General features: G+C 60.8%; 8 protein-coding genes across 10 annotated transcripts in view; 6 read left to right on the top strand and 2 right to left on the bottom strand.

The window, feature by feature from the left end:
- Positions 1 to 1,852, top strand: part of LOC134431181 (5'-AMP-activated protein kinase subunit gamma-1) — an 11,306-nt gene extending 9,454 nt beyond the window's left edge. For both annotated transcript variants that reach the window (XM_063179169.1, XM_063179168.1), the window contains 2 exons: positions 792 to 938; positions 1,033 to 1,852. In XM_063179169.1, coding sequence (XP_063035239.1) covers positions 792 to 938; positions 1,033 to 1,131 — 246 coding nt within the window. In that variant the 3' untranslated portion in view covers positions 1,132 to 1,852. The remainder of the gene's footprint in view (positions 1 to 791; positions 939 to 1,032) is intronic.
- A 729-nt stretch (positions 1,853 to 2,581) lies between these two features.
- Positions 2,582 to 4,214, top strand: LOC134431179 (dendrin-like). The gene is made up of 2 exons (XM_063179166.1): positions 2,582 to 2,986; positions 3,085 to 4,214. The coding sequence occupies exons 1-2, from the start codon at positions 2,811 to 2,813 to the stop codon at positions 4,106 to 4,108; spliced, it is 1,200 nt and encodes a 399-aa protein (XP_063035236.1). The 5' UTR covers positions 2,582 to 2,810; the 3' UTR covers positions 4,109 to 4,214.
- A 10,749-nt stretch (positions 4,215 to 14,963) lies between these two features.
- LOC134431241 (protein Wnt-1) lies at positions 14,964 to 17,600 on the bottom strand. Its single transcript, XM_063179225.1, has 4 exons — positions 17,500 to 17,600; positions 17,002 to 17,288; positions 16,523 to 16,788; positions 14,964 to 15,689 (listed from the first exon to the last, which is right to left on the bottom strand). Exons 1-4 carry the CDS (start codon positions 17,598 to 17,600, stop codon positions 15,201 to 15,203), a joined length of 1,143 nt encoding a protein of 380 aa, XP_063035295.1. The 3' UTR covers positions 14,964 to 15,200.
- Positions 17,601 to 20,298: 2,698 nt separating this feature from the next.
- LOC134431186 (ADP-ribosylation factor 3) lies at positions 20,299 to 25,352 on the top strand. The gene is made up of 5 exons (XM_063179173.1): positions 20,299 to 20,404; positions 21,171 to 21,350; positions 22,381 to 22,491; positions 22,573 to 22,697; positions 24,391 to 25,352. Exons 2-5 carry the CDS (start codon positions 21,203 to 21,205, stop codon positions 24,550 to 24,552), a joined length of 546 nt encoding a protein of 181 aa, XP_063035243.1. The 5' UTR covers positions 20,299 to 20,404; positions 21,171 to 21,202; the 3' UTR covers positions 24,553 to 25,352.
- A 2,194-nt stretch (positions 25,353 to 27,546) lies between these two features.
- LOC134431184 (peptidyl-prolyl cis-trans isomerase FKBP11-like) lies at positions 27,547 to 31,808 on the top strand. Its single transcript, XM_063179172.1, has 6 exons — positions 27,547 to 27,687; positions 28,071 to 28,136; positions 29,679 to 29,766; positions 29,855 to 29,888; positions 30,875 to 30,945; positions 31,575 to 31,808. The coding sequence occupies exons 1-6, from the start codon at positions 27,571 to 27,573 to the stop codon at positions 31,790 to 31,792; spliced, it is 594 nt and encodes a 197-aa protein (XP_063035242.1). The 5' UTR covers positions 27,547 to 27,570; the 3' UTR covers positions 31,793 to 31,808.
- A 700-nt stretch (positions 31,809 to 32,508) lies between these two features.
- LOC134431239 (dynein regulatory complex subunit 2-like) lies at positions 32,509 to 42,573 on the bottom strand. The gene is made up of 8 exons (XM_063179224.1): positions 42,568 to 42,573; positions 41,995 to 42,162; positions 39,328 to 39,497; positions 36,778 to 36,916; positions 35,542 to 35,739; positions 33,886 to 34,104; positions 33,039 to 33,191; positions 32,509 to 32,928 (listed from the first exon to the last, which is right to left on the bottom strand). The coding sequence occupies exons 1-8, from the start codon at positions 42,571 to 42,573 to the stop codon at positions 32,704 to 32,706; spliced, it is 1,278 nt and encodes a 425-aa protein (XP_063035294.1). The 3' UTR covers positions 32,509 to 32,703.
- An 814-nt stretch (positions 42,574 to 43,387) lies between these two features.
- LOC134431183 (rho-related GTP-binding protein Rho6) lies at positions 43,388 to 55,192 on the top strand. Its single transcript, XM_063179171.1, has 5 exons — positions 43,388 to 43,543; positions 43,633 to 43,720; positions 47,007 to 47,116; positions 50,773 to 50,907; positions 53,975 to 55,192. The coding sequence occupies exons 1-5, from the start codon at positions 43,424 to 43,426 to the stop codon at positions 54,218 to 54,220; spliced, it is 699 nt and encodes a 232-aa protein (XP_063035241.1). The 5' UTR covers positions 43,388 to 43,423; the 3' UTR covers positions 54,221 to 55,192.
- A 3,119-nt stretch (positions 55,193 to 58,311) lies between these two features.
- LOC134431172 (probable ATP-dependent RNA helicase DDX23) overlaps positions 58,312 to 65,264 on the top strand; it is a 14,548-nt gene continuing 7,595 nt past the window's right edge. Inside the window, exons 1-11 of one of the 2 annotated variants that reach the window (XM_063179158.1) lie at positions 58,312 to 58,517; positions 59,523 to 59,621; positions 59,738 to 59,834; positions 60,357 to 60,422; positions 60,896 to 61,034; positions 61,116 to 61,246; positions 61,319 to 61,431; positions 61,513 to 61,656; positions 63,570 to 63,795; positions 63,902 to 64,047; positions 64,738 to 64,915. In XM_063179158.1, coding sequence (XP_063035228.1) covers positions 58,312 to 58,517; positions 59,523 to 59,621; positions 59,738 to 59,834; positions 60,357 to 60,422; positions 60,896 to 61,034; positions 61,116 to 61,246; positions 61,319 to 61,431; positions 61,513 to 61,656; positions 63,570 to 63,795; positions 63,902 to 64,047; positions 64,738 to 64,915 — 1,545 coding nt within the window. Of the gene's footprint in view, positions 58,518 to 59,522; positions 59,622 to 59,737; positions 59,835 to 60,356; positions 60,423 to 60,895; positions 61,035 to 61,112; positions 61,247 to 61,318; positions 61,432 to 61,512; positions 61,657 to 63,569; positions 63,796 to 63,901; positions 64,048 to 64,737; positions 64,916 to 65,264 lie in introns of both variants that reach the window. The other variant, XM_063179157.1, reaches the window with a different exon arrangement.

Here is a 65,264-nt window from a genome sequence, read left to right as displayed (position 1 = left end):
GGAAAATCCTGGGCTGGGGGAAATCCTGGAATGGGGGGAAATACTGGAATGGGGGGAAATCCTGGGTGTGAAAAACCTGGAATGGGAGAGAATCCTGGAATGGGGAGAAATTCTGGGTTGGGAAATCCCGAGCTGGGGGGAAATCCTGGAATGGGGTGGGGAGAAATCCTGGAAAGGGGGGGGAAATCTTGGAATGGGGGAAAATCCTGGGATGGTGGAAAATTCCTGGGCTGGGCTGGGGGGGGAAAATCCTGGATTGGGGGGGGGGGAAATCCTGGGCTGGGGGAAATCCTGGAATGGGGGGAAAATCCTGAGCTGGGGAAAATCTTGGAATGGGGGAAAATCCTGGGTTGGGGGAAAATCCTGGGTTGGGGAGGAAAATCCTGGAATGGGGGGAAAGTCCTGGAATGGGGGAAAATCCTGGAATGGGGGGAAAATCCTGGGTTGGGGAGGGAAATCCTGGGCTGAGGGGAAAGGGGGGAAAATCCTGGGCTGGAGGAGGCAATACTGGCATGGGGAGAAAAATTCTGGACTGGATGGAAAATCCTGGGATGGGGGGAAATTCTGGAATGGGGGGAAATCGTGGAATGGGGGAAAACCCTGGTCTAGGGGGTAAAACCCTGGTCTAGGGGGTAAAACCCTGGGCTGGACGGAAATGCTGGGCTGGGGAGAAAATTCTGGGCTGGGGGGTGGAAATCGTGGAACGAGGGGAAATCCTGGGTTTTGGGGGGAAACACAGTGGGATGTTGGGGGCCTCCTAATGTGTCCCCAACGTTTTGTCCCTGCCCCAGAACCTGGCAGCTGAGAAAACCTACAACAACCTGGACGTGACGGTGACGCGGGCGCTGCAGCACCGCTCCCACTACTTCGAGGGCGTCCTCAAGTGCTACAAGCACGAAACGCTGGAAACCATCATCAACCGCCTGGTGGAGGCTGAGGTAACAACCCCAGACTGCTGGGGGGGGTCTCTGGGGTGACACTGGGGGTCCCTGCACCCCCTCAGCCCCTCGCTGTGTCCCCCCCTTTGCCCAGGTCCACCGGCTGGTGGTGGTGGATGAGAGCGATGTGGTGAAAGGGATCGTCTCCCTCTCGGACATCCTGCAAGCCCTGGTGCTGCCCCAGGGCCCCTGAGGCAGTTTTTGGGGTGGGAAGGGGGGTTCAGTCCTCTCAATCCCCCCCAAAATCTCTTCTCCTGTATCACTGTGCCCCCCGCCCCCGGGCTGGCGGGGACCCCCGGGGGATGCCCCCACTCACCAGCAGCACCCAGCAATAACCCCCAGCCCTGGGGCAGCCCCTGCTGCCTTTCTCTGGGTGAGGGGCACCCCAGAGCCCCCCTCGTGCCGTGCCCCTGCACCCCAAAGCCGTGTGGGGTGATGGGGGGCAGCCCTTGACCTCCCTTGGGGTCACCCTTAGCCATGCCAGGGCTGTTCTGTGTGGCCTCTGGTCCCTGTCACCCTGCACCCTCTCCCTGGGTTTGGTGACACCCACCCGGCCCAGGAACCCCCCAAAAAACCCCCGGGGGTCTCCCCCCAGGTCCCCTCCACCCTCTCCCTGGGTTTGGTGACACCCACCCGGCCCAGGGACCCCCCCAAGCCCCCCGGGGGTCTCCCCAAGGTTACCCCACACCCTGCACCCTCTCCCTGGGTTTGGTGAGACCCACCCGGCCCAGGGACCCCCAAAAAACCCCCGGGGGTCTCCCCCAGGTCCCCCCACACCAGCCACCTTCTCCCTGGGTTTGGTGAGACCCAGGGACCCCCCCAGTGCCCCCCGGGGGTCTCCCCAAGGTCCCCCCCACACCCGCCACCGCTTCGTGTGTGAGGACAAACCACGAATAAACACAGACCTGGCACCACCCTGGCTCCGTGCAGGGCACGGGGGGCATTGACCCGGGCACCGGGGGGGTGTGTGGGGAGGGGGTGTGAGCCCCCCGTGTGGGAAGGGTGAATCTGCTGAGCTCACCCAGACCCTAAATCCCTGTTTGTTACGCCTGTGGCTTTTCTAAAAGGCCGGGATTGGGGATGGGACAGAGACAGGGACCCAGCAGGACATGGGGACCCGGCAGGACAGGGGGACCCGGCAGGACATGGGGACCCGGCAGGACAGGGGGACCCGGCAGGACATGGGGACCCTCTGGTGGGCACCGCGGTGAGCAGGGGGAGTCAGGCAGGGGCTGGGGGAGGCTGAGGGGGCTGAGCTGGATGTTGGGGCGCCCCGGGGGGGTCTCGGGCAGCCGGGACAGCGCGGTTCGCCGCCGGTGTCCGCAGGGGAGGTGCGAGGCCCGGCCGTGCTGAGCGAGGCACATTCCTGGCGGGGAGGGGGACGGCCGGCCCGGGCACCGCGTCCGTGCCAGTGCCGGGCTCCGGCAGTGCCAGGGGAGCGCCGGGCAGGTACCGGGGGGGCTCCGGGCGACTCGGGAGGGGGGCCGTGCCGGTTTGCCGGTTGCCATGCCGCCGCCGGAGGGTTGCTAAGCTCCGCTCGGAGCCCGCGTGGGCTGCAGCGCTCGGTGCCAAACCCGCCATCGCCTGCTTGTCGCAGGGGGGGAAGGGATCCCGCGGGGCGAGGGAAAGGGGGGGGGGGGACACACAAACACACACACGCGACACACCGACACCCCTGGGACGGCCGGTGGGGTCCCCGCCGTGCGCCGCTCCCGCCGGGGTCAGCGTGGCCCGAGGTGGCACCGGGCGGGACACGGGGGCACCGGGGGCACGCGTGCGGCAGGTGGGTGCGTGCGGGCGGGCTGGTGGCACCGCCGAGGCTCCGCCGAGCCCCCCCCCGCCACCGTGGGGACCCCCGTGTCGGCCGGGGCGATGCTGGGGGGTCCGGAGCGGGGCGGTGCGGGGCGCCTGCGGATCTGCGAGCGGACCAAGCTGGTGCTGGTGGAGATCGACACGGTGGCGTGTTGCAGCCCGGGTGGTGCCGGCATGGCCGCGGGCTGCTGGCCCGAGCCGCCCTGGACCTACCGCCGCATCGCCGGGGAGTACGCGTGAGTGGGGACCGCCATTTGGGGCTGGGGGGGGTCCGTCCCGCTCCCCTGCCCTGCTCCCCTCCCTCGCTGCCCTCACTCCCCTCTCTGTCTTGCAGGTACCTGGAGAAACGCTTTGTGGCCGAGCTGGCCCCCCCTTGGCCCCCAGCGCCCTCCAACCCCCCTTGTGGCCTGCAGGACTTCACAGCCCGGCCCCGAGTCCCCCCCACCCCCTGCCCCCCACCACAGCTTGAGGGGCCGGGGGGCAGCGGCGGACCCTGGGGGGGTCACGCCGTGCCCACCCCTCGGCCCCCCTCGGTGTCGGGGGACAAGCAGGGCCCCCCCACGTACGAGGTGCACATGCAGCGGGTGCAGGCCGCCCACGGCCGCCGAGGGGGACCCCCCCCTTACATCGCACCCCCCGCCTATGACGGTCCCCACCGCACCCTCCAGCTGCGACCCCCGCGGGGACCCCGCAGCTCCCCGGCGGCTCCTCCTCGGGCCCGGGGCGCTGTGCCGGGCGCCTGGAGCCACACTCTGCCCCGGGCGGCCACCGAGGCCAAGCACCGGTGGCCCCGTGCGACGCTGCCGTCCCCAGCAGGGCCTGGCACCGGCCCCCGGCACTGCCAGACGCTGCCACGGGCGGCGGCCGGCCGGGAGCGGGCAGCGGGGCGCGGGAGGGGGCAGCGGGGAACGGGGGGCCACGTCCTCATCGATGCCACCCGCGTGGTGGTCCGCGCCCAGTACGTGCCACCCCCGCAGCGCCAGCAGGTCCGCTATGCCAGGGCATCCCCTCCTCGCAGCCCTTCGGTGCCCGCCGGGCTCGGCGGCGCTTTGGCAGCGCCCTCGCCGCCCCGGGAGCCGCCCGGCAGCCCCCGCAGCCCGTGGCACAGCCCGGGGGGCTGCAGGGGTGCCCGGGGGCGGCCCCCGCCGCGGCGGCCGGTGCTGTACGCGCAGGCATTGCGGGAAGCCGTGTCCCGCATCCGCCGGCACACGGCGCCCGACTCGGACTCGGATGCCGAGAGCAGCGTGGGGGGGTCCCGGCAGCGCCTCTGCCGAGACCCCCGAGCCTACAGCAGCAGCAGCAGCAGCCTGGAGAGCGCCGGAGCCCCCCCGGGCCCCGCCAGCCCCACCCCGGCCTGAGGGGCGGGGCTTAGCGGGGTGTGGCGCTTTGGGGGCGGGGCTTGGCGGGGCGTGGTCCTCAGGCGCTCAGGGCTGGAGTTCCCACGGGCTGACCCCAATAAAAGCTCCGGGATCCCCCGCGCTGCCTCTGTCGCTGTTTGCGGGAGGTCGGGGTGGGGGGGTGTCACCCCTTCAGGTCACTCGGTGCCCCCCAACAGTGTCACCCCTTCCGTGCCCCCCAACAGTGTCACCCCTTCGGGTCACTCCGTGCCCCCCAACAGTGTCACCCCTTCCGTGCCCCCCCAACAGTGTCACCCCTTCCGTGCCCCCCAACAGTGTCACCCCTTCAGGTCACTCCGTGCCCCCCAACAGTGTCACCCCTTCCGTGCCCCCCAACAGTGTCACCCCTTCAGGCCACTCGGTGCCCCCCAACAGTGTCACCCCTTCAGGTCACTCCGTGCCCCCCAACAGTGTCACCCCTTCAGGCCACTCCGTGCCCCCCAACAAGCGCTCGGGTGTCCGGGCACGCCCCCGTGACATCGCCGGTGTCCCGTTACGGGTCACACGGAGGTCCCGGGTGTCCCTGCGGCCACCCCGGTGCGTCACAACGCGGGCAGGACGTGCCACCCCCGCCGTGCCCCCCATAACGAGCGGGTGACACAGCAGGGCCACCACCAGCCCCACGTCACGGCCGGGGGGGGACCCCCAGTGAGTCACTGTCCCCCCCAAAGAGCCGCCACCTCTGTGAGTCACCGCAGGAGGGAGGGAAGGGAGGGAAGGGAGGAGGATCCCCAGGAAACCGCACAAATATCGCGGCCAATTTGCGCCTTATTTAAACCCGGCTCCTCCCCCGCCCCCCCGGCGCGACCCTGTCATTACCGCGGTGCCACCGGCGCGGAGGGCACGGCACGGGGCACCCCGGGAGGCCGGGGGGGCACCCCGAGGCAGCGCCACCCCCGCAATGTGTCCCCCCGTGCTGGCATCCAAGTGCCACACCTGGCTCTGGCCGCAACGGCGATTGCAGCCCCGCCGTGGAACAGGGGGGGTTATGGTGGCACCTGGCACGGCTTGGCATGGCCTGGCACGGCATAGGGTGGTTGGCAAGGTGCGGTGTGAGCCGCGGATTGTCACGGCACGATGCAGCCTGGCACAGTTTGGAACGCTGCTTGGTATAACCAACATGTCTTGGCACAGCTTGGTATAGCCTGGAACAGCTTGGCATAGCCTGGCACAGCTTGGTATAGCCTGGCACAGCTTGGCACGGCAGCCTGGCACGGCTTGGCAAAGCCCAGAAGAGCCAAGGTCAACTCAGCAGCCTTGGCACGGCTTGGCATGGCCTGGCACGGCATAGGGTGGGTGGCAAGGTGCGGTGTGAGCCGCGGATTGTCACGGCACGGTGCAGCCTGGCACAGCCTGGCACAGTTTGGAACGTGGCTTGGTATGACCCAGAACATCTCGGCATAGCTTGGTATAGCCTGGCACAGCTTGGCACAGCAGCCTGGCACGGCTTGGCAAAGCCCAGAAGAGCCAAGGTCAACTCAGCAGCCTTGGCACGGCTTGGCATGGCAAGGAACAGCTCGGAACAGCTCAGTGCAGCCTGGCAGAGCCTGGCACAGCCTGATGCCGCCTGGCATGGCTCAGCACAGCTCAGCATGGCTCGGCAAAGGCCAGAACGCTTGGCACAGCCTGTTTGGCACAGCTCATCACAGCTGGGCACGACTTGGCACACCTTAGCACAGCCTGGCACGGCTCAGTTTGGCACAGCACAGCACGGCTTGGCACAGGCTGGTACAGCCTGGCCCGGCTCAGCACAAACTACCACAGCTTGGCACGGACTGGTATAACCTGGCACGGCTCAGCACAGCCTGGCACAGCTCAACACAAACTAACACAGCTTGGTACAGTCTGGCACGGCCCAGCACAGACTGGCACAGCTTGGCATAGGCTGGTACAGCCTGGCACGGCTCAGCACAGCCTGGCACAGCTCAACACAGGCTAGTTCAACCTGGCACGGCTCAACACAAACTACCACAGCTTGGCATAGCCTGGCACGGCCCAGCCCAGCCTGGCACGGCCCAGCACAGCCCGTCACGGCCCGGCGCGGTGCCCGCCGGGGTGCCCCAGACGCGGGGGCAGCGGCGCTGCCGCTCCCGCCGGGAAATTCACCTTCTAATTCCGGCCGCGCCGGCGCCGCCGCCTTCCCCTGGCACCCCCGGGGGCACCGGAACGCGCCGCAGCCTCGGGGGTGCCAGTGCCAACCTCAGCCCGTGCCAACCGGGTGACAACGCCCGGGACCGGGGGGTCCCGCCCGCTACCGGAGCCCCCGCAGAGGGACGCGTGTGGCCGCCAGATGTCGCCGCGCAGCCGGTGAGCGATGGCACCGGGGGGCACCGGGGGGCACCGGAGTCCTGCCTGCCCCCCGAGCGGTGCTGTGTCCCCAAAGAAGCGCCAGCCACGTGTGACATCCGTGCCAGGCAGTGCCAGGTGTCACCGGGGCAGGGAGCTGTGACCCTCGCGTGTCACCGGTGACGGCGGTGTCCCCAGAGGGCAGTGCCAGCTCTGGCTGTGCTGCCAGAGAGCCGTGAGCGTGGTGGGTGCTGGTGGTGTCTGAGAGCTTTGTGTGTCACTCGTGACAGCGATGTCACCGCAGGCCTGTCCCCGTGTGTGTGTGTGTGTGTCCTGCTGCTGTCCCCAGACAGCCACCACCCCTGTGTGGCACTGGTGGTGGCTGGCGTGCCCAGAGAGCCGTGTGTCGTGTGTCACTGGAGCTGGCAATGTGCCAAAGGAGCCCTGCCCATGGATGTGCCAGTGCAGCGAGCTGTGACCTTCGTGTGACAACGATGTCCCCAGAGATCCGTGTCCATGTGTGCGCTGCTGCTGGCATTGTCCCCACAGAGCCACGACTCACACGGGCAGCTGGCAATGTCCCAAAGGAGCCCTGCCCATGTATGTGCCAGTAATGGCGGTGTCCCCAGCCAGCTGTGACCTTTGTGTGACAATTGTGTCCCCAAAGATCCGTGTCCATGTGTGCGCTGCTGCTGGCATTGTCCCCACAGAGCCATGACCCACACGTGCAGCTGGCACCGGCCATGCCATGTCCCAAAGGATCCCTGTCCCAAAGGAGCCCTGCCCATGTATGTGCCAGTAATGGCGGTGTCCCCAGCCAGCTGTGACATTTGTGTGTCACTGGTGACAACGATGTCCCCAAAGATCAGTGTCCTTGTGTGCGCTGCTGTTGGCAGTGTCCCCACAGAGCCGTGACCCACACGGGCAGCTGGCACCGGCCATGCCATGTCCCAAAGGAACCATGTCCGTGTATGTGCCAGTGCAGCGAGCTGTGACCTTCATGTGTCACTGGTGACACTCTGGTGACAACGATGTCCCCAGAGATCCGTGTCCATGTGTGTGCCACTGTTGGCATTGTCCCCACAGAGCCACGACTCACACGGGCAGCTGGCAATGTCCCAAAGGAGCCCTGCCCATGTATGTGCCAGTAATGGCAGTGTCCCCAGTGAGCTGTGATATTTATGTGGCACTGGTGACACTCTGGTGACAACGATGTCCCCAAAGATCTGTGTCCATGTGTGCACTGCTGTTGGCAGTGTCCCCACAGAGCCGTGACCCTCACGTGCAGTTGGCACCGGCCATGCCATGTCCCAAAGGAACCACATCCATGTATGTGCCAGCGCTGGAGGTGTCCCCAGCCACCTGTGACTTTCGTGTGACAATTGTGTCCCCAAAGATCCGTGTCCATGTGTGTGCTGCTGCTGGCATTGTCCCCACAGAGCCGTGACCCACACGTGCAGCTGGCACCGGCCGTGCCATGTCCCAAAGGAGCCCTGTCATGTGTCACTGGTGTTGGCAATGTCCCAAAGGAGCCCTGCCCATGTATGTGCCAGTGCTGGCAGTGCCCCCAGCCAGCTGTGACATTTGTGTGTCACTGGTGACACTCTGGTGACACTCTGGTGACAACGATGTCCCCAAAGATCCGTGTCCATGTGTGCACTGCTGTTGGCAGTGCCCCCTCAGAGCTGTGACCCTCACGTGCAGCTGGCACCGGCCGTGCCATGTCCCAAAGGAACCCTGTCATGTGTCACTGGTGTTGGCAATGTCCCAAAGGAGCCCTGCCCATGTATGTGCCAGTGCTGGCAGTGCCCCCAGCCAGCTGTGACATTTGTGTGTCACTGGTGACACTCTGGTGACACTCTGGTGACAACGATGTCCCCAAAGATCCGTGTCCATGTGTGTGCCACTGTTGGCAGTGTCCCCGCAGAGCCATGACCCTCACGTGCAGTTGGCACCGGCCATGCCATGTCCCAAAGGAACCACATCCATGTATGTGCCAGCGCTGGCAGTGCCCCCAGCCAGCTGTGACCTTCGTGTGACAATTGTGTCCCCAAAGATCTGTGTCCATGTGTGCGCTGCTGCTGGCATTGTCCCCACAGAGCCATGACCCACACGTGCAGCTGGCACCGGCCGTGCCATGTCCCAAAGGATCCCTGTCCCAAAGGAGCCCTGCCCATGTATGTGCCAGTAATGGCAGTGTCCCCAGTGAGCTGTGATATTTATGTGGCACTGGTGACACTCTGGTGACAACGATGTCCCCAAAGATCCGTGTCCGTGTGTGTGCTGCTGTTGGCAGTGCCCCCTCAGAACTGTGACCCTCACATGCAGCTGGCACCGGCCGTGCCATGTCCCAAAGGAACCCTGTCATGTGTCACTGGTGTTGGCAATGTCCCAAAGGAGCCCTATCCATGTATGTGCCAGCGCTGGCGGTGTCCCCAGCCAGCTGTGACATTTGTGTGTCACTGGTGACACTCTGGTGACAACGATGTCCCCAAAGATCCGTGTCCATGTGTGTGCCACTGTTGGCAATGTCCCCACAGAGCCGTGACCCTCACGTGCAGCTGGCACCGGCCATGCCATGTCCCAAAGGAACCATGTCCATGTATGTGCCAGTGCAGCCAGCTGTGACCTTCATGTGTCACTCGTGACAACGATGTCCCCAGAGATCCGTGTCCGTGTGTGCGCTGCTGTTGGCAGTGTCCCCACAGAGCCGTGACCCTCACGTGCAGCTGGCACCGGCCATGCCATGTCCCAAAGGAACCCTGTCATGTGTCACTGGTGTTGGCAATGTCCCAAAGGAGCCCTGCCCATGGATGTGCCAGTGCTGGCAGTGCCCCCAGCCAGCTGTGACATTTGTGTGTCACTGGTGACAACGATGTCCCCAAAGATCAGTGTCCTTGTGTGTGCTGCTGCTGGCATTGTCCCCACAGAGCCGTGACCCTCACGTGCAGCTGGCACCGGCCATGCCATGTCCCAAAGGAACCACATCCATGTATGTGCCAGTGCAGCGAGCTGTGACCTTCATGTGTCACTGGTGACAACGATGTCCCCAAAGATCCGTGTGTGTGCTGCTGTTGGCAGTGCCCCCTCAGAGCCGTGACCCTCCCGTGCAGCTGGCACCGGCCATGCCATGTCCCAAAGGAACCCTGTCATGTGTCACTGGTGTTGGCAATGTCCCAAAAGAGCCCTGTCCATGTATGTGCCAGTGCAGCGAGCTGTGACCTTCATGTGTCACTGGTGACAACGATGTCCCCAAAGATCCGTGTGTGCGCTGCTGCTGGCAGTGTCCCCTCAGAGCCGTGACCCTCCCGTGCAGCTGGCACCGGCCGTGCCATGTCCCAAAGGAACCCTGTCATGTGTCACTGGTGTTGGCAATGTCCCAAAAGAGCCCTGTCCATGTATGTGCCAGTGCAGCGAGCTGTGACCTTCATGTGTCACTCGTGACAACGATGTCCCCAAAGATCCGTGTCCGTGTGTCCGCTGCTGTTGGCAGTGCCCCCTCAGAGCCGTGACCCTCCCGTGCAGCTGGCACCGGCCGTGCCACATCCCACGCGTGCCAGCAGCGCTGTCCGCGTCCCCGCAGCGCGGTGTCACCTGCTGACACCCTGACCGTCCCCACGCCACCGTCCCCGCCGCGTCCCCGTGTCCCTGCCCGCCGTGCCGCCTCTCCCAGGCCGCGCGAGGAGCCGGTGGGAAGGGCCCGCTGAATGCGCCATTGTTGCGCGGGGTTGGAGTCACAGATAATTACCTCAATTAGTTACAATGGCAGAGTAATAAATACAGGCTTAGCGGCTCCTTCCCCACTGCGGCTTCTCAGATTAATCCAGCCCGGGCGAGCGGAGCTGAAAGGATTGATGGACAATTCATTAAACCCGCCGAATGCCGCACAAGGCACCCGTGAAGGCCGGCGTTAGCCCCCGGCGGCTCCGCTTTGTCCCTAATTGTTCGTCTCGGGCCTTGGTCACCTATCAGGGAGTGGGTGACGGCGACGGTCCCCCCGGGGCTGGCATGCCCGGGGATTAGAGGCCAGCGCTGCCACCGTTGCTGGGCGCGTTGGCCCCGCGCCGGAGGAATGCGGCGGATGGGAGGGGGCGGCCGGACAAGCCGGGAGCTGGCGGGACGCGGGTCCGCATCGACCGGAGGCGAGGGGAGCCGGGACGGGGCTGTGCCGCTGGGGATGGTGACAGGGGATGGGATGGGATGGGATGGGATGGGATGGGATGGGATGGGATGGGATGGGATGGGATGGGATGGGATGGGATGGGATGGGATGGGATGGGATGGGATGGGATGGGATGGGATGGGATGGGGATGGTCCTGCAGGTGGGATGGGGCCAGGTGGGCACAGCTCTGTGTGTCTGTCCTGCACCTCTGGATGCTGCTCTGCCCTTCTGTCGTGCATTTCTGGAAATGGCAGAGTCCTCCTGCCCCACACTTCTGGGTACTGTCCTGTCCTGCACCTCTGGGAATGCCACAATTCCCCTGTCCTGCACTTCTGGGCACTGTCCTGTCCTGCACCTCTAGGAATGACAGAATTCCCTTGTCCTGCACCCCTGGAATGCCACAATTCCTCTGTCCTGTACCTTTGAGAATAACACAATTCCTCTGTCCTGCACCTCTGGGAATGCCACAATTCCTCTGTCCTGCACCCCTGGGAATGACACAATTCCCCTGTCCTGCACCCCTGGGAATGACACAATTCCTCTGTCCTGCACCTCTGGAATGCCACAATTCCCCTGTCCTGCACCTCTGGGTACTGTCCTGTCCTGTACCTCTAGGAATGACAGAATTCCCTTGTCCTGCACCTCTGGAATGCCACAATTCCTCTGTCCTGCACCCCCTGGGAATGCCACAATTCCTCTGTCCTGCACCTCTGGGAATGCCACAATTCCTCTGTCCTGCACCCCTGGGAATGCCACAATTCCTCTGTCCTGTACCTCTAGGAATGACAGAATTCCCTTGTCCTGCACCTCTGGAATGCCACAATTCCCCTGTCCTGCACCCCTGGGAATGCCACAATTCCCCTGTCCTGCACCTCTGGCCACAGTCCCGTCCCTTTTCCTGGATTCTGGGAATGACACCATCCCTCTGTCCCACACCTCTAGGCACAGCTCTGTTCTGCATCTCTCTGTGTCATCCTGTCCCTCTGTTCAGAAACTTTGGGTATTGTCCTGTCTTTCTGTCCTGCACGTTGGGGAATGTCACCACCCCCCTGTCCTGCACTCCTGGGCATGGCTGTGTCCCTCTGTCCTGCACCCCTGGGCATTGTCCTGTGTTCCTGTCCTGAACTTTGTGGAATGTCACCACCCCACTGTCCTGCACCCCTGGGCAGGGCTGTGTCCCTCTGTCTGCACCCCTGGGCATGGCTCTGTCCCTCTGTCCTGCACCCCTGGGCATTGTCCTGTGTTCCTGTCCTGAACTATGTGGAATGTCACCACTCCACTGTCCTGTACTCCTGGGCATGGCTGTGTCCCTCTGTCTGCACCACTGGGCAGGGCTGTGTCCCTCTGTCCTGCACCCCTGGGCATGGCTGTGTCCCTCTGTCCTGCACCACTGGACATTGTCCTGTCTTTCTGTCCTGAGCTTTGTGGAATGTCACCACCCCACTGTCCTGCACCCCTGGGCATGGCTGTGTCCCTCTGTCTGCACCACTGGGCAGGGCTGTGTCCCTCTGTCCTGCACCCTTGGACAGGGCTGTGTCCCTCTGTCCTGCACTCCTGGGCATGGCTGTGTCCCTCTGTCCTGCACCACTGGGCATGGCTGTGTCCCTCTGTCCTGCACCCCTGGGCATGGCTCTGTCCCTCTGTCCTGTACTCCTGGGCATGGCTGTGTCCCTCTGTCCTGCACCCCTGGACATTGTCCTATCCCAGTGTCCCACATTTCTGGGGAACGACATCTCTGTCCTGGAAGCCCTCCTGTCCCTCTGTCCTGCATTTCTGTGTGTCTCTCTGTCCCACAGCCCCAGGCAGAGCCCCATCCCTGAAAACGGGGCTGTCCCATCCCTCAGCAGGCCCAGCTTGTGGCCACCATCCAGCTGTTACCCGGCTTCCCAGATGTGACAGCCCGCTGCAGGATGGCACCGCCCTCTCCCTGGCCCTCAGCTGGCCCGCAGCAGCTATTTCCAGCACCCAGGGATATTTGTCCACGCCAGGGGAGGTCTGTGCCCCGTGCCCAGGGTGCCCCTGCCCACCTGGGGGTCGCGGCTGCCCGAGGTGCCCAGCAGGACACGCAGGAAAAGCTGAGTAACAGAGGTGACTTATAAGAATGTCATTATCTATATTCCTGACTCCTACCGCAGGAAAACAGGCTATTTTCATGCTGAAGCAGGAGCAGAATTTAGCAGGCAGATAAACGGGCAGGCGGGAGATGCTCGGAGGGTTATTTCGGGCTGTGTTCCTTTCCAGGCGTTTTCCTCGCCTTTTGGTATTTTACTCTCCACGCCGGGCTGTGTTTTGACCTCGGCGCGGGCAGCGGGGGCCCCCAGGGTGTTTTTCCCCCCCCTCCTCCTTTGAGTCTCGAAACATCAACTTTTCCACTATCGGCTCCGCGGGATATTTCGGGTGCTGGCAGCGTCATCCCGCAGCCTTTGATGCGGTGCAGCCTCAGGGGCCCCGAGAGGTTCCCGGCTCTGGAGGGGGAGCGCGGGCGGTGGGCACCCCCGGGACACCGGGCTGGGGGTCCCCCAAGCACAGAGAAGGAGGTTTTGATGTCCCCAAGTGTGAAATAATGGTGCAGGGGGGGGATGTGTGGAGCCTGTGGCCATCCCCGTGGGATGCCTGTCCCAAAAGGATGCCCTTGCCAAGGGTGCCCCTTCTGGGGATGTGCCCACCCCTTTGGGATGCTTATCCCAGGGAAAAATCCCATCTCAGGGCACGTCCTGAGAGCTGAATTCCCATCCTGGTGGGGTGCCCACTCCTGGACTGTCCCAAGAAGATGCCCATTCCAAAGCGATGCCCATTCTGATGGGATGCCTGTCCCAGAAGGATGCCTTTCCCAAGGGTGCCCCTTCTGGGGATGTGCCCACCCCTTTGGGATGCTTATCACAGAAAAAAAACCCATCTCAGGGCACGTCCTGCGTGCTGAATTCCCATCCTGGTGTGGTGCCCACTCCAGTGGGAGGACTGTGCCAAGAAGATGCCCATTCCAAAGGGATGCCCGTTCTGATGGGATGCCTGTCCCAGAAGGATGCCCTTCCCAAGGATGCCCCTTCTGGGGATGTGCCCACCCCTTTGGGATGCTTATCACAGAAAAAAAACCCATCTCAGGGCACGTCCTGCGTGCTGAATTCCCATCCTGGTGTGGTGCCCACTCCAGTGGGAGGACTGTGCCAAGAAGATGCCCATTCCAAAGGGATGCCCGTTCTGATGGGATGCCTGTCCCAGAAGGATGCCCTTCCCAAGGATGCCCCTTCTGGGGATGTGCCCACCCCTTTGGGATGCTTATCCCAGGGAAAAACCCATCTCAGGGCACGTCCTGCGTGCTGAATTCCCATCCTGATGTGGTGCCCACTCCAGTGGGAGGATTGTCCCAAGAGGATGCACATGCTGGGGATGTGCCCACCCCTTTGGGATGCTTGTCCCAGAAAAAAACCCATCTCAGGGCACGTCCTGAGAGCTGAATTCCCATCCTGGTGTGGTGCCCACTCCAGTGGGAGGACTGTCCCAAGAAGATGCCCATTCCAAAGGGATGCCCATTCCAGAGGGATGCCCATTCCAGAGCATGCCCATCCTGAGGGAAGCCTGCCCCACAGAAATGCCCATCCCATGCCAGCAGAGCACCTGCCAACCATGGAGCTGCACCCTCCCGGTCCTCCACATCATTTCTCTTGTGGTCACACGCGGATGTCGGGCTGTTTGTGGGGCCAGTGGCCATCTCTGTCCCCTCTGGCCCCTGCCCCGGTAACCCCGGTGCCCTCCCCCGGCCCTGCTTTTCCCCCGGAGCCGAGGGGAGCCGTCAGCCCCGGCCGGTAGCGGTGATGGACGATGCTCATTCCCTGTCTGTCGTCTTGTGCCTCCCGGGGCCGCTCCCAACTCCCGGCCTCGGCGGCACCAGCCCGACCGCCCCGGCGAATTCCAGCATCGGAGATGCTGCAGTCAAGGTGCCATGGTGATGGGCAGCCCTGGGGATTGCACGGTCCCGGCCGGGAATGGCTGCGATGGAGACGGGCACAGCGGGAGAAGGAACGGGGTCTGCGGGGAGGGGATGGCGGAGAGCGGAGGGAAGGAGGAGAGAGATGGACAGACAGCAGGCAGACAGGCTGATGGACGTGGGATGGGGATGGAGAAGGGATGGATGGACAGATGGACAGCTCATCGCACGGTTTGGGATGCATTGGTGTCCCCCCTCCTTCCCCCAGCTCTCCCCAGACACAAATCAGGGGCAGGACTGATAAAAATATATTCTTTATTCTTCTCTAAAGGCTATCAATGACACCTGTAACAAAGCATCATTATTATTAATTATTATTAATTATTATTATCTTTCATTATAAAAAACAGGGCCTGGGGCCAGCGAAGCGGGGTGGGGGGGGTGGAGGGGCGGCAGCACCAAACCGTCCACAATAAATATTTTATTTACAGCAAGAAGTGACCCCGTGGAGCCGGGGAGTGGCCAGCAAGGTGCTTGACACTGAGCCCACCCGTGGCAGGACGGGGGTCCCTAGGACACATCCACACCCCCCCACCCATAGGTGCCTTCAATCCAGCCGGGCACCCGTCACGGGGGGTGGGTGGCGCTGACCCCCGTCCGGGGCTGGGCAGAGGGCAGCTCACAGGCACTCGTGCAGCACCTGGGTGTTGGTGCAGTTGAGGCAGCTGACGTGGCAGCACCAGTGGAAGGTGCAGTTGCAGCGCTCGGTGACGCGCTGGGTGCGCGTGCGGTACCCGCGCCCGCAGCACAGCAGCTCGCACCCGTCCAGCCCCGGCGAGGAGCTGTTGCAGAACCTCCCGGCCGTGCCCGCCGTGCCCATCTTCCCGCTGTAGGTGCAGAAATTGGGCGATTTCTCGAAGTAGACCAGGTCGTGGGGCGAGGGGGGTTTGTGGGCCGGGTTCTCGGGCTCCAGGTGGTGCAGCTCCACCCGCGACGCGCGGTTGCTGCCCTTGTTGCCGTAGATGACGCGGGAAGCGCCGTCGAAGCGATCCTTCAGGACGTCGCCCACGGCACGGAAGGTGGGCAGCCGCATCCAGCAGGTGCGCACGGTGCAGGAGCCCGACATGCCGTGGCACTTGCACTCCTGGCGCATCTCCGAGAAGACAGTCTGGAAGAAAAGGGAAATTCGGGGCTTTGTGAGCAGCCTGAGACCCTCCTGGGGACAACCGTGCTCCTACAGCCCTCATTTCTGCACTGTCACATCTCTCAGACATCACTTGTCCCAAAGACAAGCACAAAACCCATCCCCAACTGCTCCCAACACACACATGGGAACAGGCAGAAGGTCTTGGTGGTTGTGCTCATCTCTGTGCCTGGAAGAAAAGGGGAATTTGGGGCTTTGTGAGCAGCCTGAGATGTCCCTGGGGACCACCGTGCTCCTACACCCCTCATTTCTGCACTGTCACATCACTTATTTATCCCAGAGACAAGTGTGAAACCCATCTCTAACTGTTCCCAGAACAGGCTAAAAGTCTTGGTGGTTGTGCTCATCTTTGTGCCTGGAAGAAAAGGGGAATTTGGGGCTTTGTGAGCAGCCTGAGACCCTCCTGGGGACAACCGTGCTCCTACACCCCTCATTTCTTCACTGTCACATCTCTCAGACATCTCTCGTCCCAAAGACAAGCACAAAACCCATCTCCAACTGTTCCCAACACACACATGGGAACAGGCTGAAGGTCTTGGTGGTCGTGCTCATCTTTGTGTCTGGAAGGAAAGAGGAATTTGGGGCTTTGTGAGCAGGTTGAGATCCCCGTGGGGACGCTCCTACACCCCTCATTTCTGCACTGTCACATCCCTCAGACATCATTTATCCCAAAGACAAGCACAGAACCCATCTCCAGCTGCTCCCAACACACACATGGGAACAGGCTGAAGGTTTTGGTGGCCTCGCTCATCTCTGCGCCCACCCCAGTGCCCTCAGCAAGCCCCCGGTGCCCTCACCATGCGCCCAGCCTCGTTGTTGTGCAGGTTCATGAGGAAACGCAGGTCCCGGCCCTTCTCACTGGAGTCCACAAACTCCCTCCCAAAGAGGCGGCCGAAGTCGATGTTGTCACTGCAGCCCCCCCAGTGCCAGTCGGGACCCCCGGGCCCGCGGCGCCGGTAGTCACAGGTGCAGGACTCGATGGAGCCCTCCGAGCACGACCGGGCCACCGAGTGCGTCACGCCAGCGCTGGTGATGGCAAAGATGAACGCTGTCTCCCGGCAGCCTGCGGAGGGAGCGGGGCCTCAGGGTGCTGCCAGCATGGGGAGGGGGCACCCACTGACACCCCCAACCCTCCATCACAACGAGCTGGTGATGCCCCATAGACACCAGGGGTACAGAGGGGAGAGAGATGGCCACAGAGATGAGCATCCCGACTTGGGGGGGTGCATGGAGGAGGTCTGGGGGACCCCCGTGCTTCCCCCCCCGCCAGCCTCACCCCTGTTGACGATTTTGCCGAAGATGTTGGGGCCCTGCGAGGTGGGGCAGTTCCAGCGGCGGTTGCGGAACTGCCACTTGCACTCCTTGATGGCGGTCTGGAGGCCGGAGCTGACGCTGTGCAGGATGCCGGGGTTCTGCCGGATCAGCTTGCGCTGCTTTCGGCTCAGCAGCTGCAGGCTGGGGTCCAGCACCAGCTGCACGTTCTTGGAGTCGGTCAGCAGGTTGGTGGACGAGGCCACGTTGATGATGCCCCTGCGGCACAGGTGGGGATGGTGACCCCAGCGCCTCCCTCCTCACCTCGGCCTCCCTGCAGGTTCCTCGCTGCCACCGCAGCATCCCCCGCAGGGATCCCAAAGGCGGCTCGCAGCCCCGTGTTCCCCCACACGCCCCATTCCTGCGCGCAGGGCAGTCCCTGCTGTTCCCGTGCCAGCCCCGCCCTCCCGCCTCACCACCCCGGTGCCGGTACCGGTGCCGGTGCCGGTGCTGTCCGACTCACCACCACCGCCCGCTGTTGTTCACTGCCAGCGTGTTGGAGAGCGAGGAGAGGGCCAGAGCCCAGAGTGCCCGGAGCGCCAGCCCCAGCGCGGCGGCGCGCATGGCTCCGGCCCCGGGAGCCCCGGCAGAGTGCGCGGGCGAGCGGCCGTCCCGGTATTTATGGTGCCGCAGAGCCCCCGGCCCGGCCGCTACATCCACGCGTGTTTCCGGACGCGCGGGGCGGCTCCGAGATCAGGACGGCCGCGGGGGGACGCGGGGAGCGCCGGGCGGGCGGGCCGGGCCGGCACCGCCGCCGCCACCGGGGCTGCAGCCGGTGGCCGGGGCGCGGCGTCGGGGGTGCGGTGCCCAGCGCGCACCGAGCGGGCCCCGGAGCGCGGCGTCGGGCGCTCCGTTCGCGGTGCCGCTTCTGGGGAGCCGGCGCTCGGCACTCTGCGCGTCGGTACCGCTGCTGGCTCTCGGCGGCCCGTGCGCGGTACCCGGTGCCGGTGGTCGGTACCGGCAGCTCCCCGGGGAGCCGGCACGGCTGGACTGGGCTCGGCACAGCGCTCAGCACCCGGGAGCATCTTCCAGCCCCTTCCCTCTTATAGGGGCGGCGCGGAGGGTCCCCGTGGGCCGGTCCCGCCGCGCGGGGCCTCCCCGCGTCCTCGCCCTAACAATGGGGAGCGGCGGAGCTGCGGCATCTCTTACGGGGCGGCGGGAGCGGCGGCGCCGGGGCTGTCCGTCACGGCCCGGATTAGCCCGGCGGGGTGGCTGCGCCCCGGCCCCGTGCCCAGAGCTCCCGGCTGCCGCCCCCCGCCTTCCCCGCCGTCCCGCGCGCACGTTCTGCAGGCACCGGCACCGGCCCGCGACAGCTCCCGGTGCGAGGAGGAGCCGGTCCCGGAATAACCCGGGATGGCCCCGGACGGCTCCGGGCGCACGGAGGGAGCGGGGAACGGGGATAGCCCGGGATGTCCCGGGACAGCCCGGGGTGCACAGGGGCAAGGAGTGACGGGATATCCCGGGACAGTCCCGGGCGCACGGGGGAGGCAGAGCTCCGGGACAGTCCCGGGCGCACGGGGGAGGCCGGGGACACCGTCCCGGGGCTTCCCGGGGGACGCGACGTGCGGTGCCCGGGGACGGGGACCGTCGAGGCTGCCGGGCGCCCCTCCGGAGCCCACGGAGCCCTGTCCCGTCCTACTCCTTGCCCGGTGGAACGGGGGCTACAGCCTCTTCCAGCCGCTGGAGCCCGGCTTGTCCCGGGCTGTCCCGGACCCCCGTGAACGGTGTGCACAACCCGCGTGGGCGCGGCACGGCCCCGCACGGCTCCCGCTGCCCCGGAGAGCCCGGTCTGGGCCGGTACCGGGTGTCGGAGGTAGGGATGGACCGGAGGGATTGAGGGAGGGCGGACAGAAGGAAGGGCAGGGGGTGCTCGGATGGCGGCGGCCGGACGCGCCCACGGCCAGAACACGGGCACGCAGGGCCGGTGCTGGCCCGGACCCGGTTGGGACACGACTGTCCCCGTCACCCCCCGCCCGGGCCGGTTGTGGGTGGGTGTGAAGTCCCCAGCGCGGGGCCCGACGGGCCGGGGGCCCTGAGCTGAGTCCCCCGTTGGGGCGGGAACCGGGGGGGGTAATCCCCCCGCCGCGGTTTCCCCGGACCAGTCATGCGGGGCCGGATTAGCCCCGCTGGCCCGTCACGGCCCGGGGCCGCCGCTCTCCAGTTTAATTCAAGGACGGACAAAGCCCCGGGACGGCGGCGGGGGTGGGGGGCTCGCACCGGCACCCACCCGCAGCCCTTCCCCCGGCCCGGGAGGAACCCAGGGCCGAGCCGGGGTCTGCTCCAGCGCGGCGCTCCCGCCTCCCCCGCCCCGGTTCCCGGCCGGGCCGGGCCGTGTCCACGCCCTCGGGCCTCCGCCCCGTCGGGGCTCCCGGGGCTGAGGTCAGCGGCCGCGGGGAGGCCCCGGGGCGCGGCTGGGAGGGCCCTGCCCGGGGCTGTGCCACCAGCGGCGGGGCGCAACCGCGGCCCTCGCCTCCCCCGCTCCATCCCGGGACTCTCCGGTCCTCGTACTCGCTGCCCCGAGCCCCCGTTCCCCCCATCCCTTCCGTGCTGCAGCCCGGTGCTCGGGATCCCCCCTCAGTTCTGGGGTGCCGCTGGAACAGTTCCCGCAGCCGTCGGGGCGCCCGGTGCTGCTCGGCGCCCCCGGTACCTGCCTGGGAGCGGGGGGCATCCGTTCTGTCCCGCGGCGCCGAGCAGGGACGGACAAACGGACGGACGTGGGAAGCACCCGCGGGTTCCCCGCGCCCCGTCCCGTCCCCTGCCCAGCCTGCGAACACCGGGGCGGCCTCGGTACCGACCATACCGGCACGGTGCGGGGGTGCTCAGCCTGTCCCCCCGTTACGGTGCGGGGGTCCCCGTCCCCCGTGAAACACAGGGACCTCCCCCAAACCGGGACGCTGCGTCCCCGGTGCTCACGGCGGGGGCGGAAGAGCCGGGACCCCGCTCTCCCCTTCGGACTCGGCTCTGCCCCCCCGGTGCGGGTCCCGGTGCCGCCAGGACCGGGCTGATGGCGGGGTGGGGGGGGGGACACACGGGGACCCCCCCTCAGTGTCCCCCCCCCTCAGTGTCCCCCCCCCTCAGTGTCCCCCCCACTGCTGCAGCCGTTGCCATGGTAACGCCCGGTGCCTCTCGCCATTGCACCCCCGCTCCCCCCCCCCCCCCCTCCGCCGCTCCCCGTGCGCGCCCCCGGTCCCGGTGTGGGGGGGGGGGAGGTTGCGGGAAGCGGAGCGGGGCGGCGGGAGGGGGGTTGGGGGGGGGGTTAACCGGGCGCTCTCGCGAGATCGGCGCGCTCGGGGCCTCCGCTTCCGGCGGCGGGAGCGGTGCAGAGTCAGCGGCGGCGGGGGCGGAACCGGCACCGGCACCGGCACCAGGTGCGGGGGGCCGCCCGCCGCTCGGGGGTGCGGGGCGCGGGCATCGCCGGGGGGTGCGCGGGGATAACCGGGGCGGGGGGGGGCGATCAGCACCGCACCGGCGCGGGGGGGGCTGCAGCCAGTACCGGGGTGCCCGGTGCGGCGGGGGCGCGGAGCCCCGGTGGGTTGGGGTCGTACCGGGCGGCGCGGGGGGATGCGGTGCGGTGCGGCGGGGGCGGGGGGCGATGCGCGGGGGGGGGATGGAGAGGAGGGGGTTTGGGGGCGCGTTGTGATGGGGGGGTGGTGAAGAGGGGGAGCGGGGAATTGGGGGGTCCCGGGGGCGCGGGGGATGCGCACGGTGCGGGGGAAGGGGCGCGCTGCGGTTCGGGTTGGGGGGGCGGGGGTGATGTGGCCTCCCCCTCCGGCGAGGTTGCGGTGATGGGGGCATCGTGCGGAGGCTGGGTCGGGTCCGGTCCGGGGGGGGGCTCTGCTCTTCTCGAGGGGGGCGACATCTCTGCCTCAGTTTCCCTCAGTGCAGCGCCCTGCGCTGTCCTTCTGCAGGGTGCAGCGGGGGCCGGCTCAGCATCCCCCGAGCTGCACGCACAGACACCCCCATACAGTTCACAACCCCCTCCCCACCCCCTTTCATGGGGTCCCCCAAACCCTGCATCCCCCCCCCAGGACACGAGGATCCCCGATTTCCCCCCCTGCTCCGAGCACCGGGGAGCCCTCAGCTCCACCCCTGCAGATTTCAGGGCCTCCCCCAGCCTGCCCCATGCCCCCGCAGGATCCGGCCTCGGAGCCAGCGCCGCCGTCACCATGGGCAACATCTTCGGGAACCTGCTGAAGAGCCTGATCGGCAAGAAGGAGATGCGGATCCTCATGGTGGGGCTGGACGCTGCTGGCAAGACCACCATCCTCTACAAGCTCAAACTGGGCGAGATCGTCACCACCATCCCCACCATCGGTGGGTGGGCTTGAGGGGGGGGGGGGCGCTGAGCAGAGCCCGCTCCCAATCTGGGCTCCTTTGAAGGGGCTGCCCCGTGCCTCAGTTTCCCTGCACTGTCGCTCCCCGCAGGGTTCAACATGGAGACAGCGGAGTACAAGAACATCGGCTTCACCCTGTGGGATGTGGGTGGGCAGCACCAGGGCCCAGAGTGGGGTGACCAGGGCATAGCATCCCGGAATTGGGTGACCAGAATCAGCACCAGGGCGCAGAATGGGGTGACCAGAGCCAGGGCCCAGAATGGGGTGAACAGAGCCAGGGCCCAGAATGGGGTGAACAGAGCCAGCATCCCAGAATGGGGTGACCAGAGCCAGCACCCCAAAATGGAGTGACCAGAGCCAGCATCCCAGAATGGGGTGACCAGAGCCAGGGCCCAGAATGGGGTGCCCAGGGCTCCTTTGAAGCGGCTGGTGGCTGCCCCGTGCCTCAGTTTCCCTGCACTGTTGCTCCCTGCAGGGTTCAGCGTGGAGACAGTGGAGTACGAGAACATCGGCTTCACCCTGTGGGATGTGGGTGGGCAGCACCAGGGCCCAGAGTGGGGTGACCAGGGCATAGCACCCTGGAATTGGGTGACCAGAACCAGCACCAGGGCGCAGAATGGAGTGACCAGAGCCAGCACCCCAGAATGGGGTGAACAGAGCCAGCACCCCAAAATGGGGTGACCAGAGCCAGGGCCCAGAATGGGTTCACCAGAGCCAGCACCTCAGAGTGGGGTGACCAGCACCAGGGCCCAGAATGGAGTGCCCAGGGCTCCTTTGAAGCGGCTGGTGGCTGCCCCGTGCCTCAGTTTCCCTGCACTGTCGCTCCTTGCAGGGTTCAGCGTGGAGACAGCGGAGTACAAGAACATCGGCTTCACCCTGTGGGATGGGTGGGCAGGACCAGGACCCAGAATGGCATGACCAGAACCAGCACCAGGGCCCAGAATGGGCTCCTTTGAAGGGCCTGGTGGCTGCCCCGTGCCTCAGTTTCCCTGCACTGTCTCTCCCTGCAGGCTTCAACGTGGAGACGGTGGAGTACAAGAACATCAGCTTCACCGTGTGGGACGTGGGCGGGCAGGACAAGATCCGGCCCCTCTGGAGGCATTACTTCCAGAACACCCAGGGTAGGTGGCTCAGGGCACAGCGCGGTGGGGACTCGGGGAGCAGCACAGGCAAGCCCTGATGGTGCCCCCTGCTCTGGCCAGGGCTGATCTTCGTGGTGGACAGCAACGACCGGGAGCGGGTGAACGAGGCGCGGGAGGAGCTGATGCGGATGCTGGCGGAGGATGAGCTCAGGGACGCCGTCCTCCTCGTCTTCGCCAACAAGCAGGTGGGTCTGGGGGTGGGGAGAGCCTTGTGGTGGGGGGAGACATCCCTGGGGTGTCAGGGCAGCCGTGTGGTGTGGGACGTGCTGCGGCATCAGGGCTGGTGTCAAAGAGGTGGTGGGACAGAGGCACGGCCGTGTCTGTGGCACCAGGGATGGTGGTGGCCCCCAGACCCATCTCCATGGCACCAGGGATGGTGATGGCCCCCAGACCCATCTCCATGGCACCAGGGATGGTGGTGGCCCCCAGACCCATCTCCATGGCACCAGGGATGGTGGTGGCCCTCTGTGGCACCAGGGATGGTGGTGGCCCTTGGAGTCATCCCCGTGGCACCAGGGATGGTGGTGGCCCTCTCTTTGGCACCAGGGATGGTGGTGGCCCTTGGAGTCATCTCCATGGCACCAGGGATGGTGATGGCCCCCAGACCCATCTCCATGGCACCAGGGATGGTGATGGCCCCCAGACCCATCTCCATGGCACCAGGGATGGTGGTGGCCCTTGGAGTCATCCCCGTGGCACCAGGGATGGGGGTGATCCCCAGGGAATTCCAGTGGCATCAGGGATGGTGGTGGCTCTTGGAGCCATCCCCATGGCACCAGGCAAGGTGGTGGCCCTCCCTGTGGCACCAGAGATGGTGGTGGCCTCAGGGGTCATTCCCATGGCACGGGGATGGTGGTGGCCCCCAGACCCATTCCTGTGGCACCAGGGATGATGGTGGCCCCTGGGGCCTTCTCCATGGCACCAGGGATGGTGGTGACCTCCAGACCCATCCTTGTGGCACCAGGGATAGTGGTGGCCCTTGGAGTCATCTTCATAGCACCAAGGAAAGTGGTGGCCCTTGAAGCTATCCCTGTGGCACAAGGGATGGTGGTGACCCCCAGGGCCATCCCCTGGCACCAGGGATGGTGGTGGCCCCCAGGGAATTCCAGTGGCATCAGGGATGGTGATGGCCCTTGGAGCCATCCCCAAGACCCCAGGAATGGTGGTGGCCCCTGGAGCCATCCCTGTGACACCAGGGCTGGTGTTTGACCCAGCTCTGTCCATCCCTGCGGTGCCAGGGCTGGTGTTTAACCCAGCCCTGTCCATCCCTGTGGTGCCAAGGCTGGTGTTTAACCCAGCTCTGTCCATCCCTGTGGCACCAGGGCTGGTGTTTAACCCAGATCTTTCCATCCCTGTGGTGCCAGGGCTGGTGTTTAACCCAGCTCTGTCCATCCCTGTGGTGCCAGGGCTGGTGTTTAACCCAGCTCTGTCCATCCCTGTGGTGCCAGGGCTGGTGTTTAACCCAGCTCTGTCCATCCCTGTGGTGCCAGGGCTGGTGTTTAACCCAGCCCTGTCCATCCCTGTGGTGCCAGGGCTGGTGTTTAACCCAGCTCTGTCCATCCCTGTGGCACCAGGGCTGGTGTTTAACCCAGATCTTTCCATCCCTGTGGTGCCAAGGCTGGTGTTTAACCCAGATCTTTCCATCCCTGCGGTGCCAGGGCTGGTGTTTAACCCAGCTCTGTCCATCCCTGTGGTGCCAGGGCTGGTGCCTCACATCCCCCTGGCACATTCCCCCTCCTCCCTGCAGCATCAGGCCTGCTGATGCTCCCCTGTGGCAGAGCTGTGCCCACTCCCATGGCATCAGAGCTGGTGCCAGCCCCCGTGGAGGGGCATGGAGGGCTGGCATCCATTCCTGTGACACCCCTTGTGCTGCTGCAGGACCTGCCCAACGCCATGAACGCAGCGGAGATCACGGACAAGCTGGGGCTGCACTCCCTGCGCCACCGTAACTGGTACATCCAGGCCACCTGTGCCACCAGCGGCGACGGGCTCTACGAGGGCCTCGACTGGCTCGCCAACCAGCTCAAGAACAAGAAATGAGGGGGGGGTCTCCTCTGTGCCCCCCCCCCCGGGCCATGCCAGGGCCCCCCCCCGGCCGCCCCCTCCCCGCCCCGGTTGGGTTTTGCTTTCTTCTGGCACCGGTTGCTGTGGGGTTTTTTCGCCTTTTTTTGGGGTCCCCCTGGTTCCCCTCGGATCTCGTGTGTGCGTGCGTGGAATTAGAGCTCTATATAACGCCCAGGGGGGGCAGGGGCAGAGCCCTGGCAGGGTGGGATGGGGGCTGGGGGCAGCCACCTCAGCACTGCCCTGCCTTGGGGGGGGGACCAGGGACACCCCGTCCCCATGCATGTCCCTCCTGCACCCCTCGCCTTCCTCTGGACCAAATGTGGGGGCAGCAGGGCCGTGGGGAGGGGGGGGGATTCGGGATTCTACACCTCCTCCACCCTCCCAGCGCCCCCTCCCAGCCCTGTTTGCCCCCCCCCCGGGCATTCCACACGTCCCCCCCCATGTCACTTCGAGGCAGGTCTCCTTCCCGCGGCGTGACCCTCGCAGAGGTGGCGGTGACACACGGAGCTGCCAGGACCTCTGTGGTCCCCTTTGGCCGTGCCCCCCCCACCTCACCCTGGCCACCTGCCCCCATCCTGTCCCCCCCCCATGCCAGCATAGTGATTGTATGTCCCTGCCCCCTCACGGACGGACAGTGTCCCCCCCCCTGTGCCCCCCAGCCCTTCCCCAGCACCGTATTTATACCCCTGGTCTGTGCTTGGTGTGACGTGTCGCTGCGGCTCTGCCCTGTCCAGGGACGTGTGTTCTCAGCCCCCCAGCCCCCCACCCGCCCCCCCCCGAGCCTGAGACGGTGGGTGACCTCCCCTGACCCCCCCCGACCCCCCCCCCCCTTGGATATTAAACATGTTTTATGTAGCTCTGCCCCTCGGCTCTTCTTCCGTGGGGGTCCCGCCGAGGGGACGGTGATGGACAGCCCTGGGCTGGCTTTAATTAGAAAGAGCTTAACGGGGACGGGGGGGGCTGGCAGGGGGTGAGGGGGGGTTGGGGGGGCTCTCCCCCCTTCCCAGGCTCATCTTGAGGGGAATATTGGATGAAATGGTAAATCCCATTAGTGCTAATCCCAGCTGGGGCGTGGGGACGGTGCCAGCGCTGGGATGGGCGCGAGTGGGGCTTGGCCCCCCTCCCTTCGTGTTGTTGTCACCCCCCCTGCATGGGTTTAGGGGGGCTGAGTGGCATCTGGGGCCAGCACTGCCATGCCGTGCCGTGCCATGCCGTGCCATGCCGTGCCATGCCCGTGTCCCCTCTGGATGGTGGCTGGAGGGGGGGTTTGGCCACGTCTGTGTCATTGGGGGGCTGTGGTGGGGGGTCCCTGGTGGGTGAGAGCTGCAGAGACGGGAGCGGGGCCCAGAATGGGGTGACCAGAACCAGCACCCCAGAATGGGGTGACCAGAACCAGGGCCCAGAATGGGGTGACCACAGTCAGAACCAGGGCCCAGAATGGGGTGACCAGAACCAGCACCAGGGCCCAGAATGGGGTGACCAGGGCCAGAACCAGGGACCAGAATGAGGTGACCAGAACCAGCACCCCAAAATGAGGTGACCAGAACCAGCACCAGGGACCAGAATGGGGTGACCAGGGCCAGCACCCCAGAATGGGGTGACCAGAGCCAGAACCAGGGACCAGAATGGGGTGACCAGGGCCAGTACCCCAGAATGAGGGGACCAGAACCAGAACCAGGGACCAGAATGGGGTGACCAGAGCCAGAACCAGGGACCAGAATGGGGTGACCAGGGCCAGTACCCCAGAATGAGGGGACCAGAACCAGAACCAGGGACCAGAATGGGGTGACCAGAGCCAGAACCAGGGACCAGAATGGGGTGACCAGAACCAGCACCCCAGAATGAGGTGACCAGAACCAGAACCAGGGACCAGAATGGGGTGACCAGAACCAGCACCAGGGACCAGAATGGGGTGACCAGAGCCAGAACCAGGGCCCAGAATGGGGTGACCAGGGCTCCCCAGTGGGGTGGGGGCTGTGGAGGTGCCATGGGGGTGCTCCAGTGCAGGTGCCCCGTGCCCCACAGTGGGTTGGGGACCATGGAGATGATCCCGGGGAGCCACCCTGGGCATCACCGGGGCTCTGGGAGCTCCACCGCGGGCTCGGTGTGGCTCACCGGGACTCCCCGGTGGGCGGGAGCAGCGGAGCCGGCCCCGGTGAGTTCCCAGCGGCCGCACCGAGGGCTTTGTGTGCCCAGGGCTGACCCGGCGGCCCTAATCCCATTAACGGCCCGGGCCCCGCCGCCAGCCCGGCTTCCCCACCTCTCGGCAACCGAGCCTGGTATGTGGGTGCGCCGGTGGGGCCGGCGTGCCGATGCCGTCGTCCGGGAGCTGCACCGGGCGTCAGCATCGCGTCCGTCCCGGAGCGGCACCGGCGCCGGTGACAGCAATGAGGTGCCAACCATCCCCCCACCGCGGGCACGGGGCGGGGGATCCCGGCTGCCCCCCGTGTGCCCACCGGAGCGGGGGCATATCCTGGGTGTCCCCACGGACGGGTTTGCTGGGGCCGGTTCCGTTCCACCGGGCTCGGTGTCACTCGGAAGAGCGGCGGAGGTACCGGGAGAAGGAGAAAGAATGACCCGGAGCCGCGGGGTGCTGGAGAAGGGGTCGGGACCCGCGGAGCGGTCCTGGGCCCCCGTCGGTGCCGGTTCCCCGGGCTGTGCTGCCGCCTGCTGGCACCGGGGATGTTACCGGGGTGGGCTGCACCCAACCGGTGCTCGGGACGCGTTCCCCGGCCCGGACCCTCCGGTTTGACCCCGCGGTCTCTGACCCTCACCCGGAGCCCCCGGGCTGGGGCGGACTCCGGGGTCCCCACGGAGCACCGGGCACCGGAGCAGCGGCCGGTGCTGAGCATCCTCCCGTCCCCCAGCCCCACCGGGGAGGCGCCGGTGCCCGTCCCGGGGCCGCTCTCGGTGTGGGGGCGGTCCCGGGGGCGGGGCCCGAGGTGAGGGGGCGGTCCCGGTGCCGGTGTCCGTTCCTCCGCCGCCAGCCCGACCATGCCGTTCCCCGCCGCTCTGCTCCTCTTGGCTCTGCTGCTGCCGCCGCCGCCGCTCTGCCGCGCCGCCGAGAGCGAAACCGAAAGCGGCGCCCGGGAGCTACGGCTGGAAACGATCGTGAGCCCCGGGAGGGGAAACGGGGCAACCGGGGGAACCGGGCACCGGGGAGCCACGCGGCCCCCTTGGGCAGGCTGAGACCGGGGCAGGACCGGCAGGGACCGAGAGGGACCGGCGGGACACCGAGCACCGGCGGGAGGCTCGGGGGGCACCGGGGAGCCCGGCCTGGGCACGGGGCGGGGGAGGAGGCACCGGGAGGCCCGGGCTGCGGCGGGAGCGAGCCACGGGGCACCGGGAGGAGCGGGCTGTGGCGGAGGAAGGCGGCGCACCCAGAACCGGGGGCCCGGTTGGGAGTTCGGCTCTCGGGGGGCTGCGGGGACCCCGAGGGGAGGGGGCTCGGTGCCGGTTCTCCGTGCCGGTTCTCCGTGAGCTCCCCGTTGCAGGTGGCCCCTCCCGAGGGCTGCACGGAGCTGTCGGCGCCGGGGGACACGGTGCACATCCACTACACGGTGAGCACGGGCGGCAGGAACACGTCAGCACTGCGCTCCCGGGGGGCGGGGCGGGGCGGGGGGCACCGGCACCGGCAACGGCAACGGCACCGGGGCGGTACCGGGGTGGGAAATGGGGCGGTACCGGGGTGGTACCGGGATGGGAAATGGGGCGGCACCGGTGTGGCACCGGGGTGGTACCGGGGTGGTACCGGGGGCGGTACCGGGGTGGTACCGGGATGGGAAATGGGGCGGTACCGGGGTGGTACCGGGGTGGTACCGGGGGTAGTACCGGGGTGGTACCGGGGTGGCACCGGGGTGGTACCGAGGGTGGTACCGGGGTGGGAAATGGGGCGGCACCGGGGTGGTACCGGGGGTGGTACCGGGGGTGGTACCGGGGGTGGTACCGGGGGTGGTACCGGGATGGGAAATGGGGCGGTACCGGGGTGGCACCGGGGTGGTACCGAGGGTGGTACCGAGGGTGGTACCGGGGTGAGAAATGGGGCGGTACCGGGGTGGCACCGGGGTGGTACCGGGGTGAGAAATGGGGCGGTACCGGGGGTGGTACCGGGGTGGGAAATGGGGCAGTACCGGGGTGGCACCGGGGTGGTACCGGGGGTGGTACCGGGATGGGAAATGGGGCGGTACCGGGGGTGGTACCGGGGCGGTACCGGGGAGGGAAATGGGGCGGTTCCGGGGTGGTACCGAGGGTGGCACCGGGGTGGTACCGGGGGTAGTACCGGGGTGGTACCGAGGGTGGCACCGGGGTGGTACCGGTGGTACCGGGGTGGTACCGGGGTGGTTCCGGGGTGGTACCGGGGTGGTACCGGGGTGATACCGGGGTGGATATGGGGGCTGGAGAAGTTGGAAGGTGCCATGGTGTCACTGGGAATGGCATGGGGACAGTGCCAGGATGGCCTCTGGGTGGCACCTGGGGTGGCACGGGGGTGACACTGGGGCTTGCATGGGCATGGCTGGCATTGGGATCAGCCCGAGGATTACCTTGGCATGGCCCTGGGACCAGAGTGACCTGGAGTGTACCAGGACTGGCATCAGCACAAGGGTGGCACAGGGGTGGCACAGGGACTGGCATCAGCACAGGGGGGCTGCAGGAACTGGGATCAGTACAGGGCTGGTACAGGGATGCCACAGGGGTGGCACAGAGGGGCTACAGGAACTGGCATCAGCACAGAGATGGCACAGGGGTGGCACAGGGACTGGCATCAGCACAGGGACTGACATCAGCACAAGGGGGCACAGGGATGGCACAGGGACTGGGATCAGTACAGGCATGGCACAGGGGTGGCACAGGGACTGACATCAGCACAGGGGTGGCACAGGGATGGCACAGGGACTGGTATCAGCACAGAGATGGCACGGGGGTGGCACAGGGGTGGCACAGGGACTGGGATCAGCACAGGGGTGGCACAGGGACTGGCATCAGCACAAGGGGGGCACAGGGATGGCACAGCGACTGGCATCAGCCCCAGAGCAGCACTGGGACCACGCTGGCAGCCAAGTGCCACCATGGCAGGGGTGACCATGGCAGTGCCCCCCCCGCAGGGCACCCTGGAGGATGGCCGCATCATCGACTCCTCCCTCGGCCGGGACCCGCTGCAGGTGGAGCTGGGCAGGCGCCAGGTGATCCCTGGTGAGTGAGGGGCACGGGGGCAGCGGGGCTGGGGGGCACCGGGGTCATGCCAACCAGCCCCGCTCACCCTCACCCCGCTGTGCCACAGGGCTGGAGCAGAGCCTGCTGGACATGTGTGTGGGGTGAGTGCGGGTGGGGCACACGGGGGTGGCACTGTCCCCTCTCCAGTGTCCCCTCCCCAGTGTCCCCTCCCCAGTGTCCCCTCCCCGGTGTCCCCTCCCCAGTGTCCCCTCCTCGGTGTCCCCTCCTCAGTGTCCCCTCTTCAGTGTCCCCTCCTCAGTGTCCCCTCCTCGGTGTCCCCTCCCCAGTGTCCCCTCCCCAGTGTCCCCTCTCCAGTGTCCCCTCCCCAGTGTCCCCTCCTCAGTGTCCCCTCCTCAGTGTCCCCTCTCCAGTGTCCCCTCCTCAGTGTCCCCTCCTCAGTGTCCCCTCTCCAGTGTCCCCTCCCCGGTGTCCCCTCTCCGGTGTCCCCTCCCCGGTGTCCCCTCCCCAGTGTCCCCTCTCCAGTGTCCCCTCCTCAGTGTCCCCTCCTCAGTGTCCCCTCCCCAGTGTCCCCTCCCCAGTGTCCCCTCCCCAGTGTCCCCTCCTCAGTGTCCCCTCCCCGGTGTCCCCTCCTCAGTGTCCCCTCCCCAGTGTCCCCTCCTCAGTGTCCCCTCTCCAGTGTCCCCTCCCCGGTGTCCCCTCCTCAGTGTCCCCTCCCCGGTGTCCCCTCTCCAGTGTCCCCTCCCCGGTGTCCCCTCCCCAGTGTCCCCTCCCCAGTGTCCCCTCCTCAGTGTCCCCTCCCCGGTGTCCCCTCCTCAGTGTCCCCTCTCCAGTGTCCCCTCCCCAGTGTCCCCTCCTCGGTGTCCCCTCCTCGGTGTCCCCTCCCCGGTGTCCCCTCCCCGGTGTCCCCTCCTCAGTGTCCCCTCCTCAGTGTCCCCTCCTCAGTATCCCCTCCTCAGTGTCCCCTCCCCGGTGTCCCCTCCTCAGTGTCCCCTCCCCAGTGTCCCCTCCCCGGTGTCCCCTCCTCGGTGTCCCCTCCTCAGTGTCCCCTCCCCGGTGTCCCCTCCCCGGTGTCCCCTCCCCGGTGTGCCCAGCACAGCTGGTGGCACCGACACTGTCACCGTGGCAGGGAGAAGCGCAGAGCCGTCATCCCCCCTCACTTGGCCTACGGCAAACGGGGCTCGCCCCCAACCATCCCAGGTGAGGGCGGCCCTCGGGGCGGTCTGGGGTCTCTGTGGGGTCTCTGTGGGGTCTCTTTGGGGTCTCTGAGGTCTCTTTGGGGTCTCTCTGGGGTCTCTTTGAGGTCTCTGTGGGGTCTCTGTGGGGTCTCTTTGAGGTCTCTGTGGGGTCTCTCTGGGGTCTCTCTGGGGTCTCTTTGGGGTCTCATTGAGGTCTCTCTGGGGTCTCTGTGGGGTCTCTTTGGGGTCTCTGTGGGGTCTCTGAGGTCTCTGTGGGGTCTCTTTGAGATCTCTGTGGGGTCTCTGTGGGGTCTCCTTGGGGTCTCTTCGGGGTCTCTTTGGGGTCTCTTTGGGGTCTCTGTGGGGTCTGTGGGGTCTCTTTGGGGTCTCTTTGAGGTCTCTGGGGTCTCTTTGAGGTCTCTTTGGGGTCTCTTTGGGGTCTCTGTGGGGTCTCTTTCAGGTCTCTGTGGGGTCTCTTTCAGGTCTCTGTGGGGTCTCTTTGGGGTCTCTGTGGGGTCTCTGGGGTCTCTTTGGGGTCTCTTTGGGGTCTCTGTGGGGTCTCTGTGGGGTCTGTGGGGTCTCTTTGGGGTCTCTTTGGGGTCTCTGTGGGGTCTCTGTGGGGTCCCTGCTCAGGCCGTGCCCCCCTTGCAGCTGACGCTGTGCTGCGCTTCGAGGTGGAGCTGGTGGGGCTGTCCCGTGCCAGTTACTGGCAGAAGGTGCTGAACGAGGTGGTGCCACTGCTGTGCCTGGCACTGGTGCCAGCGCTGCTGGGCCTCATTGGCTTCCACCTCTACCGCAAGGCCAGCAGCCCCAAGCTGTCCAAGAAGAAGCAGAAGGAGGAGAAGAGGAACAAAGCCAAAAAGAAATAAAACCTTCCCCCCTTTTGGCATCTGTGCCTGCTCTTCCTGGCACAGGGATGGGCACAGGGCAGTGAGGAGGGGCTGTGATGGGCACAGGGCAGTGGGAATGGGCTGTGACTGGCACAGGGCAGTGGGAAGGGGCTGTGATGGGCACAAGGCAGTGGGAAGGGGCTGTGATGGGCACAGGGCAGTGAGGAGGGGCTGTGATGGGCACAGGGCAGTGAGGAGGGGCTGTGATGGGCACAGGGCAGTGGGAATGGGCTGTGACTGGCACAGGGCAGTGGGAAGGGGCTGTGATGGGCACAGGCCAGGGGAAGGGGTTGGGATGGGCACAGGGCAGTGGGAATGGGCTGTGATGGGCACAGGGCAGTGGGAATGGGCTGTGATGGGCACAGGGCAGGGGAAGGGGCTGTGATGGGCACAGGGCAGTGGGAAGGGGCTGTGATGGGCACAGGGCAGTGGGAATGGGCTGTGATGGGCACAGGGCAGTGGGAAGGGGCTGTGATGGGCACAGGGCAGTGAGGAGGGGCTGTGATGGGCACAGGGCAGTGAAGAGGGGCTGTGATGGGCACAGGGCAGTGGGAATGGGCTGTGATGGGCACAGGGCAGTGGGAAGGGGCTGTGATGGGCACAGGGCAGTGGGAAGGGGCTGTGCCCCCCTCAGCTCCCTGCCTGCCCCAGGGCCTGGATGGGTCCTGTCAGGTTACAGACTCAATAAATCCCAGAAATAACACCCTGGAGCACATTTTCAGGCAGTTTTGCTCTTTTAAGGCATATCCAAGAAGTGACAGTCCCTGAGTCCCCCCAAACACCAGGCAGGGCTGCCAGGGAACCTCAGCTGGAGCTGGTGGAGCCACGAAAAGGGGTCCTGGTGGTTGAGCCCTCCCCATGCCCAGTGTCCCTGAGCCTGGCTCACCCCATCATTTCTGGGGATGAGGTTTTTGCTTGGTGGCAAGGAGGGGATGGGGATCTTTGGGCACCCTCTGGTGGATTGTAGCCCCCGCCAGGTACTGCTGGAGGAGCCTCCTGAGCTCCTGGTTCCTGGCTGCCAAGGCTGCCCGTGCCTTCTCCAGCCCCTTCTCCTCCAGCTTGGCCTTGTTGAACCTCTGCCAGAACTTCTCCAGCCCAATGTAGTCCTTCATCACCTGTGGGGAGGCAGCAGGGTGATTTTGGGGTCTCCACCCTGCCCCAAGCACCAGCTGGGGGATCCCCAGAGCTGAATCACAGCCTGAGGATGGCGGTGGTGCCTCCTCACCCGTGCCAGGGGCTGGCTGGCCGTCTCCTCCAGGACCATGCGGGCTTTTTGCTGCTCCAGCTCGCCCAGCGAGGAGGGGTAGAAGGGCAGCACCTTCTCCTCTTCCGTCTCCAGCCTGCGGCACAGCTCAGCCAGGCGCAGGAGGCGCTGAGCCTGGTGGGGACATCAGGAAGGGCAGGTGGGTGTGGGATCTCAGCACCTCGGGATGGAGGCGCAGAGTGGCTGAGATCACCCTTGGGGGGCTCGGGAGTCCTGGGATGTTGCCAGAAGTGTCTGGTGGCTGGACTTTGATCCTACACCTGTATGAGGAAGGGAGGATTTCACTGGGTGAATGGTGGAGAGATAAGTTAATTAGAGTGTGAAACACAGGGTTTAGGATTTCTGTACAGGGGGGTCTAAAGAAGTAAGATGGAGGAATTGGGGCGTGTCCTGTTCTTCTTCTTCTTCTTCTTCTCGGCCTCCATCTTCTGTGGTGATGGTGGCACTTTGGGATTGGTTATTACTAGAAGTGCACCGGTTAATACGGGTAGAAAGTATTGGGGAAAAATGATAAATATTGTACACGTAACTTCGGGTATAAAGATAAGTGACCGCCCCGGGGGCTCGCAGTGTGCTCATGGCTGGCTTGCTGTGCAGACCTCTGCTGAGCTGAAAGAAAATCTTTTAGATAAACAATTAATAAACACCGAGACCGAGAAAAGATCTAAAGTCTCTCCTCGTCCTTTGAAGCACCGGGCTGTCCAAAGCCACCCTGGGCCTTTCCAGGCCACCTAAACAGCCGAGAAACCGACAGGTGGGGACGGACAGCGGGACACAGCCGGGGGAACATCAGGAGTGCCCAACTCACCTTCTCCACCAGCTGCTGCAGCACCTTGAGGGTGGCAGCGCACTGGGAGCAGAGTGTCACCAGGTGGGTGTGAGCCGTGGCGCCGGTGCCGCTGATCTGAGAGCGGAGCTTCTGCAGCTTCTGCTGGGCGTCCTCGCGGTCGCCGCGGATGCGCTGCGTCTGCTCCTCGCTCCGGCGCAGGTGAGCCGCGATCTGCGCCCGGGTGGCCGTGACCATGTCCTGGGGGAGAAACGGCGGGGAAATGTTCCTGGGGGGGAAATTCCTGCTGGGAAAGGGTGGCCCGGGTTTAGGGTGGGGGAAAATTCTTTCTTGGAATGGGGGAAAATTCCTTCTTGGAAAAGGTGGCCCAGCTTTGGGGTGGGGGAAAATTCCTTCTTGGAAAGGAGGAATTCATTCTTGGAAAGGAGGAATTTCCCCCAGTTTTGGAATGGGGGAAAATTCCTTCTTGGAATGGGGGAAAATTCCTTCTTGGAAAGGGGGAAAATTTCTTCTTGGAATCGGGGAAAATTCCTTCTTGGACTGGGGGAAAATTCCTTCTTGGAAAGAATTCCTTCTTGGAAAAGGTGGCCCAGCTTTGGGGTGGGGGAAAATTCCTTCTTGGAATGGAGAAAATTCCTTCTTGGAATAGGGGAAAATTTCTTCTTTGAATAGGGGAAAATTTCTTCTTGGAATAGGGGAAAATTCCTTCTTGGAAAACGTGGCCCAGCTTTGGGGTGGGGGAAAATTCCTTCTTGGAATAGGGGAAAATTCCTTCTTTGAATAGGGGAAAATTCCTTCTTGGAATGGGGGAAAATTCCTTCTTGGAATAGGGGAAAATTCCTTCTTGGAAAAGGTGGCCCAGCTTTGGAATGAGGGAAAATTCCTTCTTGGAAAAGGTGGACCAGCTTTGGGATGGGGGGAAATTCTTTCTTGGAATGGGGGAAAATTCCTTCTTGGAAAAGGTGGCCCAGCCTTGGAATGGGGGAAAATTCCTTCTTGGGAAAGATGGCGGAAATTCCTTTTTGGAAAGGAGAATTCCTTCTTGGAAAAGGTGGCCCAGCTTTGGAATGGGGGAAAATTTCTTCTTGGAAAAGAGGAATTCCTTCTTGGAAAGGAGTAATTTCCCCCAGCTTTGGAATGGTGGAAAATTCCTTCTTGGGAAAGATGGCCCAGCTTTGGGATGGCAGAAATTCCTTCTTGGAAAGAATTCCTTTTTGTAAAGGGTGGCCCAGCTTTGGGGTGGGGGAAAAGTCCTTCGTGGAAAAGGTGGCCCAGTTTTGGAATGGGGGAAAAATCCTTTTTTGAATGGGTGGCCCAGCTTTGGGATGGGCTGTTCAGGGCACTGGTGGAGGCACCATCCCTGGAAGTGCTCAAACACCACATGGATGAGGTTTAGCAGTGGCCCTGGCAGTGCTGAGAGAACAGTTGGACTTGATGATCTCAGAGACTTTTCCAACCTCAATAATTCCATGATTCCATGGCTCAGGCGCTGCTCCACAAACTCTTGGGGGGCCCCTTCTTAGCCTGGCCTGTTGTCACCTCCTTGCCAGTGCCAGGTTGGGCTTGATGGGTCTCAGAGGCTTTTCCAACCTCAACAATTTCACAATCCCATGGAAAAACGAGTGGGGAATGAGGGGTGACCCCACTCCCACAACCACCCAGCACCCCTGCCAAAACCTGCAGCTTCTCCAGCCTCTTCGCCTGCACGTTGATCTCGCTGGAAGTCCTCTCACACTTCTTCTTGAGCTCCTCCAGCTCCACCTTCTTCTTCTCAGTGGCCTGGGCGTAGTTCCTGCGTGCTGTCTGGATCTGCTCCCACAGCCCCTCGAGCCTGGCCCCCAGCTGCAGGCGGCTGTACTGCTGATCCTGCCAGCACTGGGGGGACACACACAGTGAAAATTGAAATGCAAGATGTTTTTAGTTACATCTGTAGGGCAGATTATCTTTGTCAAGTGGGCAGTTTGCTTTATCTCTCTCTTTGAGTGACCACATTCACACCTCCCTCTGGGGGGACATCTGCTGATAACAGCTATTGAATGTCACTGCATGGCTGATAAGAACTGCAGCATCCCATTGGGAGATGTGAGCCCAGGGGGAGGAGCCAAACATTCCTACCTGGATATGATCTGAGATTTCAAACATTCCTGCCTGGACACAATCTGAGATTTCAAACATTCCTACCTGGATACAATCTGAGATTTCAAACATTCCTGCCTGGACACAATCTGAGATTTCAAACATTCCTGCCTGGATACAATCTGAGATTTCAAACATTCCTGCCTGGACACAATCTGAGATTTCAAACATTCCTACCTGGATACAATTGAGATTTCAAACATTCCTACCCAGACATAATCTGAGGTTTCAAACATTCCTACCTTGATATAATCTGAGGTTTCAAACATTGCTACCCAAATATAATCCAGAGGTTTTTGAGACACCAGCATGGTTTCTCCACTGGATTCCCCAGAGGAACAGCAGCTGCCTCTTCTTCCACTGGATCTTCAGAGGAAGAATAAATCCTTCTCTACAGATCCCTGCTCCAGCAGAACCACCCCTGACACTGCAGGAGGGCTGCAGCCACAATTCCAATGGGACTGCTGACAACACCCCGACCCACAGGGTGCCAGGTTGGGTTCTGACTCTGTCAGTGTTGTTTTTAGTTCACTGCATTGTTTATTTTATCCTTTTATTTTCTTCCCTATTAAAGAACTGTTATTTCCTGTTCCCATATTTTTTCCTGAGAGCCCCTTAATTTTAAATTTATAACAATTCAGAGGGGTGGGGAGAGTTTGCATTCTCCATTTCAGGGGAGGCTCCTGCCTTCCTTAGCAGACTCCTGTCTTTCCAAACCAACAGGTTACCCCCAAAACCTCCCCTGCCATCCCTGCCAGCCCCTCCATGCCCCCTTGCCTTGTTTTTGATGTCATCCCTGGCGCTCTGGAAGTTCAGCAAGGCCGCCTGCTCGCTCCTGGCGTGCTCCTCCTCCATGGCCAGCTCCATTTGCTGCAGGACCCAGCTTTCCCAGTCCCGCTGCTCCAGCATGGCCTTCCTGTGGGGACACAAGGCAGGGCAAAAAGGATTCTTCTATTGTTGGGGGAGATGAAACAGGAAAGCCTTATAAATAAGATTGATTTTGAGAATATGGAAATTATAAGCGAGATTGAAGTGAAAGCAAGTTTAGGTGAGCTGGGGGGTCACTGACAGACAGACACACAGACACACAGACAGAGAGACAGGTGGAGTGTTGGGGGAGATGAAACAGGAAAGCCTTATGAATATGATTGCCTGGCAAAAGATTTTGAGAATATGGAAACTGTAAGCGAGATTGAAATGAAAGCAAGCTTTGAGATCCCTCAGTTACAGAACAACTGGAAAACAATGGTGTGGCCAGACTGAAGGTGATCCCCTTTTGATGGAACAACACCCTCTGCTTGCAGACAGCTCCAAGAGTCAGAGCAGACCCTGCCAGCTTGGCAGAAGGGGCACAAAGAGGAGTTTTTAGGGTTTAAAACTACTCCAAAGAGGAGTTTTTAGGGTTTCCAAAGAGGAGTTTTTAGGCTTGGCAGAAGGGGTCCAAAGAGGAGTTTTTAGGGTTTAAAATGTAGCACAGTATGGTGATGTAATGATTCTTATAGGCTGAATGGAAATGCTGTAGGATTTGTATCTTGGACTAGACTGGTTAGTGAGAATTAGAATATTCAACACAGAAGAAGATTTATTGTATTGGAATGGAAAGCTTGCTCTCTTCCCCTTTTACTCTCTCACCCTCTCATCCTCTCTACCCTTCTCTCCTCTCAGTCCTGCTCCAGCTGTCCCTGGCAGCTCCCAGCAGCTCCCTGCACTTGGCCCTTTGCAATAAACCCCAAGTTCCATGCCCTGGCTTCAGAGATCTCTCGTGTCTGTCTGTCCTGACCTTCCTACCCCCCTGACACTCTCACACTCCATGACAAAGGCACTGCAGGGTTCCCCATGGCACCAGGGGAGGCTCAGCTCCATTTCAGGACAGCCCATGGGTGCCACTGCTGCTCCATTCCCTTCTCCTCCTGTGTTTTGTTGTGATTTCAGGGTTTACCTCAGAACCTCGGGTCCCTCCCCTGATCATTCCCTGCCAGGTGTGTCAGTCCCCTCTCCTTTCCCCTCCCAGCACTGTCTGTCAGTCCTGGAATTCCAGAAGTGATTGGCAAAATTCAAAAGGTGCTTTCCACCCCTGGGGGGGGGCATTGGGCCATCCAGGTGTCCTTTGTCCCTTTGTCCCTCCCCTCCTGTACCTGGTGGGTGGGATCCCTACCCTTTCCCTGCCCCTTGCCCCAGGGTTAAAAGGAACAACAACCACGGAACTGGGGACTTCTGTTGGAGCTGTTGCTGCATTCAGAGGCCTGTGGGCCAGGATAAAGCTCTGGATCCAAACCTGCCATCAGAACTGACTCCTTTTCTTCACCATCACCTTAGAGCTTCTCTGCCAGAGGTAAACCTGAGGTAAACTCCATGAGAGGAAGCTCCATCCTGAGCTGCTGCAGGCCTGGACTTGTCTCCACGTGCCCAGCTGTCACAGATATATTTTATGAAAAATCCTTTCCTTAGAATTTTTTTCTCCTGAGAAGCTGAGAGCCTCAGAATTTAAATATAAACAATAATTATCTGCTGCTGTGGAATGCAACAGGTGCACCTGTGATTGGTCTCATGTGGTTGTTTTTAATTAATGGCCAATCACATTGAGCTGTCTCAGACTCTCTGGTCAGTAACAAGATTTTGTTATCATTCCTTTCCTTTTCAAGCCTTCTGATGAATCCTTTCTCTATTCTTTTAGTATAGTTTTAACACATCATTCTCTTTTAACATCATATATATCATAAAATAATAAACCAGCCCTTCTGGAACATGGAGTCAAGATTCTCATCTCTTCTCTCATCCTGGGACTCCTGTCAACCACCACCACAAACCAGGTGCAACATCCAGGTGGCCAAAAGTGTCTGTGGGGTGAAAACACCACACATCCAGATAGCCAAAAGTGTCTGTGGGGTGAAAACACCACACATCCAGATAGCCAAAAGTGGCTGTGGGGTGAAAACACCAAACACCCAGCTGGCCTAAAGTGTCTGTGGGGTATCCAGATAGCCAAAAGCGTCTGTGGGGTGAAACACCACACATCCAGCTGGCCAATAGTGTCTGTGGGGTAAAACACCACACATCCAGATAGTCAAAAGTGTCTCTGGGGTGAAAACACCAAACACCCAGCTGGCCTAAAGTGTCTGTGGAGTATCCAGATAGCCAAAAGTGTCTCTGGGGTGAAAACACCAAACACCCAGCTGGCCTAAAGTGTCTGTGGAGTATCCAGATAGCCAAAAGTGTCTCTGGGGTGAAAACACCACAGTTGCTGCTATTTGGTTCAGCACCAAGGGCCAGGCAAGCTCAGGCACGGCAATATTGATAATTATTCCAACACTCCTTGAATTTCCACACCTCTCAGCCTCAAAGTCGGCCTTCAGGGCGCCCACCTGGGCACTAAAGCCCTGCTCCAGGTATTCCAGGCGGCGGCGCTGCAGGTTCAGCAGTTGGTCTGTGAGGTCCAGGTGGCTGCTCAGGGCTCGGTTCTGCTGCTCCTCTGCTTGCTTCAGCTCCGTCACCAGCGCCTGGGGAGGTTTTGGGAAGTCATTTTTTTTGGGGGGGGGGGTCATTTGTGTCACCTGGCACCCCCCCTCTGTCACAGATATATTTTATGGAAAATCCTTTTGTTAGGATTTTTCCTCCTGAGAAGCTGAGAGGCCTCAGAAATGAAATATAAACAATGATTATCTGCTGCTGTGGAATGCAACAGGTGCATCTGGGATTGGTCTCATGTTGGTTGTTTTTAATTAATGGCCAATCACAGTGAGCTGTCTCGGACTCTGGTCAGTCACAAGATTTTATTATCATTCCATTTTTTTCATTTCCTTTCAAGCCTTCTGATGAAATCCTTTCTTCTATTCTTTTAGTATAATATATATAATATATTTTAATACATATCTTATATTAATCATATATTTTAATATATATCTTAGAGAAAAATATATTATAAATATAAGATATATATAATATATATCACAATTTATATCTCATATATCATAATATATATCTCATATATTTTAATATATACCTTGTATTTTTAATATATATAATATATATTATACTAAAAGAATATAATGTAATATATATCATAAAATAATAAATCAGCTAGCCTTCTGATGAATTCCTTACTTCTATTCTTTTAGTATAACACATCCCATATATTTCAATAAATATCTTATATTTATCATGTATTTATATATATATATATAAAAAATATAAAAATATATTTATAGAAAAAAATATATATTTATATTTATACTTATGACAAATATAAGATATGTATCTCATATACATATATCATATATTTTATATTTACCTTATATTTTAATATATATGGTATATATTATACTAATATAATATAATATAATATAATATAATACAATATAAAATACAATATAATATTTCAGCTTTCTGAAACATGGAGCCAAGATTTTCATCTCTTCCCTCGTCCTGGGACCCCTGTGAACACCCCCACACCCCTCCCCACCCTGCCAGCCCCAGAGTTGTGGGATTCATCTGCCCTCAGAACAGAGAGAAGCTGTGAGAAAAGCAAAGGATGTTCGTTGTTTCAAGTCTAAAAATCTGAGTTTCAGGAGAAGATAAAGAGCTTGGTGGATTTCTAAATAGTTATTAATGATTTTCTTTAATAGTTCTCTGTTTCAGGATTCTGCAAGTCTGTTTCAGAACAAGGAAGGACCACGAGTGCTCCAGATTGCAAGGCAAGATGTATTTATTACCATCTGTGTGTCAGTTGTCTTTTGTCAGTGGGCAGTTTTTCCTTATCTCTTCCACAATCACTCCTCCCTCAGGAGGGGACATCTGCTGATAACAGCTATTGAATGTCACTGCATGGCTGATAAGAACTGCAGCATCCCATTGGGAGATGTGAGCCCAGAGGGAGGAGCCAAGCATTCCTACCTGGATACAATCTGAGATTTCAAACATTCCTACCTGGATACAATCTGAGATTTCAAACATTCCTACCTAGACACAATCTGAGATTTCAAACATTCCTACCTGGATATAATCTGAGATTCCAAACATTCCTACCTGGATACAATCTGAGATTTCAAACATTCCTACCCAGATATAATCTGAGGTTTCAAACATTGCTACCCAAATATAATCTAGAGGTTTTTGAGACACCAGCATGGCTTCTCCACTGGACTCCCCAGAGGAACAGCAGCTGCCTCTTCTTCCACTGGATCTTCAGAGGAAGAATAAATCCTTCTCTACAGGATCCCTGCTCCAGCAGAACCACCCCTGACACTGCAGGAGGGCTGAGCCACAATTCCAATGGGACTGCTGCCAACACCCTGACCCACAGGGTGCCAGGTTGGGTTCTGACTCTGTCAGTGTTGTTTTAAGTCACTGCATTGTTTATTTTATCCTTTTATTTTCTTCCCTATTAAAGAAAGAGCTGTTATTCCTGCTTCCATATCTTTGACTGAGAGCCCCCTAATTTTAAATTTATAACAATTCAGAGGGAGGGAGTTTACATTTTCCATTTCAGGGGAGGCTTCTGCCTTCCTTCCTCAGCAGACACCTCTTTCCAAATCAAGACAAACTGTTATTCCTGCTCCCATATTTTTTGCCCGAGAACCCCTTAATTTCAAATTTATAATAATTTGGAGGGGTGGGGAGGGTTTACATTTTCCATTTCAGGGGTGGCTCCTGCCTTCCTTAGCACACACTTGTCTTTCCAAACCAAGACAAACTGTTATCCCATATCTTTGCCTGAGAGCCCCTTAATTTCAAATTTATAATAATTTGGAAGAGTGGGGAGGGTTTAATTTCAAATTTATAACAATTCAGAGAGGGTTTACATCCTCCATTTCAAAGGAGGCTCCTGCCTTCCTCAGCAGACACCTGTCCTTCCAAACCAAGACAACCAGGAATGTCACAGACCAACATCTCCAGGGACTGGACCTTCTCCTGACACTCAGCTGTTTGGATTGAAACCATGAATGTTCTCACAGCTTCTCCCCGTTCAGAGGGCCCGGGAAGAGCACCCAGAGTCACCTCAATGGTGCCATCCTTGCAGTCCATGACCCTTGAGAAGGTCTGGCTGAGGATCTCGATGTCCTGGCGCAGCTCTTTGTCCTTGGCCTTGCGTTGGGCTGAGCGCCAGAGCGTGCGGACCTTGTGGAGACCCCAGAGGCTGCTCTGCTCCTCCCGGCTCAGCTTCTCCTGTGGAGGGGGAATGGGAGGTGGGAAAGGGTCAGGAAGGGGTTTGGGGTTGCTCTGCTATCTGGGGGTGCAGCAAAACAGGGGCAGCCCCAGCCCTGGTGGGGATGATGGGGAAAGCTCTTGGGAAATTTGCTGGTGAAAAGGGGTTTGGGGGCTTTAAGGGTGGAGTTTGGAGGGGATCAGGGGAGGTTGCAGTGGCTCAGCTTCTCCTGTGGAGGAGGAATGGGAGGTGGGAAAGGGGCAGGAAGGGGTTTGGGGCTGCTCTGCTACCAGGGGGTGCAACAGAACGGGGGCAGCCCCAGCCCTGGTGGGGATGATGGGGAAATTTGCTGGGGAAAAGAGTTTGGGGGGCTTAAAGGGTGGAGTTTGGAGGGGATCAGGGGAGGCTGCAGTGGGGTTCCGGACCTGCATGAAGCGGTGTGAGCAGCGCCCTCTTGATTTTGGCCTGCTCCTCCTCAACCAGCGCTTGTCTCTGCAGCAGCAGCAGCTCGGCCTCGGCCGACGTGGGGGCACTGAGTTGGGACCTCGCCATGGCTGGAGGAGGGGACAGGGCAGGAGAGGTCGGGGTGTGCGTGGTGACCCCTCCAGGGCCCCCACCACGGCCTGTTTCCCCTGCCCAGCCCCCTGCACTATGGGGTACCCCACACCCCATAACCTTCTGCCTCCCTCCCCAGGCTCCCCCAGACCCATTTCCTTGCCCCTCCACTTCGGAGCACCCCCAGACCCCACCAACCCCTTCTGGCCCCTTCTCCCCTCCCAGCGACCGCCCAGACCTGTCCCCACCTCCTTCCCCAGGCCCCAGGGCCCATTTCCCTCTGCCCATCCCCACTTCCAGAGCCTCCTAGCTCATCCCTATCTCCCTCCCACGCTCCCCCAGCACCCACCACCCCTTCCAATGGGGTCTCCCCCCCCCCCCCCTTCCCCAATTTGGGGTCCCCCCGGTACCGGCCCCGGTCCCGGCCCGGCCCGCGCGTCCCTCCGGTCTCCCGGCAACGGCCGCTGAGGGGGCGGGGCCTCCGCGGCACTTCCGCCCTGACCCGCGCGGGCGCCCCCTGGCGGCCAAGAGCGCGCTCACGGGGCGTGTCCCTCCCGCTCTGCCTCCTCGCTATTGGCAGGCGCTCCGGGATTCCCCGCGCTGATTGGCGGGTGGGAGCCGCCGTGGGCGGGCCCTGCGGGCGGCGGGGTATATAAGGGCGCTGCGGCGGCGGGGCGCAGGGCGGTGGGTGGGTGCGAGCGCGGGGGTCGCGTGCGCGCCGCCGCCATGCGGGAGCGGAGGCCGGCACCGGCCGCCCCGGCCCGGTGCAAGCTGGTGCTGGTGGGTGACGTGCAGTGCGGCAAGACGGCCATGCTGCAGGTGCTGGCCAAGGATTGCTACCCTGAGGTGAGCCCAGAACGGCACCGGGGAACCGGGCAGCGGGCGCCGGTAAAGCGGGACCGAGCGGGGCGCTGACGCTCTCGGTGCCGTTGCAGACGTACGTGCCCACCGTGTTTGAGAACTACACGGCGTGTCTGGCCAGCGAGGAGCAGCGGGTGGAACTGAGCCTCTGGGACACCTCCGGTACCGGGGGGAGACGCGCACGGTGCATGTTTGGGGGGCTGGCGGGGGCTCCGCTACCGGGGGAGTGCGGCGGGGGCTGCCCCGGCCCTGATCGGGGAAGGTGCTTTGGGCTTTTGGGGGGTCGCGGTTGGGATGCTGCAGTGAGCGGGGGGTCCCTGCAGTGGGGGTGTTTTGGCATCCCGAGGGTGTTTTGGGGACCTGCAGCGTGGGAGGGGAGGGACTTTGGTGGCCTTGTTGGGGTCTCGGGGGTGTTTTGGGGGGCCGGGGGTGTTTTGGGGTCCCTGCGGCTGCGGAGGGCGCTTGGTGCCCGCACTTGGGGGGGGGGGGGGTTCAGGTTTAGGGTCATACCCGTGGGTTTGGGGGTGCAGGCGCTCCCCAGGGACCCACCCCACGGTCACAGGGGGGTCAGGAATTGGGGGGGGGGGTCCCAGGAAGCTGAACCCCTTTTTTGGTGGGGGTCCCCACTCCGCTGAGCCCCCCCCCCGGGTGGAGTTCTGCCTGTGAATGGGGCGGATTTATGGGGACAGCCCGCTGTTCCGCGTCCCTGGGCACCCCCAATATTTGGCGGGGGGGGGTCGGGGCAGCCCTGCCCGGTGCTGCAGTGTCCCCCCCGGTGTGGAGGGGGGGTCCCCGCCGGTCCCCGGTTGCCATGGCGATGCGCTGGCGCAGCCTCTTTGCTATTCCGTGCACGGAGCGTCTGGGCTGCCAAACCCCTCCGAGGCCTTTTGGGGGGGCTGGGGGGGGTGTGTGGGGGGAGACATCCCAGAGCCCCCCACCCCATTAACCCCCCCCCCCCGCCATTCCCGCACCGCGATCCCCGCAGTCCCCGGTGCGATGCTGGCGGCTCCATGTCCCCGGGGATCCCGGGGAGGGGGGGGGGTGACAGCGTGTGACACCCCCTCCTCTGGCTCCCCCGCTACCCCGAGACCCCCTCGGTGCTCCCCAAAATGGGAGGGGGGGCGGGGGGGTTGTTACATAAACAGCGCGGGCTCCATTTCCCGCTGCCTGGCCAAGGCGCGATGCGACGCGCATGGGGTTGCGGGGACGGAGGTGGCGATTTGGGGGGGGGTTCCGGAGCTGTGCCCCTTTTGGGGGGCTCTGTCCCTTTTGGGGGCCTCTGGAGCTGTGCCTCTGTGTCCTTCTTGGGGTTCTCTAGAGCTGCGGACCACGACCCTGAGCAGGAGGGGAGCTGTGTTTGTTTTGGGGTCTCTAGAGCTGTGTGTCCGTCTGTCTCTTTTGGGGAGCTGTGTCCGTTTTGGGGGGGCTCTGTCCCTTTTGGGGTGCTGTGTCTGTTTTAGGGGCTGTGTCCCTTTTGGGGGGCTCTAAAGCTGTGTGTCCGTGTGTCCGTTTTGGGGGGCTCTGTGCCTTTTGGGGAGCTCTGTCTCTTCTGGGGTCTCTAGAGCTGTGTCCTCACTGTGGGTAGGAATCAGGCTGTGTCTATTTTGGGGGGCTCTAAAGCTGTCTGTCCCTTTTGGGGAGCTGTGTCTTTTCTTGGGGTCTCTGTCCCTTTTGGGGAGCTGTGTCCGTTTTGGGGGGCTCTGTGCCTTTTGGGGTCTCTAGAGCTGTGTCCTCACCGTGGGCAGGATTGGGGTCTGTCCGTCTTGGGGGGCTCTAGAGCTGTGTGTCCGTCTGTCTCTTTTGGGGGGATCAGTCCCTTTTAGGGGCTCTGGAGCTGTGCCCCCCACCCCAAGCAGGAATGGGGCTGTGCCTGTTTTAGGGGCTCTGTCCCTTTTTGGGGTCTCTAGAGCTGTGTCCTCACTGCGGGTAGGAATCAGGCTGTGTCTATTTTGGGGGGCTCTGTCCCTTTTGGGGAGCTGTGTCTGTTTTAGGGGCTGTGTCCCTTTTGGGAGGCTCTAGAGCTGTGTCTCCGTCTGTGCCTTTTGGGGGGCTCTGTGCCTTTTGGGGAGCTCTGTCTCTTCTGGGGTCTCTAGAGCTGTGTCCTCACCGTAGGTAGGAATCCGGCTGTGTCTATTTTGGGGGGGCTGTGTCCCTTTTGGGGGGCTCTAGAGCTGTCTGTCCCTTTTGGGGAGCTGTGTCTTTTCTTGGGGGCTCTATGCCTTTTGGGGAGCTGTGTCCGTTTTGGGGGGCTCTGTGCCTTTTGGGGTCTCTAGAGCTGTGTCCTCACTGTGGGTAGGAATCAGGCTGTGTCTATTTTGGGGGGGCTCTGTCCCTTTTGGGGAGCTGTGTCTGTTTTAGGGGCTGTGTCCCTTTTGGGGGGCTCTAGAGCTGTGTCCTCACTGTGCGTAGGAATCAGGCTGTGTCTGTTTTGGGGGGGCTCTGGAGCTGTGTGTCTGTCTGTCCCTTTTGGGGAATTCAGTCCCTTTTGGGGGGGCTCTAGAGCTGTGTGTCCGTTTGTCCCCTTTGGGGAGCTCTGTCTTTTCTTGGGGGCTCCGTGCCTTTTGGGGAGCTGTGTCTGTTTTGGGGGACTTTGTCCCTCCTGGGGGACTCTAGAGCTGTGTGTCTGTCTGTCCCTTTTCGGGAACTGTGTCTGTTTCAGGGGCTGTGTCCCTTTTGGGGGGCTCTAGAGCTGTGTGTCTGTCTGTCCCTTTTGGGGAACTGTGTCTTTTTCGGGGGTGCTCTGTGCATTTTGGGGAGCTGTGTCCCTTTTGGGGTCTCTATACCTGTGCCCCCACCCCATTTCAGATGGAGGGACTGTTGCTGTTTTAGGGACTCTGTCCCTTTTTGGGGGTGCCTAGAGCTGTGTCCCCACCCTGGGCAGGAACGGTGCTCTGTCCCTTTTGGGTGTGCTGTGTGTCTTTTTGGGGGGCTCTGTCCCTTTTGGGGGGCTCTGTCCCTTTTGGGGTTTCTATACCCGTGCCCCCACCCAGTCCGGACGGGGGTTTCTGCCTCTTTTAGGGGGATCTTTGTCTCTTTTGGGGTGCTCTGTCCCTTTTGGGGTCGCTAGAGCTGTGCCTCCACCCTAGGCAGGAATGGTGCTGTGTCCATTTTGGGGGATCTCTGTCTTTTTGGGGGATCTCTGTCTCTTTTGGGGGGGTCTCTGTCCCTTTGGGGCTCTCTATACTCTTACCCCCACCCCATTTCGGATGGAGGTCTGTCTCTTTTGGGGGCCTCTGTCCTTTTTGGGGGTGCCTAGAGCTGGGCAGGAACGGTGCTCTGTCCCTTTTGGATGTGCTGTGTCTCTTTTTGGGGGCTCTGTCCCTTTGGGGCTCTCTATACCCTTACCCCCACCCCATTTCGGACGGGGGGGGCTCTGTCCCTTTCCCAGCCCCCCTTTCCCGTGTCCCGGGGCTGGGGGGGCTGATCGGTGTCCCCCCCTTTTCCCCAGGCTCCCCCTACTATGACAACGTGCGGCCCCTGTGCTACAGCGACTCGGACGCCGTCCTGCTCTGCTTCGATGTCAGCCGGCCCGAGACCCTCGACAGCGCCACCAAGAAGGTGGGGAGGGGGCTCAGGGATGTGGGGACACTGACCCTGAGGGGTTTGGGGGCTCAGGGATGTGGGGACACTGACCCTGAGGGGTTTGGGGGGCTCACAAATGTGGGGACACTGACCCTGAGGGGTTTGGGGGGCTCAGGGATGTGGGGACACTGACCCTGAGGGGTTTGGGGGCTCAGGGATGTGGGGACACTGATGCTGTGGGGTTTGGGGGCTCAGGGATGTGGGGACACTGATGCTGTGGGGTTTGGGGGCTCAGGGATGTGGGGACACTGACCCTGAGGGGTTTGGGGGGGCTCAGGGATGTGGGGACACTGACCCTGAGGGGTTTGGGGGCTCAGGGATGTGGGGACACTGACCCTGAGGGGTTTGGGGGGGCTCAGGGATGTGGGGACACTGACCCTGAGGGGTTTGGGGGCTCAGGGATGTGGGGACACTGATGCTGTGGGGTTTGGGGGGGCTCAGGGATGCGGGGACACTGACCCTGAGGGGTTTGGGGGCTCAGAGATGCAGGGACACTGATGCTGTGGGGTTTGGGGGGCTGACAAATGTGGGGACACTGGTCTGAGAGGTCCCTGTGGGGTTTGGGGGGCTCAGAGATGAGGGGACACTGATGCTGAGAGGTTTGGGGGGCTCTGAGATGTGGGGACACCAGCCCGAGGGGTCCCTGTGAGATCTGGGGGCTCAGGGATGTGGGGACACCAGCCTGAGGGGTCCTCGTGGGGTTTGGGGGGCTCACAGACACAGACCACTGACTCTGTGGGGTTTAGGGGTTCAGAGTTGTGGGGACACCCATGCAGGGGGGTCCCTGTGGGGTTTGGGGGTCTCAGAGATGCAGGGGCACTGATGCTGAGGGGTTTGGGGGCTCACAAATGTGGGGACACCAGCCCGAGGGGTCCCTGTGGGGTTTGGGGGGTTCAGGGATGTGAGGACAATGTCCTGTGGGTACCTCTGTGGGGTCAGGGGGGTTCCTGTGGGGTTTGGGGATTCCTGTGGGTATCTCTGTGGGATTTGGGGGGTTCCTGTGGGGTTTGGGGGGTTCCTGTGGGTATCTCTGTGGGGTTTGGGGGGTGCCTGTGGGTATCTTTGGGGGCTTCCTGGGGGTATCTGTGTGGGTTCTGGGGGTTCCTGTAGGTATCTCTGTGGGATTTGGGGGGTTCCTGTGGGGATCTCTGTGGGGTTTGGGGGTTCCTGTGGGGATCTCTGTGGGGTCTGGGGGGTTCCTGTGGTTATCTCTGTGGGATTTGGGGGGTTCCTGTGGGTATCTCTGTGGGATTTGGGGGGTTCCTGTGGGTATCTCTGTGGGGTTTGGGGGGTTCCTGTGGGTATCTCTGTGGGGTTTGGGGGGTTCCTGTGGGGTTTGGGGGGTTCCTGTGGGGTTTGGGGGGTTCCTGTGGGTATCTCTGTGGGGTTTGGGGGGTTCCTGTGGGTATCTCTGTGGGGTTTGGGGGATTCCTGTGGTTATCTCTGTGGGGTTTGGGGGGTTCCTGTAGGTGTCTCTGTGGGGTTTGGGGGTTCCTGTGGGTATCTCTGTGTTATTTGGGGGGTTCCTGTGGGTTTCTCTGGGGTTTGGGGGGTTGCTGTGGGTATCTCTGTGGGGTTTGGGGGGTTCCTGTAGGTATCTCTGTGGGGTCTGGGGGGTTCCTGTGGGTATCTCTGTGGGGTCTGGGGGGTTGCTGTGGGTATCTCTGTGGGGTTTGGGGGGTTCCTGTGGTTATCTCTGTGGGGTTTGGGGGGTTCCTGTGGGGTTTGGGGGGTTCCTGTGGGTATCTCTGTGGGGTTTGGGGGTTCCTGTAGGTATCTCTGTGGGATTTGGGGGTTCCTGTGGGTATCTCTGGGGGGTCTGGGGGGTTGCTGTGGGTATCTCTGTGGGGTTTGGGGGGTTCCTGTGGGTATCTCTGTGGGGTTTGGGGGGTTCCTGTGGGTATCTCGGTGGGGTTTGGGGGGTTCCTGTGGGGATCTCTGTGGGGTTTGGGGGGTTCCTGTGGGTATCTCTGTGGGATTTGGGGGTTCCTGTGGGTATCTCTGTGGGGTCTGGGGGGTTCCTGTGGGTATCTCTGGGGGGTCTGGGGGGTTGCTGTGGGTATCTCTGTGGGGTTTGGGGGGTTCCTGTGGGTATCTCTGTGGGGTTTGGGGGGGTTCCTGTGGGTATCTCTGGGGTTTGGGGGGTTCCTGTGGTTATCTCTGTGGGGTTTGGGGGGTTCCTGTGGGTATCTCTGTGGGATTTGGGGGGTTCCTGTGGGTATCTCTGTGGGGTTTGGGGGGTTCCTGTGGGTATCTCTGTGGGGTTTGGGGGTTTCTGTGGGTATCTCTGTGGGGTTTGGGGGTTTCTGTGGGTATCTCTGTGGGGTTTGGGGGTTCCTGTGGTTATCTCTGTGGGGTTTGGGGGGTTCCTGTGGGGTTTGGGGGGTTCCTGTAGGTATCTCTGTGGGGTTTGGGGGGTTCCTGTAGGTATCTCTGTGGGGTTTGGGGGGTTCCTGTAGGTATCTCTGTGGGGTTTGGGGGTTCCTGTGGTTATCTCTGTGGGATTTGGGGGGTTCCTGTGGGTATCTCTGTGGGGTTTGGGGGGTTCCTGTGGGTATCTCTGTGGGGTTTGGGTGTTCCTGTGGTTATCTCTGTGGGATTTGGGGGGTTCCTGTAGGTATCTCTGTGGGGTTTGGGGGGTTCCTGTGGGGATCTCTGTGGGATTTGGGGGGTTCCTGTGGGTATCTCTGTGGGGTTTGGGGGGTTCCTGTGGTTATCTCTGTGGGGTTTGGGGGGTTCCTGTGGGGTTTGGGGGGTTCCTGTGGGTATCTCTGTGGGGTTTGGGGGGTTCCTGTGGGGATCTCTGTGGGGTTTGGGGGTTCCTGTAGGTATCTCTGTGGGATTTGGGGGTTCCTGTGGGTATCTCTGTGGGGTCTGGGGGGTTCCTGTGGGTATCTCTGGGGGGTCTGGGGGGTTCCTGTGGGGATCTCTGTGGGGTCTGGGGGGTTCCTGTGGTTATCTCTGTGGGGTTTGGGGGGTTCCTGTGGGTATCTCTGTGGGGTCTGGGGGGTTGCTGTGGGTATCTCTGTGGGATTTGGGGGGTTCCTGTGGGTATCTCTGTGAGGTCAGGGGGGTTCCTGTGGGTATCTCTGTGGGATTTGGGGGGTTCCTGTGGGTATCTCTGTGGGGTTTGGGGGGTTCCTGTGGGTATCTCTGTGGGGTTTGGGGGGGTTCCTGTGGGTATCTCTGGGGTTTGGGGGGTTCCTGTGGTTATCTCTGTGGGGTTTGGGGGGTTCCTGTGGGTATCTCTGTGGGATTTGGGGGGTTCCTGTGGGGTTTGGGGGTTCCTGTGGGTATCTCTGTGGGGTTTGGGGGTTCCTGTGGTTATCTCTGTGGGGTTTGGGGGTTCCTGTGGGTATCTCTGTGGGGTTTGGGGGGTTCCTGTGGTTATCTCTGTGGGGTTTGGGGGGTTCCTGTGGGGTTTGGGGGGTTCCTGTGGGGTTTGGGGGGTTCCTGTGGGTATCTCTGTGGGGTTTGGGGGGTTCCTGTGGGTATCTCTGTGGGGTTTGGGGGGTTCCTGTGGGTATCTCTGTGGGGTCAAGGCTGGCACATGGAGACACCACCCCCATGGAGGTGACAGGGCGAGGCTTTTGGGGTGTGCCCTGTCCCTGAGAGGTGCCCTGCCCCCTCAGTGGAAGACAGAAATCCTGGATTATTGCCCCAACACCCGCGTGCTGCTCATCGGCTGCAAGACGGACCTGAGGACAGACCTGAGCACGCTGCTGGAGCTCTCGCACCAGAAACAGGCGCCCATCTCCTACGAGCAGGTCTGGGGGGGCCCCGAGGGTTTGGGGGGACCCCGATGGCTGTGGGTGGTGGGATTGGGGTGTCCCAGTGGTCTGGTTTGGGGGGGGGATCCTGGTGTTTGCGCAGGGCTCAGTTTGGGGTGGTCTTGGTGGTTTCGGGGATGATTTTTGGGGTGTCCCGGTGGTCTGATATGGTTTTGGGGGATCCTGTTGTTTTTGGGGGTGATTTTTGGGGTGTCCCAGTAGTCTGACATGGGGGTGGGTTTGTGGGGGGATCCCGGTGTTTGCACAGGGCTCAGTTTGGGGTGTCCCGGTGTCTGTGATGTGCCTGGTGTGTTTGTTGTGCCCCCCATGGCTTTGGGGCTCGCTTTGGGATATCCCAACGTGTTTGGGGCTCAGTTTGGGCTGTCCCGGTGGGTTTGGGGCTCAGTTTGAGATATCCCAATGACTTTGGGCTGTCCTGGTGGGTTTGAGTTGTCCCCATGGGTTTGTGGGGCTCACTTTGGGATATCACAGTGGCTTTGGGGCTCAGTTTAGGATATCCAGGTGTGTTTGGGGCTGTCCCGATGGATTTGGGATATCCCAATGATTTTGGGGTGTCCTGGTGTTTGTGGGGCTCACTTTGGGATATCCCAATGACTTTGGGCTGTCCCAGTGGATTTGTAGGGCTTAGTTTGGGCTGTCCCGATGTTTTTGGGGCTCACTTTCGGCTGTCCCAATGTTTGTGGGGCTCATTTTGGGATATCCCAAAGACTTTGGCCTGTCCCAGTGTTTGTGGGGGTGGGTTTGGGATATCCTGGTGGGTTTGAGGTGTCCCTGTGTTTGCACAGGGCTCAGATTGGGTTCTCCTGGTGTTTGTGGGGCTCACTTTGTGCTGTCCCGATGGGTTTGGGGCTCAGTTTGGGATATCCAGGTGTGTTTGGGATTGTCCCAGTTGGTTTGGGCTGTCCTGATGGGTTTGGGGCTGTACCAGTGGATTTGGGGTATCCTGGTGGATTTGTGGCTCAGTTTAGGATATCCCAATGACTTCGATCTGTCCCGATTTTTGGGATATCCCGGTGACTTTGATCTGTCCCGATTTTTGGGATATCCCAATGACTTTGATCTGTCCCGATTTTTGGGATATCCCAATGACTTTGATCTGTCTCAGTGGATTTGGGATATCCCAATGACTTCGATCTGTCCCGATTTTTGGGATACCCCAATGACTTTGTCCCAGTGGATTTGGGATATCCCAATGACTTCAATCTGTCCCGATTTTTGGGATACCTTAATGACTTCGATCTATCCCAGTTTTTGGGATACCTCAATGACTTCAATCTATCCCAGTTTTTGGGATACCCCAATGACTTTGATCTGTCCCGATTTTTGGGATACCCCAATGACTTCGATCTGTCCCAGTGGATTTGGGATATCCCATTGACTTCGATCTGTCCCGATTTTTGGGATACCCCAATGACTTTGGGGCTGTCTCAATGGGTTTGGGGCTCAGTTTGGGATACCCCAATGAATTTGATCGGTCCCAGTGGATTTGGGATATCCCAATGACTTTGATCTATCCCGATTTTTGGGATATCCCAATGACTTCGATCTGTCCCGAGTTTTGGGATACCCCAATGACTTTGGGGCTGTCTCAATGGGTTTGGGGCTCAGTTTGGGATATCCCGGTGGGTTTGGGGCTGTCCCAGTGGATTTGGGATATCCCAATGACTTCGATTGATCCCAATTTTTGGGTTACCCCAATGACTTCGATCTGTCCCGATTTTTGGGATACCCCAATGACTTTGATCTGTCCCAATTTTTGGGATATCCCAATTACTTCGATCTATCCCGATTTTTGGGATACCCCAATGACTTTGTCCCAGTGGATTTGGGCTATCCCAATGACTTTGATCTATCCCGATTTTTGGGATACCCCAATGACTTTGGGGCTGTCTCAATGGGTTTGGGACTCACTTTGGGATATCCCGGTGGGTTTGGGGCTGTCCCAGTGGATTTGGGATATCCCATTGACTTCAATCTATCCTGATTTTTGGGATATCCCAATGACTTTGGGGCTGTCCCGATGGATTTGGGATATCTCGGTGCATTTGGGATATCCCAATGACTTCGATCTGTCCCGAGTTTTGGGATACCTCCATGACTTTGATCGATCCCGATTTTTGGGATACCCCAATGACTTTGTCCCAGTGGATTTGGGATATCCCATTGACTTCGATCTATCCTGATTTTTGGGATATCCCAATGACTTTGGGGCTGTCTCAATGGGTTTGGGACTCACTTTGGGATATCCCGGTGGGTTTGGGGCTGTCCCAGTGGATTTGGGATATCCCAATGACTTTGATCTATCCCGATTTTTGGGATATCCCAATGACTTTGATCTATCCCGATTTTTGGGATACCCCAATGACTTTGTCCCAGTGGATTTGGGATATCCCATTGACTTCGATCTATCCTGATTTTTGGGATATCCCAATGACTTTGGGGCTGTCTCAATGGGTTTGGGACTCACTTTGGGATATCCCGGTGGGTTTGGGGCTGTCCCAGTGGATTTGGGATATCCCAATGACTTTGATCTATCCCGATTTTTGGGATATCCCAATGACTTTGATCTGTCCCGATTTTTGGGATACCTCCATGACTTTGTCCCGGTGGATTTGGGATATCCCATTGACTTCCATCTGTCCCGATTTTTGGGATACCTCAATGACTTCGGGGCTGTCCCGATGGGTTTGGGGCTCAGTTTGGGATATCCCGGTGGGTTTGGGGCTGTCCCAGTGGATTTGGGATATCCCAATGACTTTGATCTATCCCGATTTTTGGGATATCCCAATGACTTCAATCTATCCCGATTTTTGGGATACCCCAATGACTTTGGGGCTGTCTCAATGGGTTTGGGGCTCAGTTTGGGATACCCCAATGACTTTGATCTGTCTCAGTGGATTTGGGATATCCCAATGAATTCGCTCGATCCCAATTTTTGGGATACCCCAATCACTTTGGGGCTGTCTCAATGGCTTTGGGACTCACTTTGGGATATCCCAATGACCTTGACCTACCGTCCCCTACCTTGACTCCCCGCTTTTAGGGCTGCGCGGCCGCCCGGCAGTTGGGAGCCGAGGGTTACCTGGAGTGTTCGGCCTTCACCTCGGAGAAGAGCGTGCACAGCATCTTCCGCGCCGCGTCCGGGCTGTGCCTGAGCAGCGCCGCCCCGCAGCCTCCCCGCAGCCCCGGGCGCGGCCTCTCCAAGCGCCTCCTGCACCTCCCCAGCCGCTCCGAGCTCATCTCCTCCACCTTCAAGAAGGAAAAAGCGAAAAGCTGCTCCGTCATGTGAAGGGGGGGGAAGGGATTCGCACACACACACACACACAAAAACACACACAGAGCCCCCTTTCCCGCTCCCACCCCAAATTTGGGAAGCCCCCCATCCCCCCCCAAGTGCACGGGATGGGGTCTGGGGGGGGCTGGGGAGGGGTTGGGGTGCTGCCCTTGCCCTGGGAGGGGAGGGCTTCACCCGGTTCCCAACCCTGAGGGGGGTCCCTGGGGGGTTTGGGGTGCTCAGACCCTCAGAAACGTCAGCTGGGATGGTCCTGGTGGGGTTTGGGGTGCACAGAATCCTGGGACATCAGCCCAGAGGGATTTGGGGTGCTCAGACCCTCAGAAACATCAGCTGGGATGATCCTGGTAGGGTTTGGGGTGCACAGGATCCTGGGGACATCAGCCCAGAGGGATTTGGGGTGCTCAGACCCTCAGAAACGTCAGCTGGGATGATCTTGGTGGGGTTTGGGGTGCACAGAATCCTGGTGACACCAACCCAGGGGGGTCCCTGTGGGGTTTGGGGTGCTCAGAACGTCAAGGACATCAACCCTGAGGAGGTTTGGGGTGCTCAGGAGCCTGAGGAAACCAACCCAGAGGGGTCCCTGGGGAGTTTGGGGCACACAGGACCCTGGGGACATCAGTCCTGATGGTTTTGGGGCACTCAGACCTTCAAGGACATCACCCCAGTGGGGTTTGGGGTGCTCAGACCCTCAGAAACGTCAGCTGGGATGATCCTGGTGGGGTTTGGGGTGCACAGGATCCTGGGGGCATCAGCCCAGAGGAATTTGGGGTGCTCAGACCGTCTGGGACATCAGCTGGGATGGTCCTGGTGGGGTTTGGGGTGCACAGGATCCTGGGGACATCAGCCCAGAGGGATTTGGGGTGCTCAGACCCTCAGAAACGTCAGCTGGGATGATCCTGGTGGGGTTTGGGGTGCACAGAATCCTGGGGACATCAGCCCAGAGGGATTTGGGGTGCTCAGACCGTCTGGGACGTCAGCTGGGATGATCCTGGTGGGGTTTGGGGTGCACAGGATCCTGGGGACACCAACCCAGGGGGGTCCCTGTGGGGTTTGGGGTGCTCAGAACCTCAAGGACACCAACCCTGGGGGGGTTTGGGGTGCACAGGACCCTGGGGACATCAACCCTGAGGAGGTTTAGGGTGCTCAGGAGCCTGAGGAAACCAACCCAGAGGGGTCCCTGGGGAGTTTGGGGCACACAGGACCCTGGGGACATCAGTTCTGGTGGTTTTGGGGTGCTCAGACCTTAAGGGACATCACCCCAGTGGGGTTTGGGGTGCACAGACCTTCAGGGACATCACCTGGGGTAGTCCCTGTGGGGTTTGGGGTGCACAGGACCCTATGGACACCCACCCAGAGGGGTCTCTGAGGGATTTGGGGTGTTCAGGACCCTGGGGACATCAACCCAGGGGGGCTCCTAGGGCTGGATAGGGTTTGGGAGGTCCCCCCACAGCTCTAAAGGAGGGTTTGGGGTGCTGCCCTTGCCCTGGGAGGGGGGTTTGGGGAGGGCTTCACCCGGTTCCCAACCCTGAGGGGGTCCCTGGGGGCTTTGGGGTGCTCAGGATCCTGAGGAAACCAACCCAGAAGGGTCTCTGTGGGGTTTGGGGTGCTCAGACCTTCATGGACAGCAATCCAGAGGGGTCCCTGGGGTGTTTGGGGTGCTCAGAACCTCAGGAGCATCACCTGGGATGGTTCTTGTGGGGTTTGGAGTGTGCAGGATCCTGGGGACACCAATCCAGGGGGTCCCTGTGGGATTTGGGGTGTACAGACCCTTGGGGACAGCAATCCAGGGGTGTCCCTGTGGGGCTGGGTAGGGTTTGGGAGGTGCCCCCCGAGCTCTAAAGGAGGTTTGGGGTGCTGCATTATTGTCCTGGAGGGGGCATCACCCAGTTCCCAACCCTGATGGGGGTTCCTGGGGTGTTTGGGGTGCTCAGACCATCAGGGACATCAATCCTGGGGTGTCTGGGGTGCTCAGGACCCTGGGGACACCAAACCCAGAGGGTTTTGGGATGCTCAGACCTTCGAGGACATCAACCCAGTGGGGTTTGGGGTGCACAGGATCCTGAGTAAACCAATCCAGAGAGGTCCCTGTGAGATTTGGGGTGCTCAGGACCCTGGGGACACCACCTGGGATGGTCTTTGTGGTGTTTGGGGTGCACAGGATCCTGAGTAAACCAATCCAGAGAGGTCCCTGTGGGATTTGGGGTGCACAGGACCCTGAGGACACCAATCCTGGAGGGTTTGGGGTGCTCAGACCCTCCGGGATATCACCTGGGATGGTCCCTGTGGGTTTTGGGGGACACAGGGATGCCGTCCCGGGGATCCCTGTGGGATTTGGGGTGCACATCATGGGACTCATCCATGGCCTCATCCTGTTCGCTCCCCCTTCCCCCCATCCCTCATCTGCTGCTTGGCCCTGGGGGACCCTGTGGGTTGGGGAGGGGGGGCTGTTTTATGGACTATATTTTGGGGGAGGGGGATTATGGGGGGGGTGTCTCTGTTCCATGTCAGTGTTATTAAAAAAAAGCTTATTTATTATCAGAAATATAACACCTACCTATGTGCAGCCCTGCCTGGCCCTGTGCTTTGGGGCGGGATTTTGGGTTTTGGAGGCTTTTGGGATGTTTTGGTGTCACTGCTGATGGTGACATTGATGTGATCGGGGCGTCTTTTGGGGAGGGGGGTGCCAAAAGAGTCCCCCCACTTCTTCTGCCCCCACATTCTGCCTGGGACTCCCCGATCTTGTGAATAGGAGGGTGAGGCTCCTGCAGGGACACTGATCTGGGGGTCCCTTGTGAGTTTGGGGTGCTTGGAGCTGCTGATCTGGACGGGTCCCCGTGAGATTTGGGGTGTGCAGGGACACGGGGGACACTGACTCGGGAGGGTCTCTCCAGGCTTTGAGGTGCTCTAGGCCGTGGGGACCTCATTTGAGTGAGCAGGAGGTGCCTGCGGGCTGTGGGGGACTCAGGGACACGGGGACACCGTCCCGGCGGACTCTTTGCCGTGGGGAGGTGGGAGTTGCCGCGCGGCGGAAGGATCGCGGGGCGCGGCGGTTCTTCGGTAGCGCAGGGGCGCCGGGAGCGCGCGGGGGATGCCGGGAACTGTAGTCCAAGGCCGCGAGGGCTGCCGGGAGCTGTAGTCCCGCGCCGTCCCGGTAAACCCCGCGGGCCCGGCAGACATGGCGGCGGAGCGGCGGCGCTGAACGCGGGGCTGCGGCGGTGAGCGGGAACCGGCGGCAGCGAGCGGGGGGCACTGCAGGGAGCGAGCGAGGGGCCCGGGGGCTGCAGAGCCGTGGTGCCGCGGCACCGGGCAGAGCCCCGGTACTGGGTACCAGCGGCAGGGCCTGGCGCGCCGTTGCGCCGCGTCCCCCGGGCCTCACGGAGCCTTTCCGGGGTCCCTCAGGGCTCCCTGCATTCACTCCCGGGGGCTCCCTGTGCCCTCTCGGGGTCCCCCTTTCCCTCTTCCTTCTCTCCTCGGGGCCTTCCAGCTCTTCCCGCTCTTTGCTGGGGTCCCTCTGTGCCCTTTCGGGGGTCCCCCAGTTCCCTCCCTGACTCCTGAGGGTTCCTTTGCGCTCTCTCTGGGTTCCCCTCTTCTTCCTGAGGGTCCCTTTTCTCTCTCCCTCATCCTGAGGGTCTCTTTTCTCTCTCCATCCTCCTGAGGGTCCCTTTGCGCTCTCCCCGGGTCCCCCTCTCCCTCCTGAGGGTCCCTTTTCTCTCTCCCCTCTCCTGAGGGTCGCTTTTCTCTCTCCATCCTCCTGAGGGTCCCTTTGCGCTCTTTCTGGGTTCCCCACTCCCTCCTGAGGGTCCCTTTTCTCTCTCCCCTCTCCTGAGGGTTCCTTTTCTCTCTCCATCCTCCTGAAGGTCCCTTTTCCCTCAGCTCGGTGTCCCCCAGCTCTCTCTGCTTCTTTTTGGCGTTTTTCCCTCCCCGGCTCCTTTGACATCTCCCCATTCCCTCCTGGTGCTCTCTCAGCCCTCCCCACTCCTTCTTGGGGTCCCTCTCTTCCCTCACAACCCCTCCCTCTCCCTCCCTGCACCCCAATTTCCCTCCCGGTCTCCCCTCTGACCCTCCCGGTGTTTCCCTCCCCGCAGATGGCCGGAGAAGTGGCAGACAAGAAGGATCGGGACGCATCCCCGGTGAAGGAGGAGAGGAAACGTTCCCGCTCCCCGGAACGGGACCGGGAACGGGACCGGGAGCGCAAGGGCTCCCCCCCGGCCAAGGAACGGAAGCGCCACCGATCCCGGGAGCGCCGGAGGAGCCGCTCCCGATCGCGGTCCCGCTCCAAGTCCACAGAGAGGTGAGGCAGCTGTGATTTGGGAAGAGCTTTGATGGATTTGTCGGTGGGAAATAAAAAGTTGTGAGGGGAGGAGAAGTGTTGTGAAGGTTTTGTATTGATAACTCATAAATGTATATCCTTATATTAATAAATATAATGATATATAGTATAAAATTATTATATTAATAAATATATTACTGTTAATATATTTTTCTTTATACTCTTTTAAAAGGGTATAAAAATTGTTAACAGTATTCATTTGCTTTAAAGAGGGTATAAAGAAACATTTATTAACAGTATTTATTTATTTTAAAGAGAGTGTAAAGAAAAAATTATTAGCAGTATTTATTTATTATAAAGAACAATTTATTAACAGTATTTATTTATTTTAAAGAGGATATAAAGAGGCTCCTTTTTAAAATTTTGAGCCTGCTCTGCCTTTTTCCTCACCCTGCCCCACAGCAGGAATTGAGTGCCCTGGGGATTGGGCAGCACTGAGCCCACCACACTCACTGCTGCATTGGCCAGGAAATCTCAAAATAACCAAATCTCAAATTTATCCCTGTGGTTTGGAAGAGCTTTGATGGCTTTGTCAGTGGCAAATAAAAAGTTGTGAGAGGAGAAGAAATATTGTAAAGATTTTGTTATGATTCTTAATACTCTTTATTTTAGTTACTAAGTTTTTCTTTATACCCTCTTTTAAAGGATATAAAGAAAAATTATTAACAGTGTTTATCTATTTTAAAGAGGATATAAAGAAAAACTTATTAACTGTATTTATTTGTTTTAAAGAGGATTTAAAGAGGCTCCTTTTTAAAATTTTGAGCCTGCTCTGCCTTTTTCCTCACCCTGCCCCACAGCAGGAATTGAGTGCCCTGGGGATTGGGCAGCATTGAGCCCACCACAGGAAATCTCAAAACCATCCAAATCTCAAGCTGACAAACCAAAACCACTGCAGAGGGTGGGTGAGGGCTGTGGGGCCATGCTGTGACCCCCCTGTGGGGCTGTGACCCCCCTGTCCCACAGGGACCGGCGGCACAAGGAGCGGGACCGGGAGCGCAGCAAGAAGGAGCGGGACAGGGACAAGGATGGGCACCGGAGGGACAAGGACCGTAAGCGGTCCAGGTGGGTCCTGTCACTTCTTTGGAGGAGTTCCTGCTCTCCCCTAAATCCCCTGGAGGTTTGGGATCCCCCCAGGGCTGTGCTTGGTGTCTTATTCCTGGTGCTGTTTCCCTTGGAAGTTTGTCCCCGGGCAGGGGGAAGGACTCCAAGTCTCGGAAGGATCGGGAGGCACGGAAAGCAGAGGAAGAGGAGGAAAATGCCCTGAAGAAGGAGAAGGTGAGGAGGGGGCGGATGGGGCTTGGATGGAAGGGGCTCCAGATCCTTGGGGAGTAGTTCCAGGGGATTCAAGTCCCCAGGAGTGATTCCAAGGGATCCAGGTCGCTGGGGAGTGGTTGCAGGGGGATCCAGGTCCCCAGGAGTGATTCCAAGGGATCCAGATCCCCAAGAGTGGTTGCAGGGGGATCCAGGTCCCCAAGAGTGGTTGCAGGGGGATCCAGGTCCCCAGGAGTGATTCCAAAGGGATTCAGGATCCCAGGAGTGGCTCCAGGGGGATTCAGGTCCCTGGGGAGGGGATCCAGGGGATTCAGGTCCCCACGAGTGGTTCCAGGGGGATCTAGATCCCTGGGGTGTGGCTCCAGGTCCCTGGGGAGTGGCTCCAGGGGGGTCCAGGTACCTGGGGAGTGATTCCAAAGGATTAAGGTCCCCAGGAGTGGTTCCAGGGGGATCCAGGTCCCTGAGGAGTGATTCCAAGGGATGCAGGTCCCCAGGAGTGGTGCTGACATCTGACCTCATTTGCAGGCACAGCCGCTGTCCTTGGAGGAGCTGCTGGCAAAGAAGAAGGCAGAAGAGGAGGCAGAAGCCAAGGTGGGAGAAGGAACAGGAGCCTCTTCCCTCTGCTGGATGTTTGTGGGGGACCCCAGGAGGGGACAGGGAAGGCTGAGAAACTTGGGGATGCAGAGGGAGCCCAGAAGGAAGCAGGGAGTGCCAGGGGACACCGGGAGGGATCGTGGGATGGAGCAGGGAGGGCTGGGGGACTTGGGAGGGCACATGGGGGGGCTGTGGAGACAGGGGAGGCCTGGTGGACCCCCAGGAGGGAGCAGAAGGACCTTGGGAGGGAAGAGGGAAAGGTGAGGGGCACAGAGGGGAGGGAGGGGACACAGGGGTGGAGCAGAGAGAGCTCTGCAGGGAGTGGAGAGGTCTGAGGGATCCAGAGAGGGACAGGAGGGAAAGGGGAGGCCTGGGGGCCCCAGGAAGGATCAGAGAAGGCTGAGGGGACCCCCAGCAGCCCAGGGGGTGGCAGGCAGGCCCAGTGTGACATTTCCTCTCTCCCATCCCAGCCCAAGTTCCTGTCCAAGGCAGAGAGGGAGGCCGAGGCCCTGCGGCGGCGGCAGCAGGAGGTGGAGGAGCGGCAGCGGCTGCTGGAGGAGGAGAGGAAGAAGAGGAAACAATTCCAGGAGATGGGCAGGAAGATGCTGGGTAAGGACTCATCCCTGGAGCCCTTCACCCAGCCCTGGGGGTGGGTGCTGGCTCTGAGCCCCTTCCCCTGCTCCCCAGAAGACCCCCAGGAGCGCGAGCGCCGGGAGCGCCGCGAGCGCATGGAGCGGGAAACCAACGGCACTGAGGACGAGGAGGGCAGGCAGAAGATCCGGGAGGAGAAGGACAAGAGCAAAGAGCTCCACGCCATCAAGGTGGGGATGGGGGCTGCTCTGGGGGGGGCTGGGGGGAAGATGGGGGGTCCCACTGAGCCTGGGGTCCTGCAGGAGCGGTACCTGGGCGGGGTGAAGAAGCGGCGGCGCACGCGGCACCTCAACGACCGCAAGTTTGTGTTCGAGTGGGATGCATCGGAGGACACCTCCATTGACTACAACCCCCTGTGAGTGCTGGGGTGCCCCGAGGGCTGGGGGTGTCCCTGTGGGGTGCAAGGCCTGCTCCTGATGCTCCCACTCTGCTCCAGCTACAAGGAGAGGCACCAGGTGCAGCTGCTGGGCCGTGGCTTCATCGCCGGCATCGACCTGAAGCAGCAGAAACGGGAGCAGTCGCGCTTCTACGGGGACCTGATGGAGAAGAGGAGGACGCTGGAGGAGAAGGAGCAGGAGGAGTGAGGTTTTGGGGAAGCTGGGAGGGTGCTGAGGGGTGTGTGGGGTCATGGCTGGCTTAGCTTGGTTGGGATGTGGAGCTGGGCTGCAGCAGGTCCTGCAGGTAATTGGCAGAAGAGTTCTAGAGGCACAGGGTGAGCCTTACCCACTTTCTCCTTCCCCTTCCTCACTCTCTTTTGTTTTTCTTTTCCTTGCCCTGCCCTCATTCCCTTCCTTCATCCCCCTCCCTCATCTGCCTGTCCTCATCTCCATTTCTCCTATCACACTTTCCTCACCCATTTCCTTTTCCTTTATTCTCCTTTTCCTATCTCACTTTCCCCATTCCCTTTTCCCTCATCCCCCTTTCCCCATTCCCTTTTCCCCATTCCCATTTCACTCCCCCTTTTCTCCATCTCCCTTTCCCTCTCCCTTTTTCCCATTCCCCTTTTCCTCTCCCCTTTCCCTCTCCCATCCCCCATTCCCTTTTCCCCATCCCTCTCCCTTTTCCTCATTCCTTTCCCTCATTCCCTTTTCCCCATCCCTCATCCCTCTCCCCCATTCCCTTTTCCCTCTCCCCCATTCCCTTTTCCCTTTCCCCATTCCTCTCCCTTTCTCCATCCCTTTCCCTATCCCCTTTTCCCCATTCTCCTTTCCCGTTCCCTTTTTCCTCATTCGCCTTTCCCTCTCGCCTTTTCCCCATCCCTTTTCCCTCTCCCTTTCCCTTTCCCCCATTCCCTTTTCCCCATCCCTCTCCCTTTCCCTATCCCTATCCCCCTTTCCCCATCTCTCTCCCTTTCCCTCATCCCTTTCCCCCATCTCCCTTTCCCCATCTCCCTTTCCCCATCTCCCTTTCCCCATCTCCCTTTCCCCATCTCCCTTTCCCCATCTCCCTTTCCCCATCTCCCTTTCCCCATCTCCCTTTCCCCATCTCCCTTTCCCCATCTCCCTTTCCCCATCTCCCTTTCCCCATCTCCCTTTCCCCATCTCCCTTTCCCCATCTCCCTTTCCCCATCCCTCTCCCTTTTCCCATCCCTTTCCCTCATTCCCTTTTCCCTCTCCCCTTTTGCCCATTCCCCTTTCCCCATCTCTCATCCCTTTCCCCCATTCCCTTTTCCCTCTCCCTTTCCCCCTTTCCCCTCTCCCCTTTCCCCATTTCCTTTTCCCCTCATTCCCCTTTCCCTCTCACCTTTTCCCCATCCCTCATCCCTTTCCCCCATTCCCCTTTCCCTTCTCCCTTTCCCCCATTCCCTTTTTCCCTCTCCCCTTTCCCCTCTCCCTTTCCCCCATTCCCTTTTCCCCATCCCTCTCCCTTTCCCCATCCCCCTTTCCCTATCCCCTTTTCCCCATCCCTCTCCCTTTCCCCATCCCCTTTTCCCCATCCCTCTCCCTTTTCCTCATCCCTTTCCCCCATTCCCTTTTCTCTCATTTCCCTTTCCCCATTCCCTTTTCCTCATCCCTTTCCCTCATTCTCTTTTCCCTCTCCCCTTTCCCTCTCCCTTTCCCCATTCCCTTTTCCTCATCCCTTTCCCTCATTCTCTTTCCCCTCTCCCCTTTCCCTCTCCCTTTTCCCCATCCCTCTCCCTTTCCCCATTCCCTTTTCCCTCTCTCTTTCCCCCTTTCCCTTTTCCCTCTCCCCTTTCCCCATTTCCTTTTCCCCTCATTCCCCTTTCCCTCTCACCTTTTCCCCATCCCTCCTCCCTTTCCCCTTTCCCCTCTCCCTTTCCCCATTCCCCTTTTCCCCATCCCTCTCCCTTTCCCCATTCCCCTTTTCCTCATCCCTTTCCCCCATTCCCTTTTCTCTCATTTCCCTTTTCCTCTCCCTTTCCCCATTCCCTTTTCCTCATCCCTTTCCCTCATTCTCTTTCCCCTCTCCCCTTTCCCTCTCCCTTTCCCCCATCCCCTTTTCCCTCTCCCCACCCCTTCCCTCCCCGGGCAGGGCGCGGCTGCGGAAGCTGCGCAAGAAGGAGGCCAAGCAGCGCTGGGATGACCGGCACTGGTCCCAGAAGAAGCTGGATGAGATGACAGACAGGGACTGGCGCATCTTCCGTGAGGATTACAGCATCACCACCAAGGGGGGCAAGATCCCAAATCCCATCCGCTCCTGGAAGGACTCCTCCCTGCCCCCCCACATCCTGGAGGTCATTGACAAGTGTGGATACAAGGTGAGGGGGAGCTGGGGAGGGAGGGAGGGGGAAAAAGGGGCGGGCAGGGGGGTTTGGAGAGGGGGAACAGGGGAAGTTCTGCTCCCAACCTGCTCCCCCCCGGCAGGAGCCGACCCCGATCCAGCGCCAGGCCATCCCCATCGGGCTGCAGAACCGCGACATCATCGGCGTGGCCGAGACCGGCAGCGGCAAAACGGCAGCGTTCCTGATCCCCCTGCTCGTGTGGATCACCACCCTGCCCAAAATCGACCGGTGGGGACAGGGACACTGCCCCTGGGATGGAGGGGAGTGGCAGGGACAGGGACACTGCCTGTGGGACTGGGGGACACTGCCCGTGGGACAGGAGGAGTGGCAAGGGGACACTGCCTATGGGACAGGGGGAGGAGGAGAAGGGGGACACTGCCTGTGGGACAGGGGGAGTGGCAGGGGGACACTGTCTGTGGGACAGGGAGAGTGGCAGGGGGACACTGCCTGTGGGACAGGGTGACACTGCCCGTGGGACAGGGGGAGTGGCAGGGGGACACTGCCCGTGGGACAGGGGGAGTGGCAGGGGGGCACTGCCCCGGGGGACTGACAGGGTGACACTGCCTGTGGGATGGGAGAGTGGCAAAGGGACACTGCACAGGTGTCAGGATGGGATGACACGGTGGAGGTGACAGGATGGGGTGACAGGGTGACACTGTCAGAGGATTGAGGCAGGGTTACAGTGTGACATAGTGGGGTGACACTGCAGAGGGGTCAGGACAGGGTGGCACTGTGGAGGTGACAGGGTGACACTGCAGAGGGGTCAGGACTGTGGAGGTGACAGGATGGGGTGACAGGGTGACACTGTCAGGGGATTGAGGCGCGGTTACAGGGTGACATGGTGGATGGCATGGGGCGACACTGGAGGGCACACACGTGGCACTGTGAGTGACACAACCATCTCCTGCCATCCTGCAGCATCGAGGAATCAGACCAGGGACCCTACGCCATCATCCTGGCCCCCACCCGTGAGCTGGCCCAGCAGATTGAGGAGGAAACCATCAAATTTGGGAAACCCCTGGGCATCCGCACCGTGGCCGTGATCGGCGGCATCTCCCGCGAGGACCAGGGCTTCCGGCTCCGCATGGGCTGCGAGGTCAGTGCTCAGGGGTCTCTGGTGTTGAGATGACCCCCAGGTGTTGGAAAATCTCTTTTTCCCAACCCTGAGAGTGAAGAAGAAGAAGCCAGGGTTCCTTGGCTTTCCTTTTCAAAGTTGTTTATTTTTTGTGATCTTTAACATTCTTTCTCCGACCTGCTGAGATCTGTCCAGCACGTCGGTTCATGGCTGGCTTGGTTTGGAAAGACAGGTGTATGCTAAGGAAGGCAGGAGCCTGCCCTGGAATGGAAAACGTAAACTCCCTCCCCTCTGAATTGTTGTAAATTTGAAATTAAGGACTCTCAGGCAAAAAATACGGGAGCAGGAATAACAGTTTTTATTGGTTTGG

The sequence above is a fragment of the Melospiza melodia genome, chromosome 31, assembly GCF_035770615.1.
Source record: "Melospiza melodia melodia isolate bMelMel2 chromosome 31, bMelMel2.pri, whole genome shotgun sequence".
NCBI lineage: Eukaryota > Metazoa > Chordata > Aves > Passeriformes > Passerellidae > Melospiza > Melospiza melodia.
Note: the sequence above shows the minus strand (reverse complement) of the source record. Positions and strands in the feature narration are given on the sequence as shown.

Excerpts from the sequence above, each read along its gene's own strand:
- LOC134431179 (XM_063179166.1), top strand. The coding sequence starts at position 2,811 with ATGCTGGGGGGTCCGGAGCGGGGCGGTGCGGGGCGCCTGCGGATCTGC. Across the intron at positions 2,987-3,084 it reads CGCATCGCCGGGGAGTACGC|GTACCTGGAGAAACGCTTTG; the intron begins GTGAGTGGGGAC and ends TCTGTCTTGCAG.
- LOC134431241 (XM_063179225.1), bottom strand. The coding sequence starts at position 17,600 with ATGCGCGCCGCCGCGCTGGGGCTGGCGCTCCGGGCACTCTGGGCTCTG. Across the intron at positions 16,789-17,001 it reads CGGCAAAATCGTCAACAGGG|GCTGCCGGGAGACAGCGTTC; the intron begins GTGAGGCTGGCG and ends CTCCCTCCGCAG. Across the intron at positions 15,690-16,522 it reads ACAACGAGGCTGGGCGCATG|ACTGTCTTCTCGGAGATGCG; the intron begins GTGAGGGCACCG and ends CTTTTCTTCCAG.
- LOC134431186 (XM_063179173.1), top strand. The coding sequence starts at position 21,203 with ATGGGCAACATCTTCGGGAACCTGCTGAAGAGCCTGATCGGCAAGAAG. Across the intron at positions 21,351-22,380 it reads CACCACCATCCCCACCATCG|GCTTCAACGTGGAGACGGTG; the intron begins GTGGGTGGGCTT and ends CTCTCCCTGCAG. Across the intron at positions 22,698-24,390 it reads TCGTCTTCGCCAACAAGCAG|GACCTGCCCAACGCCATGAA; the intron begins GTGGGTCTGGGG and ends GTGCTGCTGCAG.
- LOC134431184 (XM_063179172.1), top strand. The coding sequence starts at position 27,571 with ATGCCGTTCCCCGCCGCTCTGCTCCTCTTGGCTCTGCTGCTGCCGCCG. Across the intron at positions 28,137-29,678 it reads CGGTGCACATCCACTACACG|GGCACCCTGGAGGATGGCCG; the intron begins GTGAGCACGGGC and ends CCCCCCCCGCAG. Across the intron at positions 30,946-31,574 it reads CTCGCCCCCAACCATCCCAG|CTGACGCTGTGCTGCGCTTC; the intron begins GTGAGGGCGGCC and ends CCCCCCTTGCAG.
- LOC134431239 (XM_063179224.1), bottom strand. Across the intron at positions 35,740-36,777 it reads GGGATGACATCAAAAACAAG|TGCTGGCAGGATCAGCAGTA; the intron begins GCAAGGGGGCAT and ends GTGTCCCCCCAG. Across the intron at positions 32,929-33,038 it reads CCAGCCAGCCCCTGGCACGG|GTGATGAAGGACTACATTGG; the intron begins GTGAGGAGGCAC and ends GCCTCCCCACAG.
- LOC134431183 (XM_063179171.1), top strand. The coding sequence starts at position 43,424 with ATGCGGGAGCGGAGGCCGGCACCGGCCGCCCCGGCCCGGTGCAAGCTG. Across the intron at positions 43,544-43,632 it reads CCAAGGATTGCTACCCTGAG|ACGTACGTGCCCACCGTGTT; the intron begins GTGAGCCCAGAA and ends GTGCCGTTGCAG. Across the intron at positions 47,117-50,772 it reads TCGACAGCGCCACCAAGAAG|TGGAAGACAGAAATCCTGGA; the intron begins GTGGGGAGGGGG and ends CTGCCCCCTCAG.